This window comes from Cebus imitator, unplaced genomic scaffold, assembly GCF_001604975.1.
Source record: "Cebus imitator isolate Cc_AM_T3 unplaced genomic scaffold, Cebus_imitator-1.0 Scaffold12, whole genome shotgun sequence".
Taxonomy (NCBI): Eukaryota; Metazoa; Chordata; class Mammalia; order Primates; family Cebidae; genus Cebus; species Cebus imitator.
Genome location: NW_016107327.1, coordinates 358,115 through 429,518, shown reverse-complemented (window position 1 = coordinate 429,518; position 71,404 = coordinate 358,115). Strand labels below are relative to the sequence as shown.

The 71,404-nt window shown below is 40.1% G+C and overlaps 1 protein-coding gene across 1 annotated transcript; it reads left to right on the top strand.

The window, feature by feature from the left end:
• Positions 1 to 14,365: 14,365 nt before the first annotated feature.
• On the top strand, positions 14,366 to 63,070 carry DSG2 (desmoglein 2). The gene is made up of 15 exons (XM_017497990.2): positions 14,366 to 14,681; positions 34,272 to 34,307; positions 35,836 to 35,970; positions 36,818 to 36,979; positions 37,122 to 37,266; positions 38,411 to 38,577; positions 41,092 to 41,229; positions 41,343 to 41,528; positions 45,766 to 46,031; positions 49,969 to 50,111; positions 50,613 to 50,840; positions 53,196 to 53,423; positions 55,610 to 55,731; positions 56,935 to 57,267; positions 60,110 to 63,070. Exons 1-15 carry the CDS (start codon positions 14,637 to 14,639, stop codon positions 61,121 to 61,123), a joined length of 3,348 nt encoding a protein of 1,115 aa, XP_017353479.1. The 5' UTR covers positions 14,366 to 14,636; the 3' UTR covers positions 61,124 to 63,070.
• The last annotated feature ends 8,334 nt before the right edge of the window (positions 63,071 to 71,404 follow it).

Here is a 71,404-nt window from a genome sequence, read left to right as displayed (position 1 = left end):
CTAGTCTAAGCTGCCACGATAATTTGCCTTAGCCACAGGGATTGACCTAGCTAGTCTTCTTGGCACTGGGAATTCCATGAATACACAGTCCAATGGAGATGTGCTAGTTCATATCAAATTGTTATCTCGTATACCCAAACTGATCAGAATCAGCTGATGATTGCCATTTTTCACTTGAGCTTCCTTGGAAAAGTAAATTTAGGCTTCTAAATGAAGACTGGAATTCCCTCACTCAGGTGTATATCAAGCGTGACAGGGTTGTGTAGGTCGTTTCTATCATGTTGCAAAAGGGTCATGGGCAGGAGGGATGGCTTCTTTCTTCCCCAGAGAATATTATGTCATTTCCACCAGCTAGATGGGACAGCCAGATGGCTTTGGGAAAAAAAAAAAAAACCAGTTACTTGAAAATTAGCATGAAAAGAATGATGCTAATTGACCCCGCTTCCATTGGAGATTTATTTTAATGTTACTAGAATAGTGACAAACTGCATCAAAAAAGACCACGCTTTTATGTTCAGTTTCCATGTGATTTATGGTGCCAAGTTGCTGAGCAGGCTAAAATGAGCATATTTCCAAATGCCAGCTGACCCATCATAAAACGGAAGGAAGTAAAATTTGTCTTTACCTTTGCATTTTTTTTCTTCATTTCTAGCACATGACATGCCTAATATCTTCATATTCACTGCTACCTGCTTCTTCTAAAAACTGGCCCTAACTAGTTGATGCGTTTTTTAATTGTTTGAGGAATTAATTCACAGTAAGGTATAAATCACAAAAAGCACTTTGTTACTTCTACCCGAAGTATGTGTGCCTTTAAGGCTTAGAATATTTGTTAACTACATAAACAAAGGGAATTTTCATTATCATTGAGCTGGGAGGTAAAGCAACTTGAGAACACACACTGTTCAGCATCCCTCCGATCACACATTTTACATCTGTCCATGTAGACCACTTCTGTGCACATGAACACACCTCGGACTCAGGCCTCACATTCTGACCCATCAAGCATACTCTGTAGACTTAAGATTTCAATGATTGAAAATTCTGAGTCATAGAGTAGACTCATTTTCCCACAGTGTCAAACAATGAAAACTTACCATGGCAATTTTATGAACCGTAGAGCAATTCTTCACATGAGCTTTTACATGGATTTGACTTTATCCAGCTCTGAATCTTTCCTGCGATACTGCTCTGCTTAACTTGTTGTCATCAACTTTACTATTTACTTCAGATGAATGTTCTAATCCCACAGTGAAGAAAGAAGTACACTTTCTTCCTCTCTCATACCCATAACAGAATTAATCACAAGCAGTCTTTGTTGACTGACTTAACTTTATTGTAGTTGATTCTGCATAAAATGGGTGTGACTCTCTCCAAACTATAATGTCATTCACATATTGTTGTAGCTGAAGAGAAGGGCACTGGGAGGAGGAAGATGTTACAGTAAATGTGTGGACAATTGCCTAGCTAAGTAAGAGGTCAGCTTTCAAGATACACAGTAATGTTCATAATGAATACGGTGATTTAAAAAAATTTTTTAAACCACAATTGTCCTCAGACAAACTGAAAAGGGTCATTGTGAGCATTACACCTAAAGTATCCAGAGCAATTTTTTCCCATTGCCTTCTTTGTATGAAACTTTTTGTTTAATCAGTTTGCTTAATATTTAAACATATTTCTGTTTCATAAAACCTCCACTGGGAGTGAGAATTAGAAGAGGTAGTGTAACTCAATCTAGGCCTACTACAAAGAAAAACTATGTGATTTTAACAAAATAGGTTTAAAAACAAACATTTTCGACTGGGTGCGGTGGCTCACGCCTGGAGTCTCAGCACTTTGAGAGGCCATGGAAGGGATATCACAAGGTCAGGAGTTTGAGACCAGCCTGACCACATGGTGAAACCCGTCTCTGCTAAAAATACAAAAATTAGCTGGGCATGGTGGCATTCACCTGTAATTCTAGCTACTCAGGAGGTTGAGGTAGGAGAATCACTTGAACCTGAGAGGCAGAGTTTGCAGTGAGCCGAGATTGCACCATTGCACTTCAGCCTGGGCTGCAGAGCAAGACTCTGTCTCAAAAAAAAAAAAAAAAAAAAAAAATTCCTGAAATGCTAGACACCAGAGACAATGTTTTGGTTCCCTTCTCTTATAATATCTAGAAGACTGCTTTGACTCTCCAGTTCCCTGGGTGTGTATAGATGACTGAGTTAATTAAATTATTATTTATCATGTTACGGGGTTTTCAATTACTTTGGCTACAGAGGTAAAGTTACCAAATAGAAATAATTTTCCATTCACAATGTCTAACAATATTATAATTGTAGTCAGCACAGCTCATGAAGTGTGTCCTCCAAAATAGATGACATTCACAAGCTCACGCCCTCAGATGGAGAAGCCCTGAGCTCAAGGCTAAGGCTCCCGTCTCCTTCCCTGATAGAACCCATGTTCTTTCTCAACCTGAGGAGAATGCAGAACACGAGTGGGTAATTTCCTTATTGAATAGCCTTAAATGTGTTTCAATCATTTTAACTAAGTGAATCATTTACAAATTTCATAGTGTTATGTACTAACAAATTAGTACATTGACTGAAATTTCCAAGCCACCACCAAAAAGACTAATTTGTAAAGTAAATAATTTAATTTATTTAAATTCTTGTTTTTTCTTTAGAATGAAAATCATATACTTTTGAAATTCTGCATCTCTCAACCAAAGTACTTACAGTCATCATTCTAGGTCATTTGGAAATATTTTTAAACCCACTATTTTATTTCCAGGTTTGCTCTCCAAAGCTACTGCATTGCTTCTATTTCACATTTTTGTTGCACATAAAAATGTCATTGTCTATGAATGAGTGGGATAATTGCCAAAACCAGTTTTGTTTGTTTTTTCTGTCTTCCGAGGGCTTTTTGGTTTTTTCTGTGTATCTCCCTAAGCTCATTAGCCACAATGGGTCAGTGTGATGGTTTCTGTCGGACACTCAGTAAATACTGCTATGCCTGCCCTAAAACCCTGCAAGCCCTGTCATGCTGGTGATGGATTCCAGGGTTGCTAACTGCTATTAGCAATCAAGGACTCCTCTGCTCTCTTCCTTTGCTATTTCCCTTATCTTTCCCAGAACTCACGTAAACAAACCTAGGGTGAAACCAAAATGGTAGATATTCATCCTAAGTAGATAAAATCAACTTTCCTCAGTGTTGCACACTCCTGTAGCGAGGGCACACTTTGTTCATTTCCACAGGGAAAGAGAATTTTTCACGTTGTTGGTGTTTTCTTTTTTGGTTCCCCCTGCAAGGAAGGGAGCCATAAAAAAGAAGAAGAACACAGCAATCTTCTCCACTGGCCTCTGAACCTCTCCACTTCACCCTGTCCAGGCAGTCTGAGCAATGCCCACCCTTGACAAAATTGTAAGGTAGAGCAATTTTGTCCACAGTAAGCCAGGCCTCTTATCACACCCCTGTCCCAGTTTGGTGACAGTCACTCATGTCCTTCCAGAAATCCAATGTTCTCTTCCCCTTTTACCCTTTACCCTCCTTTTACACAAACACACACACACACTTCCAAAATAACCTTAAAAATGTCCTCACTTATTCATTTACACATTCTGCTGGGATTTACTGTAGGCCTACATTGAGCCAGGCACTGATTTATTTGCAGGATACATGGTAGTTCACAGGAAAAATCCCAACCTTCATAAAGTTTACATCCTAGAGAATGGCAACAGATAAGAAATAAGTAAAAAACACAGTCTTTTAGGTACCAAGAAGAAAAATAAAGAAGAGAAAAAGAGGATGGAGAGCTCTGGGCATGGGCAAGGGCACGGGGGTGCAGTAATTACAATTTTAAAATCGTTGGTCAGGGAATGTCCTTACTGAGAAGGTAACACTTGAGGGGAGAAAACTGAAGAGTGATAGAAAAGAGCTTGTACATTTCCGGAGCAGAAACTTCCAGGGAAAAGGAACTGTGAATGTTAGGCTCTGAGATGAGGCATGCCTGGTGAACCTGTGGTAGTAGCTAAGATGTAAATAACTGATAATGGATCAACATGCTGTCCTCTGCCAGTAATACGCACTCCATGGAAGCCCTCCGCTGAAGGAATGCCGGTATTGATCAGTGAGTGGGAGAGGCCTTCTGTTAGGGCATCCAGGCCTTGCGGGGGTTTCCCAGGCAGTCACCTGTTTCATAATTGTCTCAACCTGGCATTATTATATTCTGATCATATTTTTAAACTAGTGAGACTTAGTTTTAAAAGGATTACATGAGATGTGTTCAACACCCTACTGATTCCTAAGAACAGACCATGTTGTTTCCTCTACTACATGGAATCCTATTTTGCAACTGCCATTGTCTTTCCCTAATTCTCCTCCACCTCATAAACAATGTTAACAATTTCCTTAAAACAGCTTGGCTCAGAGACTTTGCATCCAAAGCAGTCAGTCCATGTATAATGACTCACAAGGAGGAGCATGTGGCGAAATCTCAGTGAGACACTGTGACTCACAGCTCTGGGACTTTCTCACTCTTTCGGGATGTTGACATCTGCAGCTATGATCTCAGGGCTGCCTATTTTTGCTCCCCCAGAATGTGGGGCCTGTTCATTAAGAACGCGCTGGCTTCTTTGTGCTAGACAATAGGGCTTGGAGCCTGCTGGGCTTTATTATCCTGTAAGTTCTAACTGGGCGAGGAAACATAACTTTTCTCACCCTCTTATTAGAGGCTGCCTCCACCTCCAAGTTGGCCAAGTCTCCTCTCTCACCACCTAAGGCAGAAGCTGCTCTCAGTCCATCTAGAGAGTCCATAAGAATTTCAAGATCCTAACTCCAAATGTTGGTGCTGTCATCCATGCTTTGACTTCCATGAAAGAGGACCGTGGGTCTTTCTCCAGGATTGAGGGGAAGGACGATCCTCTCCCGTTTCTCCATGGCCAACATAATGAACCGTCTATTCTCCTCTAGCCCCTGAACTCCTCCAGCTTCACCCTGTCCATCCTCCCCCTGACCACACTCAATTCCAGAAGTATCCTGGATATAGGAACATATTCATTACAGAAATGATTTTTAGGACTTTTACATTCTTTTTCTGATACTGTCACTTTATTATTTCTTTTTTTTTCTTTTTTTTTTTTAGACAGAGCACTCTTGTTGCCCAGTCTGGCATGCAGTGGTGCAATCTCGGCTCACTTTAACCTCCACCTCTGGGGTTCAAGTGATTCTCCTGCCTCAGCCTCCCAAGTAGCTGGGATTAAAGGCATGAGCCACCACACCCAGCTAATTTTTTATACTTAGTAGAGACAGGGTTTCACCCTGTTGGCTGGGCTGGTCTTGAACTCCCGACCTCAGATGATCCACCTACCTCGGCCTCCCAAAGAGCTGGGATTACAGGCTTGAGCCACCGTGGTCACTTTATTCTTTACTAGGTTAAATATTTTTGTTATAGATCTTGTTTATCATCTTCGTGTGTGTGATATTGTCCTCAGTGCTTAGTTCAGTTCTTTTTATAGATGTTTTACATAGATATTTCCATAAGATGTCTTCAATCTGGACCTAGAAAAACATCAAAATAATACTTGATCTTTCCTGGATACTTACACCTCTTAACTGTCAGCCAGGTCACTCTACCACCCTGACTTACACCTACCAGCTGCCATCCTTATTCTGCTCTGGGTTGCAGTGTTGTTAGCAAAAACACATGTACACAAACTAACAGGTGCGTGTGTGTGTGCAAATGTATGTACACACACATATCACAGACCGACATCTTACCACAATGTCTGCTAATTCACCCACAGTAGATATTCTAAACACTTTTTCTTCTAATACTTTTCACTTAAAATTAATCCCTTCCAGTGTGTGGGCTTATTTCAACCAATCTTAATTGATCTTCTGATATGTGCTGGAATGCTGAGGGTTGGGCTCACTGTGACTATCTTATGGTCTCTGCTCTCAAGGAAGCAACAGTTTTGAGAAAGAGAAACGGGTGGAGTAGTAGATGTGGATGAAATAACCATAAACTACAATGTGATTGCTGCTATGCAGGTTGTGAGTCATCTGGGCTAGAGCCACAGAGCACTAAAGGAGCAGTAAGTAACTGGATATGGAGAGTATGGAAAAAGAGGAATTGAGGATGGCACTCAGGTTCTGGCGCGAGTGGCCAAGTTGGCAAAGCTGCCATTGACTGAGTTGGGCATATGTGGAAGTAGCAAGCTTGCACTGAAATGATAGTAAAGAGAGGGTGTATTAGTCTGTTCTCATGCTGCTAATAAAGACATACCTGAGACTGGATCATTTATAAAGAAAAAAGGTTTAATGGACTCACAGTTCTACAAGTCTGGGGAGGTCTTACAATCATGGCAAAAGGCAAAAGAGAAGCAAAGGTACATCTTACATGGAGGGAGACAAGAGAGAATGAGAGCCAAGCAAACTAAGAAACCCCTTATAAAACCATCAGATATGGTGAGACTTTTTCACTACAGCTAGTGCTCGACTTACGACCATGATTGGTTCTGACAGACCGGTCGTAACACGATTTGGTCGTAAGTTGAGTAGGCTATATGCACACGGAGATGGTAGTGCTGCCGGAAGCTGGTCCGCACTGTAGTACGCCCAGCTGGGCAACATTTGTGCTGCCAGACGTGGAGCAGTCGTGGCTAGCGATTATGGTCGTAAAGTCGAATGGTCGTGAGTTGCATAGGTCGTAAGTCGATCAATAACTGTACTATGAGAACTGTATGGGGGACACTGCCCCCATGATTCAGTGATCTCCCACCAGCTTCCTCCCACAAACGGTGGGAATTATGGGAGCTAAAATTCAAGGTGAGATTTAGGTGAGGACACAGTCAAACCATATCAATATGCTGAGTTTGATATCCCTACAAAATTACTATGGAAATGTGAGGTTCCCATGAAATATCCAAATAATGATGTCCCTTGATTCAAGCTTGGGAAAGAAAGCCAAGTTTACATAATGGAAGTGACCACAGAATCATATCAGCTACTAAGTAAGAACAAAAGAAGTGAAGTACAGAACTCAGAAGACACACACATTTTACAAATAGCAGAGGGTAACGAATGGATTGAAAAGGAACAGCCAGTGAGATGGGAACAAAATAAGGTGACTATTTCTGCTATCTAAATCTATTTGAAATGCAGTTGTCCTTTCTCATTTCAAATGACTTGCTAGGCTTTTCTAATTGGATTTTGTTCTAATGTCTCCAATGCAACATGTTTTTATCAAAAGAAAAGTTTTTACTTCTGATTTCCCTGTTTGTGTCAACACGATGAAAGGAAAGCTTTTTTCACAGCTAAAGCAAAAGCCCCTGACTCTTCATCAACAGCATCCATGCTTTCAGTTACTCTGCCCTGGCAGGTTCAATACCTGGTTCACAATTACTCACCCTTAAAGAATCACTTCACCAAACTTCCTCCAAGAAGCCTTCTCTAATCCCATAGTCCAAAGTGTGAGTCTGGAAACTTCTTCATTGTTCATATTATACTGCATGTGTAGTTCTACCACAGTGCTTATATTATTTTATTTTATACGTAATTAATTATTTTATAAGCGCCTATTCTTTTTTCTTTGGATACAGTAAAAAACATTAATTTTGCATATCCAGTAAAATGCAAATTAAATGTTTGTTGAACAGGGACTAACTACTGAACAAACTAGTAGAGCTAAACCAAAAAACAGATTCCTCCTTGTATTTCCCTTCTCAGATTATCTGGGAGTATCTCATATTTTGTCTTGTGTTCATATGCCCTTTACTAATCAACATTCTATGAGTAATCCTCCTGACCATGATAACCCTTTTTTATAACAGCTACACAACTCTATGATTTGTTTACAAGGCATTTTAAAAGGATAGCAACCAGATTAACTCTCACCACTGAAACACTAATTCTAATACATATACTCACCAGGATTTTCACTGGAATTAAGTGGTCAGCCACTTATCATACCTTTAGCCAAGAAATGTTCATTTTAAGAAGTAATATTTAATGCTAGGATGTGTTGGGAGTAAGGAGGCGGTGTTAGGAGAAAAGAGATATATTAATTTTTTTTGGTCTTTCTGAAAACCTTTAAGATTTTTTTTTTGTTTTAGATCATATTAAAGAGGTGATTTTAATGAGCTAATTACTTGAAGATTACTCTCACCTGTGTATGTGTGTGAAGCAAAGTATTCTGGAAAACATAAATTCAGGTAGATATTTTGAATGTATCTAGGTGTTAAAGGTAATTATTATTTTCACAAAATATGTTTTGAACTAATCCATTCTAAATGTCTTAAGAAAAGCACATTTACCATAATGTTCAACTAATTTGCAGGAGGAAAACCTGAAAGTTAAAATTTTCACACCCTTTAACACTTCAATTTATTTTAAACAAATCTTCAGTCCTTTGTTGGTAATGGCTACATTTATTTTTGTGCACAGAAATGTATGAAACAGATTTACTCTAATCCCAGCATAAAGAAGTTAGGAGCCAGAGAATTAGCTGTGAATTCTATGCTTTTCAAGAAGTCTCTTCACCTCTTTGAGTCATAAGTTTTAGAATTTTTAAAGTAGAACTGATTCAGGAGTGACATTCTATGGCATTGGATGATTTATTGGCACCTTCTCTCAAAGCCCTGGGAAAAATGTCTTACAGAAGGAATACTGCCTTGAAACTAACTTTGACAGCCTTCAGGGGAGGTTAAATAATACGACAGAAATAAAGTTTACATTGGCTATTTTTCATTCTGGAAGCTATGATGATCTTCATTACTGAATAGAAACCAAAGTCTTAATGAGGTATAAATATTTCTTTATAGGACTCAATTGCAAGGGTACAAATTTAAGGCAGGACTGCAATGATCTGTGCAAGTGATTTGGTAAAGCCTCACTTCTTAAATCAGGAGTACTCCCAGCATGATGGCAAATGAGAATTACCACCAAGATGTGCTACCCAATCTAGCTCAAGAGAAAGCAGTGGAAATTAAGACATATTTCCTCCAGATTCAATTATGTAAAAAAGTTTGCTAAGAGTCTTCCGTAGTACAGAGCACAGTTTGGGACACTTCTGAGAAGAATGATGAGCTACGTCCTCAACTAATTCAACCACCATTACTTAAGTAACTGCATGAAAAAATCCACTCAGCAGCGAAGCCGCAAACATATGGAGAATCTGCTTGTTTCAGCTCAAATAGACAGTGATCCTTGGGGACCTGGGAAGAACAAGTGCAATGAGGAAGGAGGTGGTGACTATACCAGATCTTGAAGATTGGCACTTTGGAGAGAAAGGCGGGAGATCCTGCCAGAGGGAGAAGGGGCGCCTTGGACCACAGAAGGAACTCTACTATTTAAGCCAGCCCTTTATACTTATATAGGTGTGGAAAAAAAAGTTAAATATTAAATTTGGACTCAATTGAACATGGATACAAACAATGGTCACCAAATCCCGAACAGGTTGTCTGAGCCCCTTGAGGAATTCATCCAGCACTGTTTTGAAGAAACCTCTATTTCAATCTGTTCCTATGCATTAGTTATTGCAAAACAACAGACAATCCCCAAAACAAATTGACCTTTTGTGTTACTTGAGCCCAGTCACGAAGGGCCCTTGTGACGGCCTCATGCCTAACAACTTTCTTCAAAAGGAACTAGGGTCCCAGACGGCACCTAAGCTTCATGAGACCTCTCCTCGTCTGTGCATGAATGAGTGGCCGACTCTGGAGCGCAGGCTGTGGCTTCTCAGTCTGGTGGTGAATCCTCCGTAGTCTGGTGACTGTAAATATATATATATACATATGTTTATCTTTTCCCTTCTTCCCTTCCCATTGCAATTTGCTTATTATATCAATTTGCTTATTATATTATTTGCTTATTATATCTGCATTGCCATTTATGTGGGATAAAGGTTGTTTACTCTTAAAAGTATTGTGCGTGCCTTCTCCCCTCGCGGGTCTCCCACACAGAACATTTTTGGCGTCACGAACAGGATCCGAAAGTGAAAGCACGCCATTTTTTGTCCACAGGACCTCGCTGGGAGCTCCAGGACTTCCTATATCCCAGGATGGAAACTTCCCCAGTTCTACCCTTGGTCACTGAGTGGTCCAAGGGAACTGGCCTTTGTGAAAATTCGTAATCTAAATTAGTGCATTTTGAACCTGGCGTGGATAGTGCTTGCTTACTGCTTATAAGTTAATGTATCAAGATAGGGACTGCTTGCTACAAGAGAGATGTGAGCTGGAAAACGAAAATGATCATCTGACTTCCAGACTCGCCTGGGCCCAATGTCAGGCCTATGTCTTGACTGATAAAGCTCAAAGCTATCAGTCAAAAGCAGCTGACCAAGTGACCCACTCAGGGTAAAACTGAAGAACTTATCAGCCAGGGATTGAAGCAGGTAAAAACCCAGCTCCTATCTCAAGGATGAGAAATTAACCCTAGTAAAATTCAAGGACCTGCATAAACTGTAAAATTCCTTGGCATCCTATGGAATGCAGGGAAATAGTCCATTTTACCAAAGGCTAAGGCTAAAATACTAGAATTTGCAAACCCTACCACTAAAAAGGGGGCCCAGAAATGTATTGGCTCGTTTGAATTTTGGAGACATCATATTCCCCACTTGGACAACATTTTACGACATCTGCATGCAGTCATTAGAAAACGCTATGGCTTTCACTGCGGAAAGGAAGAGCGTGGCTTTTGAACAAGCTAACAAGCGGTGCAACTGGTCCTGGATCTATGGATGTGTGGGATGGGCACGTAGAACTGCAAGTAACTGTCCTAGATCAACATGCCAATTGGAGCCTTAGCCAGGAACAAGATGGAAACAGGGTACCTTTGGGGTTTTCAACCCAGAAACTGCCAGAGGCTGGCAAAGCTTATACATCTTTCGAGAAGCAATTGTTAGCTTGCTTTGGGGCTTTTTGGAGCACCTCTGCTTTAACCATGATGTCTTTATAAGGCCTGAAATTCCTATTATGACTTGGGTCACGAGTTCCCCCAAAGCTCACTGGATAGGGCATGCCCAAGAAAGTAGCATCATCGAATGGAAATGGTACATACAAGACCAGGTTAAGCCAAAACCAAAGGGGGTATCACTTTTACATGAGGATGTACAAAACCTGCCCGCCCAGGAAACCACCAAGCAAGTTCTGCAGATAGGGGAGGAGACCCAATGGGGCAAATCCTTTAAAGAACTAAGCCCAGCAGATGAGAAACATGCTTGGTTTACTGGTGGATCCATCAAATACGTTGGTGGGACCCAATGCTAGAGGCCGTGGCTTATAACATTAAAAAGCATTTCTGATGAAGGCAGGGGTGGGAGCAGCCAGCTGGCTGAACTAGTAGCTGTCCTCTGAGCTATTCAGGAGGAGGGATTTGTCACTTGAATACCGACTCTTGGTCAGTAGCAAATACCTGGATGCCCCACTGGCAGCAAAACAAGTAGTTAATTGAGAATAAAGAGTTTTGGGGAAAACAATACTGGGAAGATATCTGAATCCTGGCACACACCACCATTATCACTCTTTTCCATGTTGATGCTCATGCATCTCTGCTTTCTCTTCACAGACTATTTAATCAGTAGGCAGATCAACCGGCCAAATTTCCACTGTAACTGCAAGCTTGAATGTGGATGAATGTATTACAACATGTTCAAGCCTTGCAATGAGAGGTATTATAATGTATGGTGGTATAATTAATAGTGATTACCAGGGAGAGTTAAAGGTCATGTTATACAATACCACTCTGGATTCTTTTGCTATAAAACCGCAGATACGGGTAGCTCAATTGTTAGTGGTACCTTGTCAACAATTAACCCCTGAGGAAATCTCTGCCCCAGCAGAGGCTACACACAGAACTGGGGGATTCAGATCCACTGGTACAGATAGCTTAAATCCTGGAGCCAAAACATGGATACGGCATCCATCAGATCCGGATCCCGCCCCTAAGGCTGGTGACCTTGTAGCTATGGGAACAGAAAATGATATCACCGGGAATAATCTATCTACTAATGGTCAACACCTGTGTCTTTTTTTCTGAGGCCAAGATTAAATTCATCAACTGGGTAGCCACCGCTGCAGAAGAAACCAACCGTAGTCAATGTTGGCTATGCATTGAATTGCCAGAGGCCACCAGGAATGGGCTACCTTGGAGAATCATCCTTGCTAACATTTCTGAATGGCTATGTCGCTACCAGTGGGACCACAACAACACTTGCAATCCCACTTAGACTTCCTTTGACCAAACCTAGTCTTGGTACTCTGGGGTTTCTCCTGCCAGACACTTGTCAACATGTACTCCAAATCAACAACATTAGCCCCAGTGAAACACAATCTCTTTCCTACTTTAATAACACATTGGTACACTACAATTACAGTAACTCTGTTGCTGTCCCCTATGGGGCCCTCTGGGTATATGGATCCTATGGGTGGTGATACCTGTTCCCACACTGAACAGGGAGATGCACTTGGGGTTGGCCATTAATTCCATTCACCATCCGGATAATATTCCCCTCCCCAGTAATCTAGATGCTTGCAAACATCACTGGTTACAAATGCACCCGACTCCCTGGGGGTGGTACCCTATCACAGTATTCTTCCCTGCGGCTGGTAGGGTCCTGCTTCAGCAACAAATTAAAATATTAAGCTTACAGGTAGAAAAGTTCTTAATGATAGTAGCCCTGGACTTATGTTGGTATCAAATGAATTTGCTCAGCTTCGTACTGTTGTGTTGCAAATGGAATGGCATTAGATATGCTTATCACAGCTCAAGGAGGGCTTCGCACCTTGCCGCATACTGAATGTTATATATATATATATATCCCTGACAATTCTCACAGTATTACTCTCCTCGCAAAGCCATGATGGGTGTTGTTTTTATTCGCTGTGCTTTTAATTCTCCTGTGCTTACCCTGTGTCTGTAATCTATATCAACTATGCCTTCTCCATGTATCTGTAAAGGTATTTTCCTGCAATTGAATATCAAATTGAAGCCGAATGTAGAGGAAAAGTTAAACGTTAAATTTGAACTCAATTGAACATGAACACAAACAATGGTCACCAAGTTATGAAACAGGTCGTGTGAGCCCCTTGAGGAATTCATCCAGCACTGTTTCGAAAAAATCTCTATTTAATCTATTCCTATTCGTTAGGTATTGAAAAACAACAGACAATGGCAAAAACAAGTTGACCTTTTTGTGTTCCTTGCCCAGTCGCAAAAGACCTTCACAACTGGTCCTCATACCAAACAACTTGTTACAAAAACAGCTAGGGTCCCAGACAGAAGCTTCGTCTGATGAGTGTAAATATAAAGGTATCTTTTCCCTTCTCACCTTCCCATTGCAATGTGATTATAATAATTTGCTTATTATATCTGCATTGCCATTTAATTGGGATAAAGGTTGTTTACCCCTTAAAGGTATTGTGTGTGTGTCTTTTCTTCTCCCCTGGTGGGTTTCCCGCATAGAGTAGGCTCCTCCACTATCTCTAGTAGTTACATTTCTTGGAAGTTTCATAATCTGGTGCTGATTCTAGTGTTTGGATGCCCGTACTTCGCTTCTGCTTTTCAAGAAGATTTCAGTTTAACATCTTATCTTACAATCACATTGTTCTAATTTTAACAATTATCATTTATTGAGCCTTTAAGCTCTAGAAATTGCAGAACGCTTTACATAAGATTTTCCCATTTCGTACTCAAAACATCCCTATGTGTTGGTCGCTATTAATCCCATTTGACAGATCTGGAAACTGAGGCCCAGAGAGGCTAGTCGAGGCCACCCAGCTAGTTACTCTTAGAGCGGAGACTCTGATCGCTAGTGGTGGTAATAGAATTTGTAAATCATATCAAACAGTATATATATATCTTCCGTAACACCCTAGAGTTTTCGCCTAGCCCAAGAATTGTCCTTTTTGACCTCTGGTGATTGTTCCTCCCTGAGCCAGATAAGCCGCAACCCTGTTGGAAGCAGTGAAGAGCCATAGGGAAGAGCAGCCTTTGCGGAGACAGCCACCTGAAATCCTGCTCCACAACTTCGGCTTCTGGAGAGCGGGCCCAACGCTTAGTGATCGCGGCTTCCCTGAGGACGCGGGTCCCCGAGTCACCAGCGCCACCTGCGCTCCGGGCCCAAAGCACAATCACAAAGCGCGGGACCTTTGGGCGGCGCGGGGCGACCTGGCCCCCGCAGCCACCGGGCCGGATCGCGGGACCCCGCAAGGACTCTGCTCCGTGGAGCGTTTGTCCTTGGGCCGGAGCTCTGCGGCCCGCGCTGCCCAGGCCGAGCCCCGCCGGGGGGCTCCCTCCTCCAGGTCATTCCCCAGGGAGGAGGGGATCGGGAAGGAGAGAACGGGGGGCGGGGCCTGCCACCCACAGTCCCCAACCCGAGGACGTCACGGCCCCAGGTGCGAGAGCGAGGGGGCGGGAGTCCACCCCGCGCCTCCTTCCTCTGCCGAGCTCCCCACCTCTGTAAGAGCCGCGCGGGCCGCCCCCGGCTCCATTTTCTCGCGGCGGCCACACCTGTAGCCGCGCCTTTGGGTTGGGCAGGGCCGGGCCGCGCGGCCGCAGCGGGGAAGCCGGGCCGCCGGGGCGGGCTGGGCCGAGGCCGGGAGGAGTCGAGTGCGCGCTAGGGGCCGGCGGCGGCGGGAGGCGGAGGCGAGGGCGCGATGGCGCAGAGCCCGGGAGGCCTGTGTGTCCTGCTGCTTCTCCTGGTGAGTGCCGCGAGCGGGGCGAGGGAGCCACCGCCGGGGAGGGCGTCGGCAGGCGAGGTCTAGAGCTCGCGCCCAGACCTGCCCGCCCGCCCGGCGCTCGCTCCTGCTGCCCCGAGGTGGGAAAGGGCCGGGCAGGCTGCTGCGAGACCCGACCTGGGGCTTCGGAAAAAACTCGGCTGGGGCCAGGAGGGTAGGTTGGGCCCTGTCGAAGCTGTGTTTTTCTTCCCGCGACACCGAGGCCTCCGCGCCCTTTTCTGTGGTGTGTGGATGTAGTGAGCCCTGGGGCGGGGAACACCTGGGGGTCGGGGGCTTTGTTTGGCGTCCCTGGGACGGGAAACGTGGGGGCAGTAGGGAGCCACCTCGCGCCTCTTCCACGTTCCTTGTTTCCCTAGGATTCCCCAGTTCCTCTAGCCGCCGACACACGCCAGTGAAACGGAAAACCAGGAACATACCTGTATTCTTAGAGTGCAAAAAGTAGGCTAAAAATAGTTTCTTTTTTAAAAAAGGTGTAATTTACAAAGTTTAACTTTTAAGTGGATCAACCACATAAAGATAGTTTTAAAGTTTATAAAGTCGATGTTTCAAAAGTTTTCCAGCATTAAAGATAATAAACATGTGTAATAGTTTGAAGGCTTATTCATTTAAAAGGTTATAGAAAATCGAAGTGTAGAGCCCCCTCCCCGACCCCACTGGAGACGACGTTCATTCCTTCGATCTAGAGTTCTTATGCTTAAACTGGATTTTAAACTGTTGGTTGTCTGTTTGTCTAAGGGGTTGCACGTATGTATCTCAGTTATAGGGGTTTGTTAAATGGGTTTTAATAAAGTGACAGTTATGCTGCAAATATAGGTGTGGGTTCACCTTCCAGAGAGTTCACAAATATATGTTCACAGAGATTAGATGCAAAATCATACTCAGTTTTCTTATGTGATGATGAAAATGAAATTGAAAATGCAAATACATTCACTGTCTTCAAAGTTCTAACTTCCAAAAGATGAACCCTTCTATCCCAGAATTGTGGTGGGATATGGAAGAAAATCGTGTGTGTGTCTCAAAAGGGAAAAAGGCTTACTAAATCCAATGTAGAGATTTCCATGAACTCTCAGGTGGAAGAGCATGATAATTAGGACCTCCAGTCCTACCACACAGTTCATGTTTGTGCTCTACTTATCCATTTCATTTTGCCCATATCTTTGAAGTAACTTTCAGCGCAAGCTCATTTGGTCAATAAAACTTTTCTAAGACATGATTTGGGGCTTTGTTTTTAGCCTCAGGAATGGCAAAGCAACTAATCCCCTCACCTTGGTGTTTTCTTGGTTAAGGAGAATTCCAAGCTAATATAGCACCTAGCTCACTTTGAGAGTTACATATTCCTTCCATGTATGAAAAGCAATGACCTTTACTCTTCAAAGAATATAGCAATCAGGCCAATTTGTACACTCACAGAGTAGCAGGTAAACACGTTAGGTATATCCTTCACTTTAGCAATTTGATACTTTTACCTTATTGAGCAGTAATAAACAGCTCCTTTAGAAAGCAACTATAGCCAATGGAACAGGAGCAAAATTCTGGGACTGTTCTATGTATTTTCTATAAAACTTTCTGCAGTATAAATTTGAGTATGTCTATTTTTTGTTCAGACGATAGTGGGCAATTAAGCGTTTTGCCCCCAGTGTTTGCAGTTGTAGTCTTTTGGTTAATAAAAAAAAAAAAAAAAAAAAAAAAGGAAAGCAACTCATCTGTCAGAAGTAATTGCCAAGGAAACAGGTTCTTTACTGGAATATAAATTGTAGTCTATTGGATCAGAGTTCAGTTGCAGATAACAGAATTTTCTGTAGCTGTTTAAAGCAAGAATAGGTTTATTTCAGGGCACTAAACTGACTACCTAAGTGTAAGAAGGACTGAGAAGACTCCCATTTGAGGTCTCAATAATGACTTCAAAGCCACACAGCAGAACCACACCACTTAGGGAGCTGCTGCCTCACCTGTGACCAGGAACTGCACTGCCACTCCCACAGTCTAGAAACTGCTGTGATCAGGGTGCCACTTTCGCTACCAGCTGCTTTCCATATATCCGCATCTGCTCTCCAGCAAACACAGCAGGCACAGAGCTTCTGCTTCACTTCCTTTCAAATTTCATGTAAATACTGATTGAAGCCAAACCACATTCAGAACAAAGCCTGCAATGGCGTCTATGACACATAGCCTTTCACTTTCCTCAACAGTACAGGGAGACACACCAGAAGGTACCTGGGTCACCCACACAGCTATGACACGTTTAGGTCAACTGTATCAAAATGGGGAAAAGAAATAATTTTCTGAACAAATTTAGAGAATGTTTCCTCTTCAAGGTTTCTTTGTCTGCAATCCATCCACTCCCAAATGGTTCACAGGTAGAATTCAGGGGGTTCCTAGAGATGGCAAGGAATTAATTAGATACATATTTTAACTGACTTCTGACTGAAATTTAGTATTTCTTTAAATTATGAGTGTAGGGAAGACACTGCCACAGTAGTGTGAGCAGTACCTGTGACTATCACAATAGAATTCACAAATCCCTTTACATCATATTATAGTGATCTCAAAATACCATTTATTCTGAACATTACCAATAGACTTTCTACTAGATATTTTGCTTAATATGTTAATAACAAAATACATGATATTGCTGCATCACAAATTGGTATTTTTAAAATGCTAGTAACTATTTCAATATAATTGGGTTCATTGATAATCCCCTGTATTTTATTTTATAAATTTGAAATCATTAATCTGAGAAGGAGTTCATAGTCCTCACCACATTGCCAAGGAGGACTCATGAATGAGAGATTTCATGATGGTTGCTTCAATTTTGGGTTCGACTAATGAAGCTAGTGCTTTAAAATCAAACTACATTTTAAGGATTCAGTCACAGCAAATCATACTGTGGGTGGATATATTTAGTAGGTATTAGTTTGCTAGGGCCGCTGTAACAAAGTGCTAAAAACTGGATGGCTTAAAACAACAAAAATGTATGATCTCACAGTTCTGGAGGCTAGAAATCCAAAATCAAGATGTGGACAGGGCCATGCTTCCTCGGAAACCAGTTTCCCTCCTTTGCTCTCCCAAGTGCTTGGTGGTTTGTCAGCAATCTTTGTCATTCCTTCTCTTGCAGGTGCATTCATTACTCCAGTCCTCCATCTGCACATGGTATTCTCTCTTTTGTCTCTTCATATCCTCTTCCTTCTGTGCGTGTCTGTGCCCTTGGCCAAATTTCCCCATTTTATAAGAATATCGGTTGTATGGATTATGGCCCAAAATAATGACCTCAACTTGATTAAATCTGCAAAGACCCTATTTCCAAATAAGGTCACATTCTGAGGCACTGGTGGTTAGCACTTCAATATATTATCTTGTAGAGGACATAATTTGATCTATAACAAGTGGATTCGACTATCTATAAATTACCAATATCAGAGTTATGCTTAATGTTCTAATATACAACTGAATAACACATATGAAAGAATACATTTAAGTATAAATTAGAAGGTGAATGTTGAAGCCATAAGAATAATCAATTATATTCAAGGATTTTAGAAACATAGGGATTTCTTACTGTTTTTCGTTTCTAAAAGTTAGTAGGTAATGGGAAAATGGCAGCTCTTAACAGAAATTTTCTTTAATTATAACTTAAGGCAAGTACATTACAAAAAGACACAAGCATTCATTGGTCTAAATTCTCTCTGATTATTAGAAATCCCTGATGAGCTAAATTAGAATTTCCAAAGCTAATATTCTGCGGTGTGTGGGTGTAGTAAGCCCTGGGTGGGGCTCACTACAATATAAATCTGTATTTATAGAAACTTCCCAATTGATCTAATTGTCAGAAGTGTAAGCATGAGAATTACTGATTTAAATTTTGCAAAATAGTTTATGACATAGAAAAATTTACATGGGAAAAATTACATGTTGAATATTGGTATTTTTAGAAACTGCCAAATTGTAATAAAAATTAGAAACTTTAGACTGGGCGCAGTGGCTCACGCCTATAATCCCAGCACTTTGGGAGGCCAGATCACCTGAGGTCAGGAGTTTGAGACCAGCCTGGCCAACATGGTAAGGTTGGCCAGGCTGGTCTCTACTAAAAGTCTCTACTAAAAATACAAAAATTAGTCAGCCGTGTGCATGCCTATGCATGCCTGTAGTCCAAGGTACTCAGGAGGCTGAGGTTAGGGGGATCGCTTGAACCCAGGAGGGTGAGACTGCAGTAAGCTATGATTACACCCCTGCACTCCAGCCTGGGTGACAGAGGGAAACAGAAAAAAAAAAAAAAAAAAAAAAAGTAAGAGGGAAGAGGAAGAGGGGAAGGAAGGAAGACGCGTAGGTTAATTGAAAGCATAAAGGACTTTTAGATCTATTCGAGCAGTTTTTATTTGTTTTGTTTTTTGTTTTTGACATGGAGTTTTGCTCTGTTGCCCAGGCTGGAGTGCAATGGCTCAATCTTGGCTCACTGCAACCTCCGGCTCCTGGGTTCAAGTGATTCTCCTGCCTCAACCTCCTGAGTAGCTGGGATTACAGGCATGCACCATCACACCTGGCTAATTTTGTATTTTTAGCAGAGACGAGGCTTCTCCATGTGGGTCAGGCTGGTTGAGCAGTTTTTAATCATAGCCTTTTTTCCCCTGTCTTCCACTATGCCACAGATTTCAATAGCTTTGATACAATTTATAAACATATAGTCTGTATATGATGAAAAGCTATCTTCTCAGTTTTGTTTTTTATTAAGTTTTCATCATATGCAAAGCTTGGTGATTAGGCTGGAACAACAGAATTCATACCACTGTCTGTAGTGAGATGAGAAGTGTCCATAAGAAAAGAAACGAAACACAAATGACCCCTATTCAGTGAATCCCTGCTTGATGCTAGGCAGTGTGCTAAACAATGGGGAACTAAGAAAAAGCCAGACATGTTCTGCCCTCATGGTGCTTACAGTCTAATGGATGGTGCAACACGTAAATGGCTAACTTCCAAATGGGTAATGATAAGAAGAGTAATAATGGAGAAGCATAGTACCATGGAGCCTCCAGAAGGAGCAACTGTCTCAGCACTGGGTGTCCCAGCTGGTGTCTGAGAACAATTATACATTAGTGAGATGATATGAAGAGAAATAGATTCTAGGTAGAGAAAAGAGCATCTACAAAGGCCTGAAAACAACAGTTCATGGTTCTGCGGAGGATCTTAAAAGTTCATTGTTGCTTGAACATAGAACGTGAGGCAAAAGAATGTATAGGAAGATTGGTCTTCAAGAAGCCCAAGAAAGCTACTTGCCAAGGAAGTGTTTTTAGGGAGGTATTCACATCGCTAAGTAAATGAAAACATGGGCTTTGGTTGAGATGGTCGGGAAAGCATCAAGAAAGAAGAAATAGGATTTGAGTGATTGAGTACAGTTTTGCCCAGTTATAAAGAGAGGCAAGAGCTATTGAGAACTTGGTACGCTGAGATCAAAGCCAGGCAGAAAAGCCCAGAGCTACGGGGTACCTGGGAGGGAGAAGCAGCCTGGCTGCCATAGGGAGATTGGTTTGGGAGACAAAGGAATGGGAAGGCATTTTTGTTGTCATGGTACCTGAGGATGCCCCTGGTATTTAGTTCCGAAAGTGCAGGGATACTAAGATTCCTGCATTCTGCATAACCCTCAAGAATTGGCCATGTGTGAGGAATTTTCCTATCCAAAATGCTTTTAGCACCCACACTGAGAAGCAGTGATAGGCAAATAGTAAGAGGTTCTAAGTAGGGATTTATTTTACTTGTCTGGATCCTCTTTTTAAAAGGCAAATATCTCTTAGGTTGACTACGCCTTGATACATTCATCCACTCAACAAATACTGGGCACCTACTCTCTGTGCCAAGCACTGTTCCAGGTCTCTCCTCGAAATCACCTGACTGAATTATTTTCATCAGTCAAGGAGTTGCCAGCTGGCTGACTGGGGAATGTTTTGGATGGAGATGAGAGGAGATGAGACTGTTCAGATTTCCCTTGTTCTAACACACTGCCATCCCACCACTCTCTCAAGTCCTCTACAATGCAAACAAAAACATTCAACGAAATGTTTGATACCCACTGCCTCATTTTTATGGTCTCCTTAGACCCTAAAAGTGCTAATGAGAAACGGGGCAAGGGTCCTAGCTCAGTCATCATCATCTTTTAACACCATTAATCCTATCACCTCTCCCTTCAGATCCCTCCTTCCTTTGCTTCCTCAGTATTCTAGGGTTCGTTTCAGTTATAGGAACCTGCAGTGCTTCTCATCCCCTTTATTTATGGCCAAGCACAATGGGGCGGAGGAGGGTACGCAGTACATACATCACTAGGAGACATCAAATAGCGGTGGGAGACACAGCAGTGGCTAAGAGGGTGCTGCCCTTAGGACAGTGTGTGTGTGGATATTGAGAACATCTCCAGGGGTCAGGCAATCCCTGCCCGTCATTGAGCCACACTGCCCTGCTTCCTGTTGTCCAGCCTCTCTCCTCCCTAATCAGATACTTTCCCCAGGACCTAAGCTTAACATGGCTACAATCTGTCCTCTGGGAATTGCATCTTTCTAGCCACTCAGCCTGAAAACGTTGGCACCCTCTGACTCCTTCCCTATTATCCTCACATAGGGCATTGCTAAGGATTTTTGTCCCCATAAAGACTCCTACCTCTACCTGTCTATCGCATTGCCATTCCCCTGATGCTGTTCCTCATTCCATCTCCCTGGCTTAGTACTTTAATCTCTGTACTGTCTCCTGCCTTTCATCTTGCTCAGTGCTGCCAGAAAATCTTTTGGAAGCACTAGTGACATAGTCTCCCTAATCATAAGCTGGCAACGACTCTCCACTCCTTATAAGATCAGTGAAGAGCCTCAGCTCAACCCCTTGTCCTTATTTTCTACTTGCCACCATCGTATAGTTCTAGGTGCTAAGCTGCACTACTTCTCATTTTTTGTCCTCACATCTCCATGTTCTGGCACATGCAGTCACTCATCTGTGCGTTTTCCCTTTCTCCTATGGGCACAGAAGCAGATTATCTTCCATTTCCAAGGCCAAGCCCATTGCTATCTCCCTGCTAAAGATCTCCTGGTTTCCCCAGAAGTAATCTTGTCTTCAGAAGGAAGTAATCTTGCCTTTTCTGAGTTCCCCAGAACTATTTTTATAGCTGTCAGTTACACAATTAAGATTTCCTATCTCATGGTAGTTTGATCCTCCTACTAAACTATAAGTTTCTTCAGAGCAAGATTTTTGTGTCTTTTATCTGTAAACTAGCTAAATGCCTTGGACACAGCCATATTCTTTTAAAAATGTGACCTAAAGTATCTTTCTATATTTAGAAAAGCTGGAATAATGACATGAATTTCATGTGCATAAGAGAATTATTTAATGACTAGGTAGGTTAAGTAGTAAATTTTTTTTTTTTTTTTGAGATGGAGTCTCGTTCTGTCTCCAGGCTGGAGTGCAGTGGTACAATCTCGGCTCACTGCAACCTCTGCCTCCTGAGTTCAAGTGATTCTCCTCCCTCAGCCTCCTGAGTAGCTGGGACTACAGGCATGCGCTACCATGCCCAGCTAATTTTTATATTTTTAGTAGAGACAGGGTTTACCATGTTGGCCAGGATGGTTTCGATCTCTTGACCTCGTGATATGCCTGCCTTGGCCTCCCAAAATGCTGGGATTAAGGGTGTGAGCCACCACCTGGCCAAGTAGTAAATTTTTATTTAACTTTTATGCATTTAGCAATCACAAGTTGGGCTTCTCCTGTATAACCAACTGTCTTCTAAGGGCAATGTGAACTGCCCCTGCAATCTTGGAGCTTACAGTGGAGAAAGAGGAATGTAAGGGCAAGAAGCTGACATATTTTTGATATCCGCTGTGTGCCAGTCAATGGATTTAGTGAAAGTTAATAATGGGTGAAACTGAATCAAACCCAGGTTCACCTGGCACCAAATGCCTGTACAGCAGTTTGCTACAGTGAGTCATCAACAAGGTCCAAACTTCTGGAACTAGATAATTAATTTCACCACAAATTAGAATTATTCTAGAAAGGAAAATAAGAAATGTGAATTAAGATTTACCTTATTTCAGAAATATAGTCCTGCAAAAGTATATATACAACTTTCTAAAGCCGTTGATTTTCACTCTTTTCAATTTTGCCGATCCACTTATTTGAGACCAGTGAAATGCCTGTTGCCCACTTTGGACCTTGGAGTTGCTTGTGGGTCAGTTTCTGGTAGTTCCTGCAGTTTGCCTTACTCACAGGCCAGTGCCATCTAATAGTAAAAAAAGACAGTCTGAAGCTCTTGGTTTTCTTAAACTTCGCAGTGAAAAAAAATCATTTTCTTCATTTTATTTTTTAGTGTAGTGTTCAGGAATATATTGCAGCAAAAATCTGGAAACAACCTACCATTTTTGTCTGTCAAATTATGTGAGGTCTGTCGTACAGATTTATTTATATTTCACCTAATTCCAAAAGCATTTGTGACCATTATAGTGAATACCTACCAATAAAATGGTAAAACATGTTGTAAGTGACCAATGCTTAGGACCAGTAAAAGTTAAACTAGAAGAAGAGGTATAAACCAGGGAAAACACTACCTGAAGTATTCTAGTTGTAGCTGGTGAATATTTGTAAAGTGAGAAATCTTTTTGTGGTGGGGAGAACTCAGTTACTGAACTGCCAGATTTATTTTATTTTATTATTTTATTTTATCTATTTACTCTTGAGGCAGAGTCTCACTCTGTTGTCCAGGCCAGAGTGCAGTGGCGTCATCTTGGCTCACTGCAACCTCTACCTCCTGGGTTCAAGTGATTCTTGTGCCTCGGCCTCCCGAGTAGCTGGGATTACAGACGTGCACCACTACACCTGGCTAATTTTTGAATTTTTAGTTAGAGATGGGGTTTCACCGTGTTGACTAGGTTGGTCTTGAACTCCTGACCACAAGTGATCCACCCAGCTTGGCCTCCCAAAGTGCTGGGATTACAGGCATGAGCCACAAAGCTCAGCCTGAACTGCCTGATTAGAATACATCTTTTCACACATTTCTCCATAACTAGGGGCTCCTTATGCAGTTTATGAATTATCCAGGCTCTCATTTTCTTCCCTTTCTCTTGCTACCCTGTGATTTTACACAGTGGTTTTCTCTCCCACTTCTGGGACCAAGCAGTATCAGCATCACCAGGAAACTTGTTAGAAATACAAATTCTTGGACCCCATCCAGACCTACTGAGTCAGACACTATAAGGTGGGGCTCAGTAATCTGTGTTTTATCAAGGTGATTCTGATGCTACTCGAGCTTGAAAACCACTATTAACAACCCAACTAGAAAACAAAAATAACTAGAGTAAAAAAAAAAGGTTAAATATTAAAAAGCCCTATACCAAGGGAAAAAAATAGGAACTGTCCCTGAATACACAAAATTTTACTTGAAATAAGAATTCACAGTATGAACAAGTCAAATGTAGCAAAGCATTGCTAAATGCATATTTTAAAATTCTGTGAGTTAATAAAAAGTTTACAAAGAAACTGTCTTCCTCTTGGTAGCTAACTTCAGTATGACTCACCTAAAATCATATTTGTTACATTCAGATTAGCCCAAACATCTGAAGAACAGGTGAAAGATTTTAATAAGTCATATACTTTATTACTGTCAGACTTAAAATATTTATTATTATCTAAAATTCAAATTCAGAGTTCAAAAATTAAAAGTTCAAAATATTGCTCTTTTTTTTTTAATTAACAATTGTGAAAAATATAATCAGTTGTTGAGTGAGACTGCTGTAGGAGTATATAAATGTCTAGATCATCTATAACTTGGACTTTTACATTGGAATTTTCTAAATAAGTTGTGCCAGTTGGCCTTAAAATAAATTTTATAAAAACTGCCTCTTCTTTCTCCCATCCTCAAAATAAGATTACGAAGAAAAAAGTGCAATAGGTGATTTTTAACATAAATTCTAACATAAATCTAACATAAGTTCTAATATAAATCAGATTTATCAGAGCAGATCACCAAAATCATTGGTTCGCCCTGACTGCACTGAGTCACTTGAACTCTTCTGAATGTGTACATTTCTACGACTACAGACTACAGAACTTTCTTTGTGGCTGCAGAGACTACTACAGACCAGACCTCCAGCTCTACCAAAACAAATAGAAAAATCAGGATGTGTGACCAGAGAAAATAAACAAGTGGCATCCACTGGCTTTATTTTATCTCATTTTATTTCCTTCAGATTATTTTAGCCAAAGTTGAAAACCCTTTAAAAATGGATTGGGGATAAACCAAGGATCGTCAGGGCAGTTTTTGATTTAACCTTCTGTACAATAAAAGGGAGAAACAAAAGAATTACAAAACATTCTGGGGGGGGCGGGGAATAGGGGAGAGAGAGCAGGGGGTGGGGAGTTGGGGAGAGATAACATGGGGAGAAATGCCAGATATAGGTGATGGGGAGGAAGGCAGCAAATCACACTGCCATGTTTGTACCTATGTAACAGTCTTGCATGTTCTTCACATATACCCCAAAACCTAAAATGCAATTAAATAAATAAATAAAACATTCTGCCTGATTAGAAGGTTAACACAAGGAGAGAAAATAACACAGATGTTAGATGATGGGCCTCAGATGGGCATGAGTTTAAAGAACCACTGGCAAATGCTATGTCCTCTGTGTTTGAGTTATAAAGATGGTCCATTGAGCACACTGCTTACCTTGTAGTAATTTCTCGCTGAATGGACATAAGAAGCCATTATGGTGACTCAAAGTTGAAATAATATTTTAAACTACTTTGTATTTCTCTACATCCATTTTTTTTTTTGTATGAACATTTGATTTTATCCTCTGACATAGGTATGTGGGAGGATAATGATTGAGTCAAATAATAGGTGTATCTTTTAATTTTTTTATTGCATTTTAGGTTTTGGGGTACATGTGAAGAACATGCAAGATTGTTGCATAGGTACACACATAGCAGTGTGATTTGCTGCCTTCCTCCCCATCACCTATATCTGGCATTTCTCCCCATGCTATCTCTCCTCAACTCCCCACCCCCCACTGTCCCTCCCCTAATTCCCCCCGACAGACCCCAGTGTATGATGCTCCTCTCCCTGTGTCCATGTGTTCTTATTGTTCAACACCCGCCTATGAGTGAGAACATGCAGTGTTTGATTTCCTGTTCTTGTGTCAGTTTGCTGAGAATGATGGTTTGCAGATTCATCCATGTCCCTACAAAGGACACAAACTCATCGTTTTTTATGGCTGCATAGTATTTCATGGTGTATATGTGCCACATTTTCCCTGTCCAGTCTATCATCGATGGGCATTTGGGTTGGTTCCAGGTCTTTGCTATTGTAAACAGTACTGCAATGAACATTCGTGTGCATGTATCCTTATAGTAGAACGATTTATAATCCTTTGGCTATCTACATCCATTTTTAATAAGATCTCTTAGTCTGAGCTGTTAAAGCTTAAGGGATCACCTCACCATAAAACCACTGAATACTTCAAGATCCTCTGCTTGAAAGGAAAGACTTCTGATGGAGAACCTATCAGCCAGGAGGAGCTGTCATCCAGTGACTCACGAGTCCTCCTGGATTCTTGTTTAGACTCATCAAGGTGACTTCAGAACAGGAAGTCTTTTCTAAAAGTGCTGACCTTGAAAACAAAGAGTACATTGATTGATCGTGTTTGGCATTCCCTCATGCCTCTACAAAAAAAATAATAATATTTTGCCAGTTACCAGGGAGTTCAGTTTTTATAAGATGTGCAGGATCCAATGGTAGAAAAAAAATTTTTAAGGTTTTTCAAAGCAGCAAAACTAGTTAAAATAATTTTTTTAGAGTTTAGCAAATTAGAAAAGCTTTTGTAGGATATTTTGTTCATCTGAAAACACTGCTTTGGATACAGGAACTAGCAGCTTTTCCTCGTCAGTCTTAAAGGCATGTTGCAGGTGACATTTTTCTGTCACCAAGTTCCTGGTGAGAAAAAAAGTCACAAATTTAGTGTTTGTAGGAAGCCGTGTCGGCCACCATGTCCAGTCACGCATCTAATGCTCGAAACCCCTTGAAAGCATCCCCACAGGAGGTCACTCAAACTTACAAAGTGGACAGGTTTTTTTAAAAAGTGCCAGGGAGTGGGAATGGAGGACTAAGGCAGAGAGTGTCTGCTTATTCCATTCATGTTACTTTGCCCTATATTACCAACTGGAGATGTACAGAATCTCCACAGGCCTCTGCAACTTCTATGATTGTCCTGACCCTAGTTATTACAGTAGCTTCCAATCAGAGAATCATGATCATGGTTTCTTAACCTGGGCACTTTGCCATTTGGAGCCAGAGTACACTTAGTTGTAAGGGCTATGCTGTGCATCGTAGGATATTTGACAGCATCTCTGGTTTCTACCCACTAGATGCCGCTGGCACTCATCTCCTCCACTTCGAGCCCAATCCTGGTTTGACAACCAGAACTGTCTCCAGATGTTACCAAATATACCCAGCGGCGGGAGGAGCAGGGCAGGGCAAAACCGCCCCTAGTGGAGAACCACTGGTCTGAATTAAGGATGTGTTCTGTGAGATACAGGGTCTGAAGGAACCAGATCCAAATTATTTAGAAAGCAGTGGCTGAGATCTTAACTGTTTGCTCAGTCAAATAAACAGTTCCACCATTGACAAAATGTTGGTGCAGTTCTTTTTTCTTTTTTGTGCAACGGATGAAGCAAATATTTCAGTCCATCACACCTTACTAAAAACAGGCTACTGCAATAGGTGCTATAAAAATGCAAATAGTGGAACCCTATTACCTAAATTCCAAGACAACCTTGACTTTAGCATGCACATCCATTTTTAAACGTTTTAGTGTAACATTCAGAAAAGTGCACATATCACAAGTTCACTGAATCTTCACAAACTGAAAACATCATGTCATCAGTAACCAGGTGAAGAAACAGATTGCCAGCATCCCAGAAGGCCCCTTGGGCTCCCTTCTGTCCCTACGAGCCCCCTAGATAGCCATTGTCGCGATTCACAGCACGGATTAGCCTTGCCTGTGTTACACTGGCTCCTTAGATGCACATCAATTTAATAATAGCCTTTTGAGAGAAGAAAAGAAACATTACATTAAAGATGTACAAAACCTCTAATAATGCATCCCAGTTCCTTAACTAAAACCAACTGATGCCTCCCAAATTTTTATCTCCAAGTTTAACTTCTTTTCTGAGCTACTAACTCTTATATCCAACCAGCCATTCACACAGAACACATAAAAACAGCTCTTACCTCCCATTTCACCCCTCCCTCAACACCACCCCCTCTCCTGCCCCACCTCCAACTTATCCCCTCCATCTCCCCATTCTGTCTCATCTCTGGAAATGGTGCCTTCACTCACCCAGGTGTTCAGGTCAAAATTCTAAGGGTCATCTTGACTACTCTCGCCCTCATTCATTCCATTCACAGGTCTCTGTTGCCTCTGCCTTCAAAACAGACACTAAAGGTATCTACTTTCTTTCATCTTTGCTACAACCCCCGGGGTGCAAGCTAGTGTCATCTACTGTGTGCACTTCTGCAGTGATGCAGTGACTACCATGTGGTCTCTATACGTTTGTTCTTGCCCCTTTATGGCCCGTTCTCCATATAGTAGCACCAACGAGCTTTTTCAAACATAAACTGGTTTGTATCATTTCCAAACATATAAGCTTCCAGTGGCTTCCTCTCACACTCAGGATAAAACTCAAATCCTCTCCGTGCCTGGGTACTGGCCTGTGCCTCTGACATCATCGTCACTGATTCACCACTGCATGGCCTGGGTGTTCTTTCTGCAGGGCTCTGCCTGACTGGCCTCCTCATACCATTCAGGTTTCTCTGCAGATGCAGCCCCTTCTGAGAGTTTTCCCATGCTTCTAAGTCGCTCTATACTATCCTGACCCTGGTTTAATTTTTTTTTTTTTTTTTTTTTTTTTTGAGACGGAGTTTCACTCATGTTGCCCAGGCTGGAGTGCAATGGCGTGATCTCGGCTCACTGCAACCTCCGCCTCCTGGGTTCAGGCAATTCTCCTGCCTCAGCCTCCTGAGTAGCTAGGATTACAGGCACGCACCACCATGCCCAGCTAATTTTTTGTATTTTTAGTAGAGACGGGGTTTCACCATGTTGACCAGGATGGTCTCGATCTCTTGACCTCGTGATCCACCCGCCTTGGCCTCCCAAAGTGCTGGGATTACAGGCTTGAGCCACCGTGCCCGGCCTAATTTTTTTTTTTATAGCTTTTATCAAAAGCTGATCTGTCTTTGTCTCCCCAGTATGTAAGAATCCAACAGGGTAAGAACACTTTATTTATCATATCCTACAAGCTCAGAAAACTGAGGGTATGAATTAATTCAAACTTGCAGAAATGTTAAGACGAGGACCACGCAAGCCTTAGAACTGAGGAAATGTCATCATAAATTCTATTTATTGAATGCCGGTCACTGCAATAGTTACATTTTATAGCCCTGGAAAATGGATGTATCCTAGCGAGGTGGCTTTCAGATGCAAGTGACAAAATCCAACTAAAGCTAGGTTAAAGTAAAGAATATTTAATATGAGAAGAGGTCTAGAGAGAGCGGCTCCGTATTTGAACAATTCTGTAACTTCAAGACTTGATGGTTTCAGTTTGGCTTCGCTAGCATTTTGTTAGCTTTCCCCTCATGCTCACGACATGGCTGTAACTATTCCAAATGTCACGTCCTCACTCAGCAGTCCCCAGAGGCACTTAAAAAGGGAGGTTATGTATGCGCTTCTCTTCTAATCAGTGAGGACAATCTTTTGTAGTGTCTCCTGATATCCCATTGGCCAAAATTCTCTTACACATATATGCCTAAACCAGCCACTATCAACGTAAACAGGCATATGTTCCATGCTTTGTCATACCAGTCATTCAGCTCCATGAGCTGGGCAGGATCTACCCGAGAGTATAAAATAGTGTCTCATGAACATTGAAGATGACAGAAAATGGCAAGAAGCCAGACAATTGAAAATGTCTGTCAGAGTATGTATTGCTCTCCTGTTACAGATAAGGAAATTCAGACTAAAGCAACTTGTCTGGCAGAATCTCCTCCCCAGTTTCCTCTGACCTGAGGATGGGCTAGACTTAATGACTCACGTCCAAAGAATGGAGTAGGGAAAAATAGTAACTTTACAGTGGAGAAACTGCAATCACTACCTTAGTCCATGGTGTCATGTGGATGTTGCATACCAGACAGTATGGTCACATACTTTTTTATCACTAAAAAGGGCACTTCAGCTCTGTGATGTTCTTTCCAAAATGCATAATACTGATCTAATCAGGAGAAGAACAACAGATAAACCTAAACCCAAATTGGAGGACACTGCGCAGGATACTCAGAGAGTATTCCTCAAAACCATCAAGGTCACGAGAAACAAAGATTGGGAAACTGTCAAAAACCAGAGGAAACAAAGGAGATGTGATAACCAAATGTGGAATCTAGATTGGATCCTGGGACAGAAAAAGAACATTAGTGGGGGAAATGGTAAAATCGTAGTAAAGTGTGGAATTTAGTTAACAGTTCATTAGCTAAATGCACCAATGTTAATCTCTAAATTTTGACAAATGTACAGTAGATATTTACGACGTTAACATATGGGGAAAATGGAGACAGAAACTCCTGGTACTATTTTATAACATTTGTGTAAATCTAAAATTATTCCTAAGTAAAAATATGTTTTTAAAAAAATGTGTGCTAGGTAATTGTTGAAACTGGATGTTAGCTCTATGGGTGTTCATTGTATTATTTACTCTGCTTTTATACATGTTTGTAATTTAAAATTATTTTAATATTAAAAATGCATGCATTAATGAAATATATTTTATGAGTTTCTGCCTTCAAGATATTAGCAGTCAAGAGTGACAGAAATTCTTGTGCTGACTACTGAAACAATAATGAATAAGGCAGATTTTGTTGACTTGTTTGTGCCTAAAAAAACACATGATATTTCATGTTATATTCTACAATCTTGCTACTCAAATTTGGTGCAAAAAACCACACTGCTATCATCTGAGACCTTGTTAGAAATGCAAAGTGTAAGGCTGACCTCTAGACCTACTGAATTGGAATCTTCATTTTAACAAGGTCCCCAGCGAACAAAATACACATTAAAGTTTAAGAAGCACTGTTTGTTACCATGTGATTTTCTGCATTTCTGAGCAGATCACATCTAGAAAGTAAATTCCAATAAAAATCAATGAAGATGCTCATATGATGATTTTACTTTTGACTAGAGGACTATAAATTACTTCCATTTTCTCATATCCTAATAAAACACATGACATTTGGTCAGAATAATAATATCGACTTAAAATAACAGATAATATTATACCCCCTTACTAAGGCCAGTAAGATTGTAGGGAAGAGTAAAAGTAGCAAATATTTAGTTCAGCCAACTCCTTAATATGGCCTGTATCAAAGAGAAGAGTCTGATGGTTAAAAGAATGGACAAGATTCTTATATTAAATTTTAAGACCGTTCCCTGATGATGTGGACACTGAGACCTCTCGGATCCAGGCACTGATTTTTCCCTTCAAAAATTCCTGCCCCAGCAACATACAGAGAAAAGTGATCTATCTCAGCATTGTTTTCCCTTTCTTTTCATACCATGCCACCTTTGAAAATATGTAAATTTGGGGAGCACCACTTTGGTTAGAGACATCTCTGGTCATGCTAGCTGGGCAAGTTAATAGTAAACAGAATAAAGAAGAGATCATATATCTGATCATAAAATAGAGAATTGGCCGTAATTGTTCATCTCCCTCAGAGAAGTGCACACTAGAAGCTGAACCTCTGCTCTCCTTGAGTTTCTCTTTGGAATGGAGAGCAAAGAACCTGAAATGACAATGGAAAAGAAAGAAAGAGGCTGAAGGATTCACATGTGGAATGGACTCTACAGGAAACTTTCAAATAGATGCAAAGGATGTGAAAAAGACTGAAATTTTAGGGAACTCTCTGTTTCCCATGATGTACCAACTAGGGCTTCATGGATCTATTTGACCATGCAGATGGGAAAAGGCAAACAACTGAGACAATCTACACCAAAGACAAGAGTCCAGTGAATTAATGCATCAGTGGAAGGTGGGGTCCTGGGGGCAATGCATATAGACAATAATTTCAGTTTGGAATTATAAGTAAGAGTGGGATATAGAGCAATAGATTGTTAATAGGAACAAGAGTAGGGTCTGGTTTTTTCAGGATAAGGAAAACCTAAATATATTTGGTTTGCCAATCAGAAGAAAATTAATGTGTTGATTAGCCAATAGAGAAGGAAGATAAAAGGTTAGTGGAAGGATCAGGTTCTTTGAAGATAATTGTGAGAGAACAATAGAATTGCAAATAAAGGACACAAATGGTGATTCGTCTTATAAAGGAGTCAGGACACCTCTTCCCTGGGAAAGAAGGGAAGGAGAGGATGACTGAAGATAGCCTCAGTCAAATATGTGGGGTCATCTCGTAAGACTGAGTAGGTACAGAAGTGTGACTAGTCATCTCCTAAAGTTTGGAATGCCTATTGTAGAAATGCAATAAGGGTAAGGCAATGACAAGGCGGCAATATAACTTATAGTGTGAGCACACTTTTAAGGATGAAAGGGTGGCTAACAGATGGAATGCCTCACAGCAGTTGTCAACCTGGACTCGTCTGGGCAAATGCAAACATATGGTCACACTAGAAAGGAACCACCACTCCATGGAAGGAGCAGCTATTTGAGACCATGAATGTGTAAGGGATCCATTCAGCCACTCTGGCCTCCTCTAGTGATGTTCCCAGTACATGGTCAGAATTAAAGAGAATGCTGGTTTCTAGAGTTGAGAGGAAAAGTGAGGCAGAAATAGCAGAGTCATAAAAATCATGAAAATGAAGGCTCCCTGGTGATCACTGACATCTTTGGAGTGGCAGGCAGCAGTCTGCTACACTCTCCAATAGAACTGTGTGCAGGGATGGAAATGTTTTCTGTCTGCCCTGTCCAAATGGTAGCCCTTAGCACACGTGGCTGTTGAGCAACTGAATTATTCATTTCAAATAATTTCAGTTAAAATTCAAATAGTCACAGGTAGCTACCATATTAGAAAGTGCTGGTTCAGACTGAGCCAAGCAAAGAGCGAAGCCAGCAGGGAGATTAATGGACTGTAAGCACAACAGCATGACTAGAACTGGAGGTCATTATGTTAACTGAAATAAGCCAGGCACAGAAAGACAAATACAACATATTCTCAGTCATATCTGGGAGCTAAAAATTTTGATCTTATGGGCATAGAGAATAGAATGATAGAAGCCAGAAACTGGGAAAGGTAGTGGGGAGGTGGGGGAAGAAAAGAAACTGATTAATGGGTACAAATATATGGTTTGATAGAAGAAATAAGACCTAGTGTTTGATACATCAGCAGGGTGACTATAGTTTACAATAACCTATTATACATTTCCAAGCAGCTAGAAGAGAATTACTTGAATGTTTCTAGCATGATGAAAAGACAAGTATTTAAGCCGATTGACATCCCAAGTATACTAATTTGATCTTTACAAATTACATGAGTGTATTATCACATGTATTCCAAAATTATGCACTTCTTTCATGCATCAATTTTTAAAATAATTTTTAAGTGCAAAATATTGAAAAAGCTAGATGGGAGTTTATTGGGCAAATTTAAGTGTAAGCATAACTGCATTTAGAACAGTACTATGTCATGATGAAGTCCCAAATATGACAGTGCCAGTGAAGAACCAAAGAAAAGAGCTGATGGGACTGAGGATACTGAGGAACCAAGAAGTCAGGAGATGAGCTGTCCGTGTGTGTGTGTGTGTGTGCGTGTGTGTGTGTGTGTGTGTGTGTACGCTCACACACCCACAGGGAGTTAGCTGGGTGTGGGTACATTACATACTGGTGGCCTTGAGGAAAGGTAAGCAGGTCCTGGAGAACACAAGATAGAAACCATAGGATGGGCCGGGCATAGTGGCTCAGGCCTGTAATCGCAGCACTTTGGGACGCTGGGGCAGGAGGATCACCTGAGGTCAGGAGTTCAAGACCAGCCTGGCCAACACGGTGAAACCCCATCTCTGCTAAAAATACAAAAATGAGCAGGGCATGGTGGCGGCCACCTGTAATCCAGCTGCTTACGAAGCTGAGGGAGGAGAAATGCTTGAACCCAGGAGGCAGAGGTTGCAGTGAGCCGAGATCGTGCCACTGCATTCCAGCTTGGGCAACAGAGCAAGACTCCATCTCAAAAAGAAAAAATAGGATGAGGAGAAAAGTTGAGAGAATGACTAAGATTTCATAAAGCAGATTATTTTGTTTGTTTAAGATACTGTTTTCTGGAGCAGTCAGTATGGATCAAGGAGAATATAGATTTATCTTCTGGGATTGGTCATTAGGGAAGGCAAAGGGAAAAATTAAATTTGTTTCCCCTTGACAAAGGATAGTAGTAGTGGTTAAATTTTTTTTTAATGTCTATAATATTCAGTGTGGTAGGTTATTCATGAACAATGTTTTCACACTGAATTGAGCAGTAAATTGGCTAAATATCAATTAAATAATTTTATTTTACAGATCTGCTTTAACGTTGGAAGTGGACTTCACTTACAGGTGAGGAAACAAAGGGATTGTTTTCTGCCTTTTGACTCAGGAGACTTAATTCCATGGCAAACAGGTTGGCTGGGCTTTACTAGATTAAAAACACACATTGTATTAGACCCAGCCATTTCCATTCAAACAAGTGCAGAGGAGCTTATCCAGGGGCGATCAGTGCAGCAGCTTTTGACAATGTAAATATCCACCAATAGGTGAATGTTAAAACCATTTGTGGTACATGGAAGAATGTTCATGATGAGGTGCTGAATGAAAATCAGTGGGCAAAATAAGATATGTAGTATAAGTCCATTTTATAGCAAAAAGACCTTTATACATCTATGTATATATGCATAACTGTATAGTTATGAAAAATCATAAAAGATATTAATCAAGCTGTTAACAATGAATACCTTTTGAAGTATAAGTGAAAAGTCATTTCAATTTTTTGTTATAGAAAATTTTGTTCAAGAAAAAAAACAATGACCTAGTAATAAGCAGTGTAAATATTTTGAAGTAAAATACCTATTATATAGACAGCAAAATGAGTAAAATGACAAAACAAACCTAATATAAGGATTATTTCTGATCTTAAGATTTCAGGTCAGCTATATTGAAATTTTTCCTGAATAAAATATATATTTGCCTATAAACCCAACTGAAAATTTACAAAACAGTTTTCTGCCTAAAGTTCTGAAAATGAAATGGGAAATTTAATTCTTCACTCAATCCTGAAAACAATAAATTTATTAAATGGCAGTTTCCCTAGTTTTAGTCAAATTTATATCAATAGATTACTAAGATTTAGTCTTTTAAAAATTTAGTAATTTATTTTTAAACCACAAACCACCACAGAAAAATGAGACTTTATTTTCAGTTAATAAGAAAAAACGTTTTTGACATGATCTGTTTTTTCTTACTTTGCCAATTTGTAAGGCTACCAAATGATTCTTTAAACTTTTCAAACTCTCACTCTGGGAAATAATTTCTTACTGTTAAAAACAAAATTCTACTGGCTAGGAACAGTGGCTGAGACTTGTAATCCCAACACTTTGGGAGACAGAGGCAGGTAGATCGGTTGAGGCTTGAGTCTAAGTTCGAGACCAGCCTAGGCAACATGCTGAAACCTCGTCTCTACTAAAAATACAAAAATTAGCCAGGTGTGGTGGTGTACACCTGTGATACCAGCTTCTTGGGAGGCTGAGGCAAGAGGATGGCTTAAGCTATGGAAGTCAAGGCTATCATGAACCAAGATCGTGCCACTGCACTCTAGCCTAGGTAACAAAGCGAGACCCTGTCTCAAAATAAAAAATAAAAATTAAAAAAAAACCCTACTGCTTTACCCGCTTGGAGACAATCTCTTGGGGGCCTATGCAATTTGCTGGAATATATATATATTTCCTTTTAGAAAATGAACCCTCATGGGAAATACGAAGCAAACCTTAAAATTTGCAGTATTTAAAAGTTTAATATGTTATAAGACACCATACTACTGTTCTAAGTTTATGACACATAATACATTGTTGACAATATTCTATTGTTGTAGGTCTTAAACACAAGAAATGGAAATAATCTGCTTCCTAAACATCCTCATTTAGCGCGACAAAAGCGCGCCTGGATCACCGCCCCCGTGGCTCTTCGGGAGGGAGAGGACCTGTCCAAAAAGAATCCAATTGCCAAGGTACCTCCTAAAGAGGAGCACGAAATACATACATATGACTAAAATGCGGTATGAGAGGACTTTTATGCCTGCTTTAAGGAAAATTACATAATGTGCTTACTGAATTTTTAAATATTCAGGATACATCTGAAAATTAGCAGAGCTTACTTTACAGCATAAAGTATCAACGTTAAGATTCTCTTTCCCATTCCGGAATATGCAAAATCTTGCATTGGCAAAAATATAGGTAACTTTGAGTTTTGATTTAACCAAGAGTAAAAGGATCTGGCACTGGTAACATGGAGTGTTCAGTGCTCAAAAGATGTCATAAAATGTCATTTTCAAGATGAACTGGTGTCTCTATGAGGTAGGGTGACCATCCTCATTTGCCTGAGACAGTCATGCTTTATGCCTGTTGTCCTGGCTTATGATATCTATGTTTTCACTCTCAAAGGGTTGAATTTTTTTGATAAATTATGTGAAAATGTTGCCACTCTGTATTTCAATGACATGCACAAACATGAACCCTTCATTTTTTTTTACCCCTAAAGCTTTCCTTTATAAATTCTACCCATTTTGGTAAGTGATGCTATAATTCTATCCAATTTTTCAAGCCAAAAATGTAGCACATTCTATCAGTGCAATTCCAGAAATGTATTTCAAATCTTCTCTTCAACTCCACTGCCATTCCCCTAGTCCAAGTCATGGCATCTCTGGCCTGTATTACCAAAGAACTTCAGAAGGAAATTGTCCATAAAAATATTTACCTGTAAATTATAGAGAATCACTTATCAGGCTTTTGGCTAAGATCAAATCTAGTAAATTACAGAGAGTTCAACCTGAAACATTCCTGTTATTTTTCTGTTAGATACACTCTGATCTTGCAGAAGAAGGAGGACTAAAAATTACTTACAAATACACTGGAAAAGGGATTACAGAGCCACCGTTTGGTATATTTGTCTTTAATAAAGACACTGGAGAACTGAATGTTACCAGCATTCTTGATCGAGAAGAAACACCATTTTTTCTGGTAAGAAGAATAATTTTACATTTATTAGTTTGTAGCTTTTCTTTTGCAATAAGTAGCATATGTTTTATTTTTTTCATAGTATGGTAATTCCGTTTTCTTAGCTTAAATCTAATCTTATTTATTATTTGTGTCATGATTTCAGCTAACAGGTTATGCTTTAAATGAAAGAGGAGTCGATATAGAGAAACCCTTAGACCTACGCATTAAGGTTCTTGATATCAATGACAACGAACCAGTGTTCACACAGGATGTCTTCTTTGGGTCTGTTGAAGAGCTAAGTGTGGCAAGTAAGTGGTTTTGTTTTTTTTTTTAATGAATAAATACCTAAGATTACTTTATCCCCACTACTTTATCCCCACTGTAAATAAACATGAAATTTCATATCTTAATGAAAGTTGAGTATTACCTACAGAACAAATTGTAAGAAACCTTTCACTCTAGATTCAGAACTGCTTTCCTTATAAGTTTAATGGACTTTACATGCCATTGTTTTTACCCTCAGTACAGATATGGTATATTAATGTGACAGATAAGGTCTCTGTATCAACTACTCAATTCTGCTCTCTGCAGGAAAGCACCATAAACAATATGTAAACAAAAGAGCCTTGCTGTGTTCCAATAAAACTTTATTTACAAAAACAGGTGGCTGGTGAGCTTTGGCCCTACAGTTTTGGCTGTAGTTTGCTGACCTGTAAACATGTTATTTTAACTCTAAGGTTTATTCGCAACATTGTTGATACAGTGCTCTTCATGAGGACTGGAATGAGAGATTTCTTTTTGATTATGATATCAAGACTAGTTGGCCAGGTGCGGTGGCTCACATCTGTAATCCCAGCACTTTGGGAGGTCAGGAGTTCAAGACCATCCTGACCAACATGGTGAAACCCCATCTCTACTAAAAATACAGAAATTAGCCAGATGGGGTGGCAGGTGCCTGTAATCCCAGCTACTCAGGAGGCTGAGGCAGAAGAATCTCTAGAACCAGGAAGCAGAGGTTACCGTGAGCTGAGATCACACCATTGCACTCTAGCCTGGGTGACAGAGCAAGACTCCCCCTCAAAAAAAAAAAAAAAAAAGAATAGTTATGCTTCTGATTTGTTTGTGTCTTATTAAATATCAGGATCATGTACCTGCTCGTGTTACTTTCTTTGTATTGGCTACTAATACTATTATAAACAAATCTGTCATCTTACATAGCAATTTTTCAGGACTCCACTCTCAGCCTTGCCTTCATCCTGTTTTTCCTACTGTTGTATTCCATTCATGCTTATGTCCTCATCCAGTGCAATGTATATTGTGGTCATCTATATGCGATTTTTAATAAGCACCTGAAATCTTTTTTGGAACAAGGTAAAATTATAAATAAAATAACAACAGGTAAGTGTGCTTAAAGTTGAGTTTCATCTTGGACATCTTTATTTCTAATGCCAGACACACTTGTGATGAAAATCAACGCAACAGATGCAGATGAGCCCAATACCCTGAATTCTAAAATTTCCTATAGAATTGTATCTCTGGAGCCTGCTTATCCTCCAGTGTTCTACCTAAATAAAGATACAGGAGAGATTTATACGACCAGTGTTACCTTGGACAGAGAGGTAAATTAATATCTTATGTAGCCCATCTTTAAACACCCTTTCCTTTCCAGTTTCTCCTCTCTTTTTCTTTTCCAATTTTCTTATTTTGTTCTATATTCCTTATCCATAGGATAACTCTTGGAATTACTCTCTTTTAGGGATGTGCTGTCCAATATGGGCCATTAACCATATGTGACTATTGCATGCTTAAAATGTGACTGGCCCAAATTGTAATGTGCCACATGCATATTGAGTTTGTAATAATATATCCACCAGATTTGAAAAACTTAGTATTAAAAAAATGCAAAATATGACCTTTTTTGTGATCATTGCATGTTAAAATAATGTGTGGATATCATGGATTAAATAAAATATACTTGTTTAAAATTATCACATTTCTTTTTAAAATGTGGCTACTAGAAGATTTAAAATTACATAAGGACAGCACCATTCTAGGACCTATCCTATCAGAATACTCTTTACTAAAGATCGCTAAAACAGCATTTCTCAGTTTGCAGTTCTCTAGTGAAACATTAGGAGTCTCCTCCACTGCTCTACACAAGAGGCAGTGAGGGAAGGGGTGAAAACAGGAATCCCAGTTAGAAAATAAAAGTATTTGTAATGGAGAGAATTACTCTAAATCCCAAATTAAAGGAAAATTTGAGTAGGTTTTCTAGGAAGGCATTTTTTGAACATTTCACTTTATTATTTCTAACTCAAAGGGAATTTATTTATTTTTTTTTTTTTTGAGACAGAGTCTCACTCTGTCGCCCAGGCTGGAATGCAGGGGCATGATCTTGGCTCACTGCAACCTCCACCTCCGGGGTTCAAAAAATTCTCTACCTCAGCCTCCTAAGTATCTAGGATTACAAGGCGCATGCCACCACGCCTAGCTAATTTTTGTATTTTTCATAGAGACGGGGTTTCACCATCATGGCCAGGCTGGTCTTGAACTCCTCACCTCATGATCCACCCTCCTCAGCCTCCCAAAGTGCTGGGATTACAGGCGTGAGCCACTGTGCCCAGCCTCAAAGGGAAATTTTTAAATAAAAAGGGGTGATAGAAGATTTTTTCAATGCTATATACATAAAGGTTTTAACAGTATACAAGAGTAAAGTGGTATTGATCCTGAAGTACACTCTTTGTCATCAAATAGAAATCATCCAGGTGCACTATGTTCAGTATTTCTTAGAAAAAATGATTGAATTCTGCCCAAATTGGAAGGATTGTGCCCAACATGCTTAATGGGATGTTTACAAAATTAAAGAATATGATTACACCAAAATTCTACTCTACACCTTTTCACATAGAATTAGAATGGAAAGGTGCTACTTTGCATCAGTAGTGTGACATTTAACAAACTGCTGTTTCTAAAGGATAGAAACTTTCTCCAATAATAATGGCTGTTAACTTACTGGGCATTTACCCTCTACCAGGTGCTGTTCTGAGCCTTTTTATGGATTAACCCATTTAATCCACATAGAAACCCTATGAGGCATATTCACTTGTTACCCTGTCTTACTCAGAAAGAACCCAAAGGTCCAAGGGATTAAGTGCATGCCCAACACAGCCAGTAAGTGACGAGGCCAGAATTGGAAACCAGGCAGCTGACTCCAGGGTCCCGGTGTCCTGTGCGCTGAGTGTTTCTGCCCTACGCAGGACCCCAAGCACTGACACTACCTGCCCTCCTTAAGCCCCAGCCACGCTGAACAGAACCATAGTAAGGGGACCTCATGAAAGAGAAGAAGCGACGTCTCAGAAGCTGTTCTCTAGGACACATACTATAAGAACCAAGTCTTGGCCAGGCACAATGGCTCACACCTGTGATCCCAGCACTTTGGGAGACCAAGGCAGGAGGATCACGAGGTCAGAAGTTTGAGTCCAGCCTGACCAACGTGGGAAACCCAATCTCTACGAAAAATATAAAAATTAGCTGGGCGTGATGGTGCGCACGTATAATCCCAGCTACTCAGGAGGCTGAGGCATGAGAATTACTTGAACCCAGTAGACAGAGGTTGCAGTGAGCTGAGATCGAGCCACTGCACTCCAGCCTGGGCAACAGAGCCAGACTCTGCCTCAAAAAATAAATAAATAAATAAATAGAATCAAATTTCTGGGGAATTCTGGACAAAGTTCATTCAATTTTGTCTTCACTAGCTAAGTTTATTTAGGAGCTGGTTTTCCTAGCTGAGGATGAAGTGCAGGGCAGAACAACCCAATTCCAACAGTTCCACCTCACTCTCAGCAGAGAATAAACTACATTTTGAACAATGGCTCCTTTGTGCACACTATCTCCTCATAAAACCAATGACATATTTAAGAATTTGACTACCTACAACTCCTGAGACTTTTCTGTTCTTCTACAAAAGCTCTGACTGCAAGTAAACAGTATCTTCACACAAATAATAACAGATCGTAAACCCGATTTGTAAATAAAATATACTGCGGTCCCATGATAAACTGGACTAAAACCAGAAAGCCAGATTTGAGAGTGACTCTTTTTACCCCAGCTGGACATTTTTCATTGCTCTGCAGGAACACAGCAGCTACACCTTGACGGTGGAAGCAAGAGATGGCAATGGAGAAGTCACAGACAAACCTGTGAAACAAGCTCAAGTTCAGATTCGTATTTTGGATGTCAATGATAATATACCTGTAGTGGAAAATAAAATGGTAACTATTATTCTTACAGTAACTCTACCTATTCATATTTTAGTCCTAAGTAAAAATATTTCACTTATATTTGTATTTCATTGAAATAAAAATCATGTGTTCGTGTTTTGCAGCTTGAAGGGATAGTTGAAGAAAATCAAGTCAATGTAGAAGTTATACGCATAAAAGTGTTTGATGCAGATGAAATAGGTTCTGATAATTGGTTAGCAAATTTTACATTTGCATCAGGAAATGAAGGAGGTTATTTCCACATAGAAACAGATGCTCAAACTAATGAAGGAATTGTGACCCTTATTAAGGTAAGAACTAAGTATTCAAAACTGGCATGGGCCAAGTTGGTGCTGGAGAGGAATCTAATATATTTGAGCCCTGAACATTTACAAGTGCTTTACATGCTCAATTAACTAGCACTACAGTTGTTTGAGAAAGGGGCCATCCCTATTTGCCCAAGTTCTGCAGTTAGGAAATGGTCACACTATGGTTCAAATTCAGATCAGGGGACTCTAATCCTAGCCAGACAGCATGGTACTAGCATCATTACTGCTCAGCACATTTCCAGACTTTGTTGAACCTCATGCCTGGCAATCACACTCTCATATTATGACCTCGTGCCTCTATTGAGTGTCCCCTCAATTACTACCTCTTATTTTATCTACTTAACAGTAAAGCCAGGCCCATACTTTGAGAAGCCAAGGCAGGCAGATCGCTTGAGTCCAGGAGTTCAAGACCAGCCTGGGCAACATGGAAAATCCCCACTTCTACCAAAAAAAAAAAATATATATATATACAAAAATTAGCTGGGTGTGGTGGCACATGCCTGTAGTCCCAACTACTCAGGAGGCTTATTAAGTGGCAGGATAGCTTGACCCCAGGAGGCGGAGGCTGCAGTGAGCCATGATCACACCGCTGCACTCCAGCCTGAGCAACAGAATGAGACCCTGTCTCAAAACAAACAAACAAAAAAAAACGAAGACTGAAACAAAACCAGTAAATCCAGACCTCACTAATAACATCTAAAAGTAAAAGCTATGATAACTTAATAGTTAAGTATTCCTAAGAATCACCTCATAAAACTATATGCCAAAAATGCGGGTTCCTAGTCTCATCTTCAAAAAGTTTCACTGGGCAGGTCTCAGGAACTTGTCTTTTTAACAAAAATCCACTTGTGATTCTAATATAAGTCATTTGAGGCCCACATTTAGAAATATACTAAGTTCTTGTGCTTAATTGAATCAGTGAAGGAAAAACTGAACTAAATAGGGATATTAAGCAGTTATATCATACACTCGTAACTCTCACGGAACTTTTTAAACAAAAATTACAGGATGGATTTGTATGTAACAAAATTGGTAAGGAATAATATCAATGTATTTTAAGTGTCTTATGTTAGAATTGCCTTAGGAGGTTTTAAAATAAAATGCAAAGCTATAGCTTTCAAAATACTATTTCATTAAATCACACGCAGGCAAAAATTGATTCCAGAAGTTTCAAAATTCTTAAAAAACATGATATATAGCAGACTGGGTAAAACTCTGACAGTGGAAAGAGGAATAATATAGATATAAATGTACAACAGAATACAGAAGAATTAACTTGAAGTTTCATGATAATAATTATGAGCACCATTTATTGAGAGCTAGCATATGCATTTCAGCTACCTTTTTCAAAGCAGAGGAAAATTGAATAATATTCCTTCATGTTTAAAGGGAAGACGTCTTGTGATTATTGAAGAAATGGATCATGTCATTCAAGGCAAAATCAGTTTATCTGCTTGTGTAGAAATATAATTTTTAGTCATCAGTTACAGGTACAGCCATGCCAGATACCTGAGATAGGAAAGCCAATTAATTGCACACATAAGGAGAAACAGTCAGATATTAATGAATGACAGAGGTGCTAGCATAGAATTGTCGTGTGTCACATAAGAACAGTAAGTGACAGACTACATACATGACAATGGCCCCGTAAAATTATAATGGAGCTGAAAAATACACAGAGTAAGGTTGTAAAGAAAGAAAATATTTTTCTATAGCTGTGCAGTGTGTTTGTGTTTTAGGCTAAGAATCATTACAAACGAGTCAAAAAGTTTAAAAATATTAATAAGTTATGTAAAGAAATTACAGTAAGCTAAGGCAAATTTATTATTAGGGAAAGAAATTTTTTTTTAATTTAGTGTAGCCTAGGTGCAGAATTACAGTCTACAGTAGTGTACAGTAATGTGCTGGGCCTTCGTATCCGTTCCCCACTCACGCACTCAGAGTAACTTTTAGTCTTGCAAGCACCACTTGTGGTGAGTGCCTATACAGCTGTACCATTTTTTAAATCTTTACTATCATATTTTTACTATACCTGTTCTAAGTTTAAGCATGTTTAAATATACAAATACTTTCTATTGTGTTACAATTACCTACAATATTCAGGACAGTAAGATGTGATACAGGTTTGTAGCACAGGAGCAATAGGCTCTACCTTCTAGTGTAGGTGTGTAGTAGGCTTTACCATCGAGGTCTGTGTAAGCACTCTGTGATGTTTGCACCTCAACAAAATTGCCTGACAATGCATTTCTCATTTCTCAAATCGTTAAGTGATGCATGACTCTATTTTTAGTGTACCATGATAGCACAAAAAAGGTGATATAGTTACTTCTATCAAGAGGGATGTGGATTCAAAAAATAGTAAAATGAGTATTACAATGAAAGCAACCGAGTGAAAAAATTACAAAGTCACCGTCTCAATTACATAATGAATTGCTTCCAAATTATAAGGGCAGTAATCAGATTCCACTGAAAGGAATTTAGACAAAAAAGATATACAAGTAGCAAATACCCACATGAAAAGGTGCCCAACATCATTAGTCAAAAGGGAAAATCAAATTAAAACTATAAGAGATACCACTATACCTTCTAGCATGCCAGAAATCGCTGTCTTAGTCTGTTTGGGCTGCTATAACAAAATGCCATAATGTGGGTAGCCTATTAGCAACAGAAATTTATTTCTCACAGTTCTGGAGGCTGGAAAGCCCAAGATCAAAGCAGATTGAGTATCTGGGCGGGTCCCACTTTCTGGCTCACACACAGCGCCTTCTTGTATCGTCATGTAGTGTAACATCCAACAAGCTCCACCAGGTATCCCAAAATCCCCACTTTTAATATCATCACTTTGAGAGTCAAGATTTCAGCATATGAATTTTAGGGGGACACAAACATTCAGACAATAGCAATCAAAAAGATTGACAACACCATTGTTTTTCTATATATTGGCAAAAATATAGAGAAACTGGATTGCTGGTGGAATTGTAAAATGATACAGGCAATTTGGCACTTTCTTTTACAAGTTACACAGGAGTAGTTACTCTATGATCCAGTGATTTGATTCCTAGGTTTCCACCCAAGAGAAATAAAAACATGTCTGTACAAAGACGTGTCTGCAAATGTTCATAGCAGCACTATTCATAATAATAAAAAAAAAAACTAATAGCAGTCCAAATGTCCATCAGCTGGATAAATAGAATGTGGTATATTCACCTGATGGAATACTAATGAGCAATAAAAAGGAATGAAGTACTGATACAAGTTACAACATGGATGAACCTCAAAAACATTATGCTATGAGCAGGGAATGGTGGTTCACACCTGTAATCCCAGCACTTTGGGAGGCCAAGGTGGGTGGATCAGCTGACCTCAGGAGTTTGAGACCAGCGTGGGCAACATGGTAAAACCCTATCTCTACTAAAAATATAAAAATTAGCCAGGTGGGGTGGTACTTGCCTGTAATTCTAGCTGCTTGGGAGGCTGAAGCAGGAGAATTGCTTGAACCTGGGATGCGGAGGTTGCTGTGAGCCAACATCAATCACATCACTGCATCCCAGCCTGGGAGACAGAGCAAGACTCCATCAAAAAAAAAAAAAAAAAAAAAAAAAAAAAAAAAAAATTTGTTCATTATGCTATGTATAAGGAGCCAGACACAAAATACATATCGTATAATTCCATTTACTTGAAATTTTTAGAAAAGGCAAAACAATGGGAATAGAAAGCAGATTGGGATTGCTTGGAGTGGGGAGTGTGAGTGGGGACTGACTACAAACACACGTAAAGGAGCTTTTGGGGGTGATGGGAGTGTTCTAAAACTGGACCATAGTGATGATTGTATTTTTTGTAGAGGTGGGAACTCCCTCTGTTGCCCAGGCTGGTCTCAAACTTCTGGGCTCAAGTGATCCACCTGCCTTGGCTTCCCAAAGTGCTGGGATTACAGGCATGAGTCACCATGCCTGAACAAAATGTGTCTATTTTTACAATGATTTCAACATTTAGAAAAATAAATTAGTAACACTTCCTAAATATTTGTGAATATCCAGATTGACAGAGAATTTTTATTTTCTTGGTGTCAATATAAGAGTTGGACTATTCAGTGCTGCTCTATTTCTCATGTGTTGAATTATTATATCTAACATTAAAACCACACGTGTGTGTGTGTGTGTGTGTGTGTGTGTCTTCTGTTTTCTCTTTGAAAAGAATTCCCTTTGGTTTTCCCTTTTAGGAAGTAGATTATGAAGAAATGAAGAATCTTGACTTCAGTATTATTGTCACTAATAAAGCTGCTTTTCACAAGTCAATTAGGAGTAAATACAAGCCTACATCCATTCCCATCAAGGTCAAAGTGAAAAATGTGAAAGAAGGCATTCATTTTAAAAGCAACGTCATCACAATTTATGCTAGTGAGAGCATGGAAAGGTCAAGCAAAGGCCAAGTAATTGGAAAATTTCAAGCTTTTGATGAGGACACTGGACTACTAGCCCGTGCAAGGTAAGAGAGAGACACGTGTATTTCTTTCTTTTAAATTATTTTCAGTGCCTGTTTTCAAAAATCATAATGAAATATGAATAATTCATTCCTTCAAATCCAGCATTATAGTTCCCCCAAAGGTCTATAAATTAAATTTTCCAAAGATGTGTCTATACCTGAGAGATGAGGGGGAATTTTCACCAGAATCCACTTTCCTCAACCACCTGTGTGTGAGGAGGAAGCTGCTTTACTCACCTCTGAAACAGTCCTGGCTAGAGACAGCTGAAGGCAACAAAGGAAAAGTTCAAGAAAAAAACTTTTTAAAATCTGTCTTATTTCCTTAAAGATTATTAGCGGAGGGCAAGAACATAGCAGCTAACATCCACAAGATTTACTTTACACAAGTTAGGTAATGCATTTTAATATAGGGAAGCCAGCTCTACTTATGCATAAATCTTGAGGATGAATCTTCATTTAAACCTACATATTTCAGAGATTAATGTGCTTTTTACACTGTGTTTGTCTTGACCATAGTGACCTTTACTCAGAATACATTTACTGAGAACCTACAAGATGCTCACTGTATTGGAAGAGGCTGCTTGTGTCCACTCTGTAGTGGCACCTTATTGTGTGATACTTTTAAATTTTCAAAGTAAATTTACATCTTAAATCTCAGTGCCATGCTGTGGAAAGATCATTCTCTACAGAGCTGTCATTTATGGAATTATGGAATTCAGCAACTAGAGTTACTGAATCATACATTAAATTCATACTGCAGTGGAATTTAAAGAATCCCCACCTGATATCCTAGACACAACTTTGGTGACCTCCTACTCAGTGCCAGAGCTGCCTGGTTACTTGAGTGTCCTTACACACCTATGTCCCTGTCTTAGTCCATTTGAGCTGCCATAGCAAAAATACATTAGACTGAGTCATTTATAAACAACAGATTTGTTACTCACAGTTCTGAAGGCTGGGAAGTCCATTAAGGCACCAGCCAACAGATTTGGTGTCTGCTGAGTCTCGCTGTCTGCTTCCAAGATGGTACCATCTTGCTGCATCCTCACATGGCCAAAGGAGCAAGAAAACTCATTAGAGTCTCTTTTTGTTTTTTTGATTTTTTAAATTATACTTTAAGTTCTGGGATACATGTGAAGAACATGCAGATTTGTTACATAGGTATATACATGCCATAGTGGTTTGCTGCACCCATCAGCCCATCATCTGCATTAGGTATTTCGCCCAATGCTATCTCTTCCCTAGCCCTCCAGCCCCCTATAGGCCCCAGTGTGTGATGTTCCCCTCCCTGTGTCAGTGTGTTCTCGTTCAGCTCCCACTTGTGAGTGAGAACATGCGGTGTTTGCTTTTCTTTTCCTGTGTTAGTTTGCTGAGAATGATGGTTTCCAGCTTCATCCATGTTCCTGCAAAAGACACGAACTCATCCTTTTTCACAGCTGCATAGTATTCCACAGTGTATATGCACCACATCTTCTTTATCCAGTCTATCATTGATGGACATTTGGGTTGGTTCCCTGTCTTCACTATTGCGAACAGTGCCGCAATAAACATACGTGTGCATGTGTTTTTATAGCAGAATGATTTATAATCCTTTGGGTATATACCTAGTAATGGGATTGCTGGGTCAAACGGTATTTCTAGTTCTAGATCCTTGAGGAATCGCCACATTATCTCCCACAATGGTTGAACTACTTCGCACTATCACCAGCAATGTAAAAGCATTCCTATTTCTCCACATCCTCTCCAGCATCTGTTGTCTCCTGGCTTTTTAATGATCACCATTCTAACTGGCATGAGATGGTATCTCAATGTGGTTTTGATTTGCATTTCTCTAATGACCAGTGATAAAGAGCTTTTTTTCGTATGTTTGTTGGCTGCATAGATGTCTTCTTTTGAGAAGTGTCTGTTCATATCCTTCACCCACTTTTTGATGGAGTGTCTTTTTTAAGAGCACTAATTCCATTCATAAGGGTGTAACCCTCATGACTTAATCGCTTACCAAAGGTCCCTCTTAATATTATCACATTGGGTGTTAGGCTCCAACATAAGAATTTCAGAGGGTTACAAACATTAAAACCGTAGCAGTCCCTGTGTGCCAGTACTTCATGAAACATTGTATTTAAGTGCGTTGCCAAGTGTAGCAAGAATGAAAATGTGGAAGAAACTCTTCAACAACCCTTTTCCTTTTAGTGAATCTCCTTTTAATTCAATTCCTTAAATAATGTTTTTTTCCCCCCCAAAACAATGTTAGCAAACAGCTTCCACTGTGTTTTCTGCAATGCCTTGGTGACATTCTTTGGCCCGCCCTGCTTCTCTTGAGTTATATGGTCTAGTTTTAATTTTCTCAGCCCTATATCTCACAAGACTGTATGCCCTAACTGAATTCCCAAAATTGAGGATGAATTTTCTATATGATCATTTCTCATTGCTGTCTACAGAGAAGCTTATATGTTCAAACTAATTATATACTGATAATATGTGGCCACCTATTGAAGCTTCTGTTTCCCACCAAATTATTTACTTTTGGCTGCTGTTTTTTTTCCAGGAGCTGTGAATATATCAAAAGGTTATGTGTTCTGCCTGGAAGAATAATGAACCATGCCTCTTTTATTTCTTAGTGTTTTATTGTATTCTTTAGCACACAATTACAGAATTTTAGAAAGAAAAGATCTTAAAGACCAGTTTGAACCTATTATTTTACAGATAAGGAATAGACGCACAGCCAAGTTAAATGATTTTCCAAATGTTCCCCCAACTAATTAGTGGCTGTTATTTTGAAACATTAATAAGTGACTGAGAATGGTAGGCTCATGCCTGGAATCTCAGCACTCAAGAATCCAAGGCAGAAGGATCACTTGAGGCCAAGAGTTCGAGACCAACCTGGACAATACAACAAGACCTTGTGTCTCTACAAAAATATATATATATATATATTTTTTTTTTAATTAGCCAGGCGTGATGGCACATGCTTGTAGTCCCTGCTACTGGGGAGGCTGAGGCAGGGGAATTGCTTAAGCTGAGGAGTTCAAGGTTCTGGTGAGTTGCAATCACACCATTGCACTCCAGCCTCTTTGTCATAATTTACTGTTTTATTGATTATTCATATGTATCACCTGTTTATTGATCTTTGACATAGCATGTAAGCAGCTATGCTACTTGAATGATGTATAGTTTTGTTTTTTTGGGGGGTTTTGTTTGCTTTTTTGAGACAGAGTCTTGCTCTGTTACCCAGGCTGGAATGCAGCGGCGCAATCTCAGCTCACTGCAACCTCCGCCTCCCAGGTTCCAGCAATTCTCCTGCTTCAGCCTCCCAAGTAGCCGTGATTACAGGTGCCGACCACCATGCCCAGATAATTTTTGTATTTTTAGTAGAGATAGGGTTTCATCATGTTGGTCAGGCTTGTCTTAAACTCCTGACCTCAAGTGATCCACCCTCCTCAGCCTCCCAAAGTGCTGGGATTACAGGTGTGAGCCACCATGCCAAGCCCCTGTGATCATTTATTTTTAAAGCTGATGTTTGTAAATGTTGCTAGCACCCCCAATAAACAATAGAACATAAGATTGCTCTTCTCTACCAGTCCTAATTGTGTGACTAAGTTATTCCCCAAAAGTTTAACCCAAATTTAAGGGAGACTAAATGGAATGCCATAGGACAGACTGCAGAGCAACTTAAAAACTTAGGTTAGTGGGCCCAGGAGAATAACCCTTAGTTTTATGTCTTGCGTATGTTACAAGAATAAGGAAGGTCCAATTTAAGTGTAGCATGCAGGAAAGAGAGGGGCTTTTAGGATGGTTTTATGAAATTAAAAATATTCAAAACAAATGCCTGTAATAAGAACATATTTAATGAGAAGAAAAGTAAGCCTGAAAGAGCTGTAGATGTTAGAGATTGCCAATTCATGCAGAATTCAAAATTAATTTTATGTTTGTTTTATGACAGATATGTAAAATTGGAAGATAGAGATAATTGGATTTCTCTGGATTCTGTAACATCTGAAATTAAACTTGCAAAAATTCCCGATTTTGAATCTAGATATGTCCAAAATGGCACATACACTATAAAAATTTTGGCTATATCAGAAGGTAAGTTATTAATAGATGTTTTTCTTGGTTATATATATTTAGATTTTTATTTTCCAACATCAGAAACCTTTGTTTTGATCATATATAAAAATCTAGTCTCAGCCAAGCAAGCACAGTGACTTGTATCTATAATCCCAGCTACTCAGGCATCTGAGGTGGTAGGATCTCTTGGGCCCAGGAGTTTGAGACCAGCCTGGACAATACAGCAAGGCACCATCTTAAATTTAAAAAAGGAGGGGTAGGTAAAATTTAAAAATAGATGTTTAAAAAAAAATTTTAATAAGATGAAAAAAGCACCTAAATTCTCCAGTAGATAAACCTGATTTCTACTTGGTAAGTGGGTGGAAGATATGACTTGGTCCAAGTTTGAAACGTATCTAGGTTAGAAAATGTCCTAAGTGGTTAGTACCTTCTCCACTCGAAATTGGCAGGGGAATTCAAACTATGTCTGTTGTCATCAATAGGAACAGAATGTACATATTTTTCTCTCTTATTTTTAAGATGATCTTAGAAAAACCATCACTGGCACCATCCGTATCGCCGTTGAAGACACCAACGACAACTGTCCCACACTGACAGAACCCACGCAGACAGTCTGTAACGGCGCGCAGTATGTGAACGTCACTGCAGAGGACCTGGATGGATATCCAAACAGTGGCCCTTTCAGGTTCTCTGTCATTGACAAACCACCTGGAATGGCAGAAAAATGGAAAATAGTACGCCAAGAAAGTAAGCTAAATCACTGGACTACCCTGAAATCCAAATATTAAGCATGCTAGATATCTAAAATATTTGTAAGTTGTATTTCTTCTCATAAATTATGTTTCCAGTATAGTTTTTTAAAGGAGTTTTGAAATAAGGTCCTGAACCTATAGGCTTATAGTATCTTTCATATGCTTATAGAGAGAAGAAAAATAATGTAAAATGTCTTAAAGGTAACTGGTATTCTCTAAATAGCTCTTGAAGTAGTTTTGTCTGGTGAGGTGAGGAGTACCAAGCCTTTCTCAGTACCACAATCGTAGTAGGTGTCTTCTAAAACTCTTGAAGTGTAGTAACAATAATTCCATTTGAAGCAGCATTTATTGAACACTTGCTATGTGTCAGGTAAATCTGCTAGCTCATCCTATATATTACCATATTTAATCCTTACTTCTAACATTATTCCCTGATTAAAGCTGAGGATACCTTAATTTCACTGGAGGTAAGTAAAGCTCAAAGCTAGAACATGATAGAAAGAAACAACATGACATCGGGGTTGTCTGATTCCCCCTACTTCTCCATGCCAGTGGACATGTCCGTATGTCCATATCCAGGACATCGAGGCACTTGGACCATATGAAGTGTTGATATGAGTTTTCAGATGTCCTTCAGGGTGGTTTTGAATGCAGAAAAGTCTGTCCAGAAAACTATTTTGTTTTAAACAATTAGGGTTCATTTCAGAAAAATTTCAAAGACAATGATCAGGTTTTTTTTTTTTTAATCTACAGCTTTATTAAGTCTAGCAAATGTTTGAAATCATTTTAAGAGGCTTTGAATAATGTTTAGTCCAATTAACAAATTAAACACCATCAATATTTTAAACTGTATTTACAGATTTAATACATTTTGTTTCCTTTCTTACGTATTTCAATGATCTGAATTAACAAAGCCTCCCTATGATCCTTATACTCTAAAATTCTAATAAATTTAACTTATAAGTATATCAAGTTATGTATTAGAGAGTATTATCAATAATAAGTTGAAGTCGGGTGTGGTGGTCCACGTCCGTAATCCCAGCACTTTGGGATGCTGAAGCAGGTGGATCACTTGATGTCAGGAGTTCAAGACCAGCCTGGCCAACATGATGAAACCCCATCTCTACTAAAAATACAAAAGTTTAAAATTAGCTAGCATGGTGAGGGGTGCCTGTAATCACTTGAACCTAGGAGGCAGAGGTTGCAGTGAGCCAAGATGGCACCACTGCATTCCAGCCTGGGCAACAGAATGAGACTCCATCTCAGAAAGTAGTAATAATGTTTAAGAGTGTTAATGTTCTTTGATCTTAGAAGCTGTATGCTGAAGAATGTCATGCTGCTATCTCTAACTTACCTTGAAATAGTTTAAAAACTTTAAAAAATAAAAAGAAAGAGAAAAAGTGAGTATATAGAGGGCAAGAAAGTATTGTTGCAAAAATGTGAACAATTAGCGAAGGGTTTGTTAATATTCACTAAAATATTCTTTCAACTTTTCTGTAGGTTTGAATTTTTTTCTATTTTGGATATATATAGTGTTGAGAACAAAAAAAAGAAGGGACTAGAGAAAACAAGATCAGCCCATTGTTGAAAATGATTAAAGCTGAGGATGGATAGTGGGGGTTATGCTCTTCTATTACTATGTTTGAAAAATTGCCTTAATAAAATTTTTTTTGTTAAGAAATGGTAAAATAGGCCAGGCACAGTGGCTCACACCTGTAATCCCAATGCTTTGGGAGGCCGAGGTGGGCAGATCACCTGAGGTCAGGAGTTCGAGAGCAGCCTGACCAATATGGAGACACCCCATCTCTACTAAAAATACAAAAATTAGCCCAGTGTGATGGCACATGCCTGTAATCCCAGCTACTCGGGAGGCTGAGGCAGGAGAATCACTTGAACCTGGGAAGCGGAGTTTGCGGTGAGCCGAGATCACGCCATTGCACTCCAGCCTGGGCAACGAGAGCGAAACTTTGTCTAAAACCAACCAACAAACAAAAAAGAAATGGTAAAATAAAGGTCATTGAGTAGAAATGTTATTTAACTCACCACTTGTTTGTCACTGTATTCCCAGTATATAGAACAGTTCCTAGCATCTCCTAGACCTACATACATTGGTTACAATTAATCATGATGAAAGTAAGGCATCCAAGTCTGACCCTTTGCTATTTAAACTGCATGTTCAGGGCCTATGGACAAATTTTAAGGAGCACACTTCAATGAGAAGTGAAGGAAGAGGAAAGTATCTGATTGGAGCTAAATATAATCAGCAATGACGGAACATTTCTGGAATTTAATGTTGTCTCATCCTTGGTAATCATTCCTTTTTATTTCCTTCTGCCTCCCAACCTTGTAGGTACCAGTGTGCTGCTGCAGCAAAGCGAGAAAAAGCTTGGGAGAAGTGAAATTCAGTTCCTGATTTCAGACAATCAGGGTTTCAGTTGCCCTGAAAAGCAGATCCTTACACTCACGGTTTGTGAGTGTCTGCATGGCAGTGGCTGTGTGGGAGCGCACCGTGACTCCTATGTGGGCCTGGGACCTGCAGCAATTGCGCTCATGATTTTGGCCTTTCTGCTTCTGCTGTGTAAGTCTTTACAAGCCACTCTGTAGTGCTTTTAGGAATTTGAGTGCACTACTAGAGATGTGTTACTATGGTAGTCATTGATTTCTTCACAGTTATTCTTCAACCACACTAGAATGCTTTGAGGGTGAACAGGGAAACAACTTATGATTGACAGATCACCAAAGCATAATATAGGACTCTTCAGAATTTTGTTTTATAAATGTATATCATTTTCTGATTTCAGTAACTTAGGAACTACTTTTTGGCATAAACTTCGCAGTTATTCCCATTTCAGTGAGCTCTGTGAGGGCAGCATGCTGTCTGTTCTCTTCACTGCTGTATTCCCAGTGCCTGGAACACAGCCTTGCATATAGTAAGCATTAGAAAAGATTTGTTGCATGACTTGGAGTTATGGATACAAGGTTTTTTGCAAACCCAGCTTATTCCAGTCGATCCTGCTTTGTATTTCAGAGCTCCACCTCCCTGAAATCCCCCACTTGGCTTGTTTCTTCACCAGCACCAAAAGTAGGCAGACCCTCTGAGCACATCCTGTGATTCCTGACCCCAAGATGTTCTCAGCCAGTCCTGCTTGCCCTACCCAACCTCCAAAGACCTCAGGTTTCCTTTTATAAAAGGACAAGGGACTGCATCCTGGGGTCATATGAAATACCACTCTACCTGACCACTGAGCATGGGCAGAGGGCCACCTCCAAGGCAGCTGACGCTGGTGCAGTGACAGAGGAAGGGCCTGTTAGACAAGGAGTCCCCAACCCCCAGGCCACAGACCAACACCAGATCATGTCCTGTTAGGAACCAGGACACACAGCAGGAGGTGAGCGGTGGATGAGTGAGTGAAGCTTCATCTGTATTTACAGCTGCTCCCCATTGCTTGTGTTACCACTTGAGCTCTGCTCCCTGTCAGATCAGTGGTGGCATTCAATTCTTACAGGAGCCCAAACTCTACTGGGAACTACACATGCAAGGGATCTAGGTTGCATGCTCCTTATGAGAATCTAATGCCTGATTCTGTCACTGTCTCCCATTACCCGGAGATGGGACCATCTAGTTGCAGGAAAATAAGGTCAGGGCTCCCACCAATTCTACATTATGATGATTTGTATAATTATTTCATTATATATTACAATGTAATAATAATAGAAATAAAGTGTACAATAAATGTAATGCACTTGAATCATCCCAAAACCACCCCACCATACCCCCAACCTCCCTGTGGAAAAGCTGTCTTTCATGAAACCAGTCCCTGGTGCGAAAATGGCTGGGGACTGCTGTGTTAGAGCCATTGGTAGATGTTCAGTTGAATGCACAGCACTCAACAGTTTGCCATGTACTTTTATGCAATTATCTCCATGTTACAGATACATATACAGATACATAATGGTAAATGACTTGTCTCAGCTTACCAAGTGTGTAGGTAGGTACTGAAGCAGGGACTGTATCTTTTGCTCATGGATTCCTTGCACTGCTTTCTCATCTCAGATTCCCTGGAGCCTAATGTACTTGGCACATAATGGACACTTGCTGAATGTTTGTTAAAATTGTTGAATTGCCACTGGCTGATTTCAATCTTCTTCTTAGTCATAGTAGCTATAGTTGATGTGCTGTTGACTGTTTTACATAAAAACGAAATCTAGGCACTAGTCAGTTCATCATTGGAAGCTGCCAAGCTGGAGTGGCAGATGGGCGTGCAGATGTGTTTAATTCTTTGCTGCATTGATCAAGGGGTCAACCTTGGTCTTTGCTTTCTCCTAGGGGTGAAATAAAATCTAAGGAGAGAGCTCTGAAATTGTTACACATTTCACTTTATTATTTCTAATCACTATTATTATTAGCACATATATTTTGGGGACAGTGATTTTTTTTTTTAATTGGACCATGGTTTTAAAAAATTTAATCTTTAAGCTGGTTTGGATGATTTGGATTCCATCTGACATAGTCTTGGTGTTCCACTCAGCATCCACAGACAGCCTCTTTTTGATGAACAAGGCCTAGAATCTGTACGACTCCCTCATTCTGCCTTCGAGCTTTGGAGTAACTCACCCCAAACAGCTTGGTACGGTTGGATCAGGGTTAACAAAAGAAAAATAGGGCTGCAGATAAGTGAAGACAACTCCAGGAAGGGCATGCAAATTCTGATTTAGAAATTGTCAGGATTAACCTTATCTGTGTTCCATTTTGTGTCTGTACAGTGGTACCACTTTTACTGCTGATGTGCCATTGCGGAAAGGGTGCCAAAGGCTTTACCCCCATACCTGGCACCATAGAGATGCTGCATCCTTGGAATAATGAAGGAGCGCCACCTGAAGACAAGGTCAGTGGATCAGATGTCAATATGACTGGTCTTCTTTTTGGGTTTTAAAGGCGCTAGGGAAGTGTTTCTTACATTTTTGGTAGAGTGAGTAAAGTGATCACTATGGATTTCACTCACATGCCTTTGTTAAGCAAAGGGTTCAAATGAAAGCATATTTTGTGTTTGTTGCTGGGGCAGAATTGAGATGGTTTTACTCTGTTGTGACACTTCCCATGCTGTAGAGAATGTAGAGCAAGGTTCAGGAAGAGCAAGTGTGTGTAGGGATCTAAGTCTTTTGTCCCAGCATTAAATGGGCAGTTTTCACAACCAGGAACTGCTTCATTTCCATTCCCCTCAATGCACAGGGTTTGCAGAGGTAACCCACAACCCCCATGACAGTTGTAAAATGTTGCAAAGCCCACTTTCCTAATGACTTCATAGCCATATCCCTTTGTCTGTTGCATCTTCACCCTGTACCGCTCATCACCATCTGTTATGAGCATCATTTCTAATAGGATAGAATTTAGCATCAAGTGGCAGAGAACTCAGAATAATAGTGGCTTAAATGTAAAATGGGCAGTCCAAAGTCAACATATTGATGATTCCTCCGCAGTGTGGTCCCTGGCCCCCTCTTCCTTGTTTTTCCTCCATGGTTGAGTTCCATTCCCACACTGTCCTCATGTGTCAGTGCTAGCTACGTAGCTGCCGTCCCCACATTCTAACCAGCAAATGGGAGAAAAGTGAAGAATGCTCTTTAAGCACACTTCCCAGAACTCGCGTACATTTCTGCTTAATTCACATTGACCACAGCTTAGTCAGGTGGCTATACCTAGTGGTATCAGAGGCTTGGAAATACTCTTTATTTTGTGTGGCCATGGATCCAGTTAAAAACAAAATTAAAAATTCTATAACTATAGAAGAAGGTATCAAACTGCAGAGGAAGGTTGGAATGCCATTGGTGCACATAGAGTAAAGGAGCTGAGACTCTATGTGACTGTTTGGGCCTTGTTTCCTCTTTGGGTTATATCCAGCTATAAAACAAGAAGAAAGAAAATCTTCATAAGACTTATATAAGTTATTCAACCCAAAAGGTTTTTTCTAATTGGCCTCTGTGGAAATAGCTTATATCTTCCTATGCCTACTTGGCTCAGATCCTTCTACCAAGGATGAAGGAGTCCCCCTCCATCTTCCTGACTCAGTTCTCAGCTGTGTTTCCTCTCACAGGTGGTGCCATCATTTCTGCCGGTGGATCAAAGGGACGGTCTAGCAGGAAGAAATGGAGTAGGAGGTATGGCCAAGGAAGCTGCCGTGAAAGAAAGTAGCTCTGGTTCCTTTGCCAAAGAGCAGCGTGAGATGTCTGAGCTGGATGGAAGGTGGGAAGAACACAGAAGCCTGCTTTCTGTTAGAGCTACCCAGGCTACAGGGACCACAGGGGCTATCATAAGCAAGGAAACCATGAAGAACACAAGAGCCACAGGGGCTTCCAGAGACGTGGCTGGAGCTCAGACAGCTGCTGTTGCACTGAATGAAGAATTCTTAAGAAATTATTTCACTGATGTAAGGATTGGTTTTATGTATTGGGGTGGGGGGACATTTATATGTGAATGCAATATTATTAGGGTAATCATTGCCTTGGATCCAAATGAGACTTTGGGGTTTTTTTCTTTCTCCAGGGAATTCTTATAGGCAATAAGGAAAGAGAAATGGGGCCCACTAAATCAGTTGGTGTTAGCTAAGTTATGCTGCAGTAACAAGTGAGCCCACAATCTTAGTTCTCACATAGGCATGTTTCTCACTTACAGTTGTGTTTTTGCCAGTCAGCTCAGCTCTGCTCTGCTTCATGATGTCTTCATTCCAAGATGCTCTGAGAGAGCAGATCAGACCTGGGAAGCTGCCGTCCTTGTGGCCCAGAGAAAAGAGCAAGGCAGAACCAGGCAATGGCTCTTAAAGCCTCCAGCTTTATACACTCACATTTCATTGACCAAAACAAGTTACATGACCAAGACAGATGCCAGTGGGTCAGAAAGTTCTATCCCTGAAGTAGCAGACTTGGTAGGGATGAGTCCTGCAGGAGAGACAGAGAATATATAACCCAAAAAATACAATCTATTAAGTCCATTTAAATTTTACCTTCTGCATGAGAGTACTTGGCTTTGCTATTCTGAGAGTCTACCAAAAAATGATGAGAAAAGTTGCAGGAAGATGATTAGATGCAGTAAGGAAGCTCATGCTAGAATTAGGAATTAGAAGCAGGACTGAAAATAAAAATATGATGTAGAGGTCAGGCACAGTGGCTCATGCCTATGATTCCAGCACCACGGGAGGCCAAGGCAGGCTGATCACTTGAGCCCAGAAGTTCAAGCCCAGTTTGGGTAATATGGTGAAACCCTCACTCTCCAAAAACACAAAAAATTAGCCGGGCATCCTGGCACACACCTATAGTCACAGCTACTCAGGAGGCTGAGGCAGGAGGATCACTTGAGCCTGGGAAGCCAAGGATGCTGTGAGCTGTGATCATACCACTGCACTCCAGCCTAGGCAACAGAAACTCTGTCTAAAAATAATAATAATAATAACATTGAGATAACTATACTTCAGAACAAGGATTATTACCAGGAATAATGAGGGATAGTTCATAATGAAAAATGGGCCAATTCATCAGGAGGTCCGAAACTCCTAAATATATCAGAACCTAATAATAAATTATTAAAACTTAAAGCAAAAACAGAACTGATAGAGAAGCAGACAAATTCATAATTATAGTTAGAGAGTTCAACATGTTCTATTAGTAAATGAAAGAACAAGTAGACAGAATCAGTAAGCATATAGAAAACTTAGTATTATCAACCAAATGGATCTCGTTGACATTGACAGAACACTCTATGCAACAGAAGCAGAATACACATGCTTTTTGATACAGACTATATTCTAGAACATAAAATAATTGTAAATAACTTTAAAGAATTGCAGTTATACAATGTACTTCGATGACAAAAATAAAATAAAACCAGAGATCAGTAACAAAGTAATATATAAAATATACTCAAATATTTATAAATACACATGACTGCAAATTAAATTACACTTTATGAAAATTTGTGGGGCACTACTGAAGTGGTGCTTAAAGGGAAATTGTAGCAAAAATGGTTATATTAGAAGATGGGTCTCATATCAGTGACCTAAGCTTCTACCCTCAAAAGTTGGAAGAGCAAATTAAACTCAAAACAAGCAGAAATAAGGTAATAATGAATTTTAGAGCAGAAATCAATGAAATACTTAGCAAAAAGTAATAGAAGAAAAAAAAAAAAAACATTGAAACCACAAAGCGATTATTTAAAAAGGTCAATAAAATTGATAAACCTTTTACCAGACTAGGATATTAAAAGAATAAACACAAACTATGGATATCAGAAATGAAATAAAAAACATTACTACAGATCCTACAGACATAGTCAGAATAATTTAAAAAAAAAGCAGGACTGGGTGGTTTTCTTGAGAACAAGGCCTTGTGCTCCCATGAGAATGGGCAGAGTTGGAATATACAGCATCTGAAGGGCCCTAGAGAGTAGTAAGGGGAGGGGCTTCCACTGAGGAAAGCAAGTTGCTTCTGTCCCCTGTCTTCTAAATTTGCAAATTATTAGTGTGCTTTCCCACTTTCTGCTCCTTTCCACCCTCCCTTCTTTCATACCATCCTTCACCCACCTCCAAGTATAGCTTAATGGGGATGTGGTTGGTGTCAAGGAAAACCACATCTTGGCCTTTCCTGTCTCACTGCTAAGCTCAATTCTAGCGTCCTATTTGTTTTATTTTGATAGGTTTTCCCTCTCCACTCGAATCCTGCTCCAGTCATTTTTGGTTATGTATGTATGTACTAACTTTTGATTTAGAAGTAATTTCAAAGTTATTAGAAAATTTGCAAGAATGGTAGAAATTCTGAACCCAATTATTAACATTTTGCCACATTTGCTATTTGCTTTTCCATTCTCTCTCTGTCTCACTGACACACATTCACACTCATTCTCTTACATCACTGTAGTACAGTTAACAAATGTAGAACTTTACCATTGACACAGTCCACATTTCAGTGTAGCCAACTATCACACTTTTATAGCAATTTTGTTTTTTCAGAGTCTTGCATTCCATTAAGTTGTCCTGACACTTTAGTCTTCTTTAAACTGAAACAGTCCTCTCTGCCTTTCTGTTTTTTCCCTGATATTAATATTTTTTAAGAATACAGGCTAGTTGTGTCACAGGATCTCTCTCAATTTGTGTTTCCCTGATAGATCTTTGTAATCCACTTCACATTAGTGCCTTTTCAACAGGAATATCGTCTTGTTTTTAAATGAATTTGTATTGCTAATATTTGTTTTGTGTTTGTTTCATTTTGTTTTCATTTTAGAAAGCGGCCTCTTACACTGAGGAAGATGAAAATCACATAGCCAAAGATTGCCTTCTGGTTTATTCTCAGGAAGAAACTGAATCTCTGAATGCTTCTATTGGCTGTTGCAGTTTTATTGAAGGAGAGCTAGATGACCACTTCTTAGATGACTTGGGACTTAAATTCAAGACGCTAGCTGAAGTTTGCCTGGGTCAAAAAATAGATATGGAAATTGAGCAGAGGCAAAAACCTGCCACAGAAGCAGGTATGAACACAGCTTCACGTTCACTCTATGAGCAAACTATGGTTAATTCAGAGAATACCTCCTCTGGCAGTAGCTTCCCGGTTCCAAAATCTTTGCAAGAAACAAATGCAGAGAAAGTAACTCAGGGAATAGTCACTGAAAGATCCGTGTCTTCTAGGCAGGCTCAAAAGGTAGCTACACCTCTTCCTGACCCAGTGGCTTCTGGTAATATGATGGCAACAGAAGCTTCCTATGCCACAGGTTCCACTATGCCACCAAGCACTGTGAACCTGGGTCCTAGACAGCCACAGAGCCTTATTGTGACAGAGAGGGTATATGCTCCAGCTTCTACTTTGGTAGATCAGCCTTATGCTAATGAAGGTACAGTTGTGGTTACTGAAAGAGTAATACAGCCTCATGGGGGTGGATTGAATCCTCTGGAAGGCACCCAGCATCTGCAAGATGCACATTATGTCATGGTGAGGGAAAGAGAGAGCTTCCTTGCCCCCAGCTCAGGTGTGCAGCCGACTCTGGCCATGCCTAATTTAGCAGTGGGACAGAATGTGACAGTGACAGAAAGAGTTCTAGCACCTGCTTCCACTCTGCAATCCAGTTATCTGATTCCCACTGAAAACTCTATGAGGGTTAGGAACACCATGGTGTCTGGAGCTGGAGTCCCTGGCCCCCTGCCAGATTTTGGTTTAAAGGAATCTGGTCACTCTAATTCTACCATAACCACATCTTCCACCAGAGTCACCAAACATAGCACTGTACAGCATTCTTACTCCTAAACAGCAGTCAGCCGCAAACTGACCCAGAGTTTAATTAGCAGTGACTAATTTCATGTTTCCAGTATACCTGATTTTTCATGAGCTTACAGACACAGATACACATACACATTGAGCCTTAGATTTTTCTTAGTCGCTGAGATACAAAAGACCACACTGCCTCTGCTTCCAGGAGTGTATTTTAGAAATGCTCCATGATTTACTGAGGACATAGAGATGATGCTGCTTCTTAGGTGCCTTTAGTGAGCTATGCAGGGAATCCTGACAAAGCAAGATACAGTCAATCTGGCTTCTGAGAACTTACCAAATTAACAGAGTGTACAGTTCATCCTCCGTCCAGTAAAGCAACCCAGGAAACTGATTGGGTCTCTTTGCCTACCATATTAACATTTAACATTGATGTTCCGTATTCTGTACTTTATTGCATGTAGCAGATTTTCAACACCTCATTGATCCAAAGATATATGCACAGTCTGGGCACCAGTTTTGGTTTTCCTTAAGACTTGAACCCTTTTCATCTGTGTGTGATTCATTAAATTTTAGAACACTGATGATAAGAATACACATTGTTATGTTTCTGTGTACATGACTCTGTGTGTGTGTGTGCACATACATACTGTATAGTCTTAAAAATAGCATTATACCTCTTGTCTCAACTGCCATGAAAATGTTGAATACTCCAAATTCAGTTGAATAATCCAAAGCAAAATTTTTAAATATAAAATAATTTTACTTTTTATAGTAATCGTATACATTTAAAAAACAACCTCAGGATAGATTATCTTCTAAACAGCTGCAATTTAGTGCAGCTGCATTAACCAGCCATGTTTTCTAGTTGTGGTAGGAACCATTCACTGCTGTGTATCCTCAGTGCCTAACATGGGTGCCAAATAACTGTAGAATTACACTGAATTGTACAAACCATTCTTTTTTGTTTACAATTGCCAAAAATCTCAAAAGGTCCTATATTTCTGTAATTCTGTCTTTGAAATTATGATTTTATTTTGATCTCTCAGTTGTTGACTGGCCGGGTGTGACTTAGTACGTAAGTACTCAATATTATATTATAAAAACCTCAGATAATTGACTTGATTTTGCACAACATCCTTGCCTTTCTTTTCTACAAGTTAATTTTTTTACAAATTATGTGGGCTGCCTCGCTCCTAAATAGGTGATTATTGCTCCTAGAAATAATAATATTTCAATATATATGTGCATTATCCGTAATAATTTATATAAATATTTCCCGCAACGCAATAATTTTCATAATTTTCAAAGACTAATTTCTGGACTGAAGATATTTTGCTAGGGAAGTGACTTTAAAATTTTGCAGACTTTAAAAAAATTGTTGAATGGTGTTATGCAAAGTATTTATACAGTGTGCTCCCACTAACTGTGCATAGATCAGGGCACATATTTTTAGAGATCTACGTCTATAGCTTAAATGGAAGTTACGCTTCCATGATCTAGAATTGTTTACTCTCTTTCTAGTAATTGTTGTTTCTTTTATTAGTATTATTGTAGACTTACTAACAGTTTGATTTTGCCAGATATGCAACAGGAATATCACTAGTATGTGAAAATGTAAATATCACCCACAGACTCAAAACAAACAAAAGTTGGTCTTAAGCTTCCTCCTTGAACAGCCTCAGAAACCTAACCTGCCCTTTGTAGCATAATCACGTTTTCTAAATGATTTTCTTTGTTCCTGAAAAAGTGATTTGTATTAGTTTTACATTTGTTTTTTGGGGAGAGATTATATGTGTATGTGTGTCATAAAATATTTAAATAAAAAAACTACCTTTAGAGTGACCCTTTCCCTATGTGTTTTTATTTCTCTATTATATTTTACAAGGAATAAAGCTCAGTTGTTAGGGAGAGTGCCCTAAAGGCAGGTATTTCTTGGACTTTGGTATTTAATTATATCTGCTTGAAATAAAAAAAGTTATCAACTATCTAAAATTCAAATTTATCTGGGTACTTGGCATTTTCGTTTGCCAACTCTGGCAACCTTGTTCCTAAGGAATTAAAGATTGCATTCTGCCCAGAGTAACACTGGAGAAATCTGTTGGGTTTGGCCGGAGGCTAGTGTATCTAACCCAAAGGGAATCAATCTACCAATGTTTGAGAGGCTTAATTGCTTGTCATAGTTTATAAGGGAAAAGATCAGAGTTGCTGCTGTCAGAGAAGAAAAAAAATCTTTTTCTTCTAGTCCCCGGCCGGGGCTCTGTAACAAACAGATTAATAAGAGAAAAACAGACATTAGTCTATTAACATGTGTCTCATGCATGCTTTGGAGTAACTGGGATGAGTAGCTTAAAGGGGTGGTTAGAACTTGGGTGTAAAATGTTAAAAGAAGAGCTTTAAACAAATTAAATCTAACAGCTTAATTAGGCAAAGAATGATTCACAAAATTGGGCTGCCCTGGAAGTAGAAACGTTCAGAGAACTCCGTTCTGCAAGGTGGGCAGGCAGTATTTATAGACAGAAAATGGAAGTGAGGTCGGGAAGCCGCTTGATTGGTTACAGCTGAGCCTTTGCCTTATTCGGAGGTGGGCTGATCAGTTGGCAGCCAGTGACTGGCTGAACTCAGTTGCTGTGACTGATTGACACTCAGCTATGTGTTACAAAAGTACACTCCTAAGTTAGGCTGTCAGTTCATTTATGTACCAGGCTAGGTTGCAGTTTGTCATGTGGGGACTCGAGGTATGGAGGCAGCCTCAAGCCAAAATTTAGTTTAATTTAGCAATATACCAACTTGGTCTAAAACAAAGGAAAAGGGATTGGGGGCTTTTGGGCAGTGGAAACGAATGGAAGGTGACCAGGAAAAGTCTGGTAAGCTTGGGTAAGATTTGTTATACAGATTTAAGTCAATGTCCTTGTCATTTATCATCATCCCTGTGTCTGGTACAGAGGGAGACAACCTTATAAATGGACATTTCCTTTATAAATGTAAATTCCTTAACAAACAATAAACTTACCTTCTGTCTTCAGAGCTTTTCCTTCATCTGTTGTTTCTCAAAATAATCCTTATACTAAAAAAATATTTTGGGAGGTGTAGCATATTCTAGTCTACACTGCTGGTAAACTGGAATGTCTCATGAATGAAGATTTCACAACACTGGTGCATCAGGACGTCCTAAAGCATGCAGACTGTTTTATTCCTGTGACTTCAGTTCCCGCTCCAATCAGCTGATGCTGGCTGATCTCTACAGACCATATTCCAAACACCACCACATCAAAAAGTCTACAATAGTACGTTGCTAACCAAGCATCACCTAAAAATGAGACATTTCAGATCATTAAATCTGACTTTCTTAACGGACAAAAATTTCTTAGTTTCATTATATGTTTCATTTTAATCTTCTATATCGTTCCCAATTACTTTGTCTACTTTTTCTATTAATGGCTAAGAGAACAGTGTTGAAGTCTCCCAAGTGTGGCTTTGTCTATTTCCCCCTTTAATTTTTTCTGTTTTTGCTTCCTGTGTTTTGAAACTTTTTGCCTGTGTTATTAGGTACAAACACATTTAAGATTACTGTGTTCCTGAAGAACTGATATTTTTATCATTATGAAATGCCTCTTCATCTCTTTACAACTGCTAATTACTTATAGCCTAAAGCTGCCTGCTTACATTCTTTTTTTTTTTTTTGAGACGGAATTTTGCTCTTGTTGCCCAGGCTGGAGTGCAATGGTGCAATCTCAGCTCGCCACAACCTTTGCCTCCTGGGTTCAAGCGAGTAAACTGCCTCAGCCTCCCGAGTAGCTGGGATTACAGACATGTGCCGCTATGCCTGGCTAATTTTGTATTTTTAGTCGGGATGGGGGTTTCTCTATGTTGGCCAAACTGGTCTCGAACTCCCTACCTCAGGTAATCGTCCACCTCAGCCTCCCAAAGCACTGGAATTACAGGCACGTGGCACCACACCCAGCCCCCCTTACGAATTTTAAGTTTGACCTGAAGGTTTCTCCATACTTAGTGAACTGTAAACCTAACTAGATGTGTAAACATATTAAACTACTCTTGTCTCAGGCAATCACAGCCACAATACTTCAACCACTCACAGGCGGCCAACTGTTCACATTGCATTCAAATAAGGCAAAACCTGAGCTGTAACCAGTCCCGCTATTTCTGTACCTCACTTCCTTTCTCCATCCATAAATCCTCTGTGGACACGCAGCAGCGCCAGCGTGGTTCTGCATCTACTCTGGTTTAGGGGCTGCCCAATCTGTGAATTGTTTTTTGCTCAATTAAAGTTTGTAAAATATATTTGTTTATTTACCTATTTATTTATTTTTATTTTGAAGATAGAGTCTCACTCTGTCACCCAGGCTGGAGTGCAGTGGTGGGATCTTGGCTCACTGCAACCTCTGCCTCCCGGGCTCAAGTGATTCTCCTGCCCCAGCCTCCCGAGTAGCTGGGATTACAGGCACACGCCACCACACCAGGCTAATTTTTGTATTATTTTTTTTTTTAGTAGAGATAAGGTTTCCTCATGTTGCCCAGGCTGGTCTCAAACTCCTGGCCTCAAGTGATCCACCTGCCTCAGCCTCCCAAATTCCTGGAATTACAGGTATGAGCCACCACACCCAGCCAACTTTGTAAAATTTAATTTGTCTGAAGTTTTTCTTTTAATAAATTCTTTGTCCTGAAATCCACTTTACCTAGCATTAATCCAGCCTTCTTATGGTTAGTGCTTCTGTGGTATATCTTTTTGATCCTTTGGCTTGCCACCTGTCTGTGCCTTTATAGTACATTTTGTAAACAATATACAAGTAGGTCTTGCCTTTTCCCATTTTGACATATCTGACTTTTAATGGAAGGTTTTGCAGCAATTATTTATATGGATAAGTTTAAGCTTCCATCTTGGTATTTGTTTTCTCCTTGTCCATCCGGGTTTTCGTTGGTTTTTTGTTTTTCTCCACTGTTGTTTCCTGACTTCTTTTGTGTACCGCATGTTTTAGGATTCCACTGTAGCACCTCTACTGACCTTTCCCCTACACCACCTTGTGTTTACTTTTTAATTGGTTGCTCTTGTTGAGGAAATATAACAAGATTTCCTGTCAACCTAAGAAACCTATCCACAAAGTAAAAGAGAAAGAAAGTAGTTTTATTATTGAATAAGCATTAAACCTGGAAGGCGAGGCACATCATAGGTAGCTCCTAAAGAGATTGCAAAGACTAAAAGTTCTTGCTTTTTATATAGCCATTTAGAACATACCTGTTCACAAGATAAACTATAGCTTGTCCTCAAGTGAGAGGATTTGACAGCACCGTTTGTCATACATAGCTCGTCTTAAATTCACCTGGTAATTGAGGTGGCTATTGTGTTTGCTAATTGCCTTTATTCAAAGAAATAATAAAACTTCTTAGAGCACTCTGACAGGTAGCTAGTTAGGATTTGGAGCCAGCACCCATGGAGATGGGAAGATAGGGGTGCTAGCTTCTTTGATGTCAACATTTCAAAGAGACAGCCCCAGGTCCTTCAGAAAGACATCCCTCCTTATGAAGCTGGCAAAGGAGAAAGAGAAATAATTAGCAACCACAAGTTTTTTAAACTAAATGCTCTAAGAAAAGAGATGAGAGACAGGGAGGGAAAGTTTTTCTATTTTTACACCAGGGAAAATTGAATTTTTTCCCGTTTAGATTTGTCCTTACACTCTAGGGCTATGCTCTATGTGGCAAGCAGCTACCAACTGGATAGCACAAATCTAGAACATTTCTATCATTGTGTAAAGATTTAGGGGGGACTTTAGAGTGAAACCAGCTTTGTGAAAATGATAACGAGAAAATTACAAGAATGAAAGAGATCTGATCTAACCAACCCCTATCTTGCCTTTAACCTCCAAACTGCCTCTGGTCATTCCTGGGCTTGGGCTAAGCTAACTCTGGGAGAAAATTAGGTTATAGTTTAGATGATAAGAGCCTTTCCCTAAAACTAAATCACCTTATAAACCTAATGAAAGGCCACCAGGTTAGGAGGATGAAAGGGGTTTGTAGTCTGCTAAGGTGTAGGTATAAACAATTCCCATCCATTATTCCAAAAGTCACAAGATTGGCAACTTCCCCAATTACTCCAGCAGATAACATTATTATTATAAAACATAAGATTGGACTTTTGACATGTCCTTTCAGGCTTTTGCATTTTTGATGACTGGATACCCATGACTCTTGGCCCAACTGCTCTTGTGGCCCCAATCCTGTAGCAGACTTGGTGCACTAGGACCATTTTCCACACCCCTATGATCGTGTCTCCAACCAATCAGCAGCACCCATTCCCAACTATCCTTGAAAAACTCTAGCCTCCAAATGTTCAGGGATATTGATTTGATAACAATCTCCCATGTGGTATGGCTGGTCCATGCCAATTAAACTCTTTCTTTATTGTAATGTCATGGTCTCAGTAAATTGACTTTGTCTGTGCAGTGGCAGGAAGACCCCATTGGGTGATTACAATGGTTCTGGAAATTACGACATGCATCTTTAATTTATCACAGTCAACCTTCAAATGTTCTACTACTTCACAAATGATATACATGAACCTTGAGCTTTCACTTGATGGATCTGGCTACGCCATTCAGTCTCCGACTTTCTTTCTACCCACCTGCTAATCAAGAAGCTATCAGCATTGTCTCTGTCCCCCACACCTTCCATCATACCCCCGCCCCACTTGCTATAATGCATTATTGACATGATATAAAACATACAGCATCAAGTCCCTCCTTGGATGGGAATGGACTCACATTGCTCCACAGATTACAAAAACACACCCATCCAGATTGAAAAAATGTGATGAGGAACGTGTGTCTCTGCTAAAAATCCAGATGTGCCCTGGGCCAGATATTTTCCATTTGCCTCTTCATACTCACTCTCTGCCCTTCTTTACCCTGCTCTGAGACCCAGGAGCTTACCTTTTGCGGATGTTTCAACGGGCACTGCTTGCTGCCTCTGGCTTCTAAATGGGCTTGGCCAGTGATGACCTTGGCTAGAGATTGGTGAGAAAGAGAAAAATGAAGTCCGGGCATCTCTTCCCCTGCCTCCCTCTGCCATGCATCCCTCTGATAGAGCAGCTCCGTCTCTGAGTTCCCAGACCCGCTCTCTCTCCTTGAAACTATCCCCAAGGGTTGACAAGGATTGCATGCCGAGTTCTGGACAGAAATATATTTGTAATTAAGCATTAATCAGGCTACACTTTGGCCCACTTCTTTGTTGCTAAAAGTCAGGTAGCACCAGGTACTGACCATTTGCATTCCCGTTGTTCCTATAGATCGGATCTCTGAAATTAGCGTCCTAAGACGGTTGCGGAATTCATTTGCATCCCCCATAGTTCATACTGTCAGTAGCTATTGAGATCATTGAAGGCAGGAATGTGCCTTTTTGATGTTTGTCATCTCATACTTACTCCAGTATCAATCAATAAAAGAAATAGTTGGTGATTGAATGAATAGATGGCCAGTCATAGGAAGAATGGGGAACCGAGGTGGGAGGAATTTACCTGCCTCAGAGAAGAAGGGTTTTTGGTACCTTCAGGCAGGACAATTGCAAAAATCCAAACAAAATTTTCAGACTGGTTTTCTAAACCTGTGCATGATTCATTTAACGGGCAGTATTTAATCTGCTGCATCCCAAGCCCAAGTGAGTTGTCATTGTTAAGTCTGAATCAATGGATTCTCAGTGGGCTTGAGGGATTCTGAGGAAAACTACAGAGGTTTTAGTGCAGGAAATGATCCATTTGCGATGGTTCAAAATCTCTTTCAGTTCGTATATTCTGGCTACTTGGATTGTTGTAGATTTTACTCACTGTGTTAAAAATTTGTTTTATTCTTTTTTCTTTTTACCCGAGGCTATAACTTAAGACGTACCCTAGATGTTCCCCTGCCCTTCATCAACTGCTTTCACCTTCTTCTAGCGGGAATTTTGGTTTTGCAAACCCCTCTTGAGTTGTACCTTTCTAAAGTAATCTTGAGTTTGTCGTTCTCAGCCTCTCCAAGGACCCCATCTATTATTTCTCTAGTTTACATGGGTTCTTTTTCAAAGAAAAACACTGGGTTGGGGTACTTCAATGAAAGAAGTTGGAAAACACACAAAATACAAGCATCTTAAATGCTTCTAGATATACCCTACCTAGATGGAACCAGGTTGAGTTGGCTTAGCAGTAAATTCCGTGTGCGCTCACCTAGTAATAATCCCCAAGTTTCTACATTTGGAGATCCTCTGGACTACAGAAATCAAATGGAACCGCAGAAGCGCTGTGGCATAACTATGGGTGTTATATGCTTCGTGGCCACAAGATGGCACTATGCATGCAGTAAAAGAGGCAAAGTCAATCTATCAAAGCCAGAAGGAAAAAAAAATTAAGCAATTTCGTAAGTTCGTCAGCAAGGCAAACTTGCAAAGGCCAATACCTCCCTTCACTAACTGTGACCCTCTTAGATAAAGTGTGATATCCTTCAGAGCTGCCTGAGAAACGAGGCCTGGATTACAGAAGTCTAATAAAACCTGTACCACTCTTTGATGGTGAAATACAAAATGTCTTTCTGAAGGTCAGATATGAGCCTCTGGTTCTATCAAGAATGCTGCACTTTGGAGGAAATGACGCTGGCCAATGGATTTACAGAAAATACACTCAGCCTGGTGTAGGCTATCTTAAGAATAGATGTTGACTTTTTCTGAAAAAATTAGATTCAACTAAGCCTATGTTGAATTCTCACTATGTGCAGAGCCTTGTTTAGCAGCTTTAAAATTGTTCAAAGATGTGTAAGACCCAGCCCTTGCCCTCCAGAGGCTCACAATATAGTGGAGGAAGTAGTTACAAATAGCTTATTCTGAAGACCAAGACACTCTGAAAAAAAAAAAAATCAAAGATAGAAAATGCCAAGGCTGACTGGAGAGATTAATTCTTCTTTTGATTAATTTCTTTGTCATTCCCAATTCCTCCAAGTTTAAGGGGAAAGGGAATGTCTAGGAGCTCTTGTTAGAGAGGTGGGCTTTTGATGAAAATTGGAAGTTGATATAGTTTGGATATGGGTCCCCTCTAAATCTCAGTTGAAATGTGACCTCCAGTGATGGATGTGGAGCTTAGTGGGAGGTATTGGCTGATGGGAATGGATCCCTCATGAATGGATTTGTGCCATCCCCCTGGTGATGAGTCAGTTCTCGCTCAGGCAGTTCACGCGAGATCTGGTTGTTTAAAAGAGTGTAGCACCTCTCTCCCCTCTTTCTTGATCCTGCTCTCATCCTGTGATACACTGGCTCCTCCTTCACCTTCTGCCAACAATTGGAAGCTTCCAGACACCCTCACCAGAAGCAGATGCCAGCACCACACCTCTGGTTCACCTGCAGAACCATGAGCCAATTAAACCTCTTTTCTTTATAAATTACCAGCCTCAGGTATTTCTTTATAGTAATGCAAAAACGAACTAATCCAGAGCAAGTAAACAAGCAAAGGGAAGACCTAGATCCAAAGCTCACCTCACACAGGTGAGGGTGGCTAGGGGTAAGGGATTAGGGGCAGTAAGTGCAGCAGCAGGTGTGGGTGAAGAGGCAGGTACAGGCCACCCCGTGAAGGACTTGGAACAGCAGCTAAGGCTGTGAGACCAGACTCTTTACGCAGTAGAGAGTCACAGACAATCATGAGCAGGACACTTTGTAACCAGATTTTAGAAAGAATCCTCAGTTGGAAGGAGGAGATTCTGTAGGAAGAGGGTGGAGAGAAGTTGAAGATAACTCCAACCAATGTGAACCTTAAATATTACCCTTTTTTTCTTCTTTCATTGACTTTTCCATGCATTTTTAGTGCCCTTTTCCTTGCTATAAAGTAAATTTTAAATATTATGTCAATAGGTCACAGGAGCAACAGACAAGCAAGATATGGTTATGATGAAAATATTTCCCTAAACAAAATTAGAAGACAGCATTTGATGAAAGGTTTTTTTATAACTTGTGAGTTTGTTGACATAAAAACTCTTTCAAAAATAGTCAATCAAAATAATATGGAGTAATTTACTTAAGGAATTTCTTACGTTTAAAAGTAAAGTATGTGAATATAGAATCAACCTAAGTGTCCATCAGCAGAGGATTGGATTTAAAAAATGTGGTCCATATATACCATGGGATACTATTCAGCCATAAAAAAGAATGAAATCACGTCTTCTGCAGCCACATGGATGGATCCGGAGGCCATTAACCTACGTGAAATAACTCAAAAACAGAAAGTCGAATACAGTATGTTCTCACTTATAAGTGGAAGCTAAACAGTGGGTACACTTGGGCATAGAGTGGAAT

What these genes read in the sequence shown, in the direction of transcription:
- DSG2 (XM_017497990.2), top strand. Translation starts at nt 14,637, where the DNA reads ATGGCGCAGAGCCCGGGAGGCCTGTGTGTCCTGCTGCTTCTCCTG. An exon ending in GAAGTGGACTTCACTTACAG is followed by an intron (nt 34,308 to 35,835) that starts GTGAGGAAACAA and finishes CTATTGTTGTAG; the next exon opens with GTCTTAAACACAAGAAATGG. An exon ending in TGAAGAGCTAAGTGTGGCAA is followed by an intron (nt 37,267 to 38,410) that starts GTAAGTGGTTTT and finishes TTCTAATGCCAG; the next exon opens with ACACACTTGTGATGAAAATC.